The sequence below is a fragment of the Amphibalanus amphitrite genome, unplaced genomic scaffold, assembly GCF_019059575.1.
Source record: "Amphibalanus amphitrite isolate SeventyFive unplaced genomic scaffold, NRLGWU_Aamphi_draft 000200F_arrow, whole genome shotgun sequence".
NCBI classification, from domain to species: domain Eukaryota; kingdom Metazoa; phylum Arthropoda; class Thecostraca; order Balanomorpha; family Balanidae; genus Amphibalanus; species Amphibalanus amphitrite.
In genome coordinates, this window is record NW_024881695.1 from 765956 (window position 1) to 826418 (window position 60463).

At 46.7% G+C, this 60463-nt stretch overlaps 3 protein-coding genes across 7 annotated transcripts in view; 1 reads left to right on the forward strand and 2 right to left on the reverse strand.

The window, feature by feature from the left end:
* LOC122384855 (retinal homeobox protein Rx-A-like) overlaps positions 1-1968 on the reverse strand; it is a 4928-nt gene extending 2960 nt beyond the window's left edge. Inside the window, exons 1-2 of the mRNA XM_043372637.1 lie at positions 1097-1968; positions 1-193 (exon numbers count right to left, since the gene is read on the reverse strand). The exon at positions 1-193 is cut by the window's left edge and continues 66 nt beyond it. Of these exons, the coding sequence (XP_043228572.1) occupies positions 1-193; positions 1097-1240 (337 nt within the window). The 5' untranslated portion in view covers positions 1241-1968. The remainder of the gene's footprint in view (positions 194-1096) is intronic.
* A 15554-nt stretch (positions 1969-17522) lies between these two features.
* On the reverse strand, positions 17523-32793 carry LOC122384839 (enolase-like). Of its 4 annotated transcripts, none has more exons than XM_043372614.1 (10): positions 32594-32793; positions 23566-23657; positions 20825-20983; positions 20449-20564; positions 19980-20134; positions 19664-19829; positions 19187-19383; positions 18541-18826; positions 18131-18268; positions 17523-17910 (listed from the first exon to the last, which is right to left on the reverse strand). In XM_043372614.1, the coding sequence occupies exons 2-10, from the start codon at positions 23579-23581 to the stop codon at positions 17788-17790; spliced, it is 1356 nt and encodes a 451-aa protein (XP_043228549.1). In that variant the 5' UTR covers positions 23582-23657; positions 32594-32793; the 3' UTR covers positions 17523-17787. The 4 variants fall into 4 exon arrangements, with proteins under 4 accessions (XP_043228549.1, XP_043228548.1, XP_043228547.1 ...); XM_043372613.1 differs by lacking the exon at positions 32594-32793 and adding an exon at positions 23800-24046; XM_043372612.1 differs by lacking the exon at positions 23566-23657 and having other exon boundaries at positions 32594-32762.
* A 3962-nt stretch (positions 32794-36755) lies between these two features.
* LOC122384841 (proline-, glutamic acid- and leucine-rich protein 1-like) lies at positions 36756-45614 on the forward strand. Of its 2 annotated transcripts, none has more exons than XM_043372616.1 (6): positions 36756-36829; positions 40732-40948; positions 41742-42682; positions 42991-43237; positions 43492-43902; positions 44241-45614. In XM_043372616.1, exons 2-6 carry the CDS (start codon positions 40739-40741, stop codon positions 45090-45092), a joined length of 2661 nt encoding a protein of 886 aa, XP_043228551.1. In that variant the 5' UTR covers positions 36756-36829; positions 40732-40738; the 3' UTR covers positions 45093-45614. The 2 variants fall into 2 exon arrangements, with proteins under 2 accessions (XP_043228551.1, XP_043228552.1); XM_043372617.1 differs by having other exon boundaries at positions 36817-36946.
* Positions 45615-60463: the final 14849 nt, after the last annotated feature.

Here is a 60463-nt window from a genome sequence, read left to right on the forward strand (position 1 = left end):
GTTGCTGGTGCTGCTGGGGCGCCAGTGGGGGCACCGAGCTCACCGCCGGCGGTGGGGTCAAGGTCACGCTGCCCGGGGGTGTCAGCTCGGACAGAGAGGTCGCCAGCAGGCCGCCGGGGTCACCGCCGACGCCGTACAGCTCCTGACCCAGGCCTAGCATCACCTGGATCGAGTGGAAGTTGCGCGGGTCCGTCTGTGGAGGGAGGGGTGTGCTGGTGAGGGAGAGATCGGGAGTACAAACAATGCAAAGGTGATGACCGACGCTAGCTAAACACTGTCAATTTGTCTTTGTCTTTGTCGCTTGTCAACAGGTATATCGATTTTCAAGAAGCCCATAAAATATGTTGGACCTAAAATGAGAAAATTATTATTACGCTGTAAGCATGCATAGTTACAATTAACACCTTAATTCACTCATTCAGATACTTCGTCCAAACACAATGTAATATGTATTGAAGGGCAAGTGACACGTTTAGGCCCAAGAGCATTCTAAAACAATATTTGCACTCTTTGCTATACTTACTTCATAAAAAAATATTTGCTATAAAGAAAAACCTAAGATCATGTCAGGATCTAAAAATTCAGCTCATTTTTCCTTTTTTGAACGCGTAAAAGAAGCGATTCACGCATAATGCTTGGAACAACAAATGATTGTTGCAGCCAACAGGCGAGCCTATCTGACCGTGAACGGGGAAATAATTTGAAGTTTAAAGCAAAATGATGTGTCACTAACAGATTTTTTGGATACCTAGCACGACTCAGAAATAAGATTTATAAATTTGAAACTTGTTTTTTAACAAAACTTTTAAACTGAGCTATACCTATCTAAAGATAAGATCAGGAAAATGACGATACTTTTTGCGTGCACCTTACAAATGCAACTATGTAGGGCATGTTTTTTTTAATCGAACCGTTTTAAAGCATCTTGAAAGTGTTTTCACAAACTTTTTTTGATTTTTTTTTTCGTCGCCTGCTATCCCATGAACTCTTGTAGATAATATTGATCAAAAAAAATAGCATCACATAAAGACCACGCGGAAAACCGCGACCACAACCAAAGATATTTAAGCATTGGTTAGTCCGAATCGACACTTACCGGAGATTTGGAGGCCTGCGGTGTCGTGTAGAGGTGTTGTTGCTGCTGCTGCTGATACTGAGGAAGCAGACCATGCTGCTGCTGCTGATGTTGGCTCACTGGTGGACCCTCCTGTGCCAGATATTCCTGCTGGTCGCCACTCATGGCACTTCTCTGGGTCGGAAACCCACAGGAGGCGCCGGAAGATGACCGAAAATCAAAGTTCGCAGACGGCAGCAAAAAACAGGAATCGTTCGCGGAAACAGTATCGGACTGATAATGACCAATCGCAACCTAAATTGGAATGAAAGGACAGACCTGACTAAACTAACTCAATAAGCTTCAATGAAGTCAGATGATTTTGCAACAGCTTTACATTGGGTTTATATAGTTCGTTAAGCGCCGCCCCGCCTAGGCACCGAGCGACCAATGAGCGCCCGGCGTGCTGGTGACGTCAGAGCACGTGTCCGCGGTCCGAAGGCACGCGCGGCCCGCAGCGGCGCGTGGTAAAACGCGCCGCCAGCCAGCTTTAACTAGGGGGAAATCATTATCGCTCCCCATCGAGTGTAATCGGCCCGCCCATCTCGGTCCCCACTGGCCGTCAATTATTCTTGTTAATTATTCCAGCATATTGTTAATTGTAACTCGATTCAGAGCACCTCTTCTGCGCACCACGTCTATTCACGAGGAAAACAATAAGCCGAGAAGAGCCCTATTAAAAGGCTAATTCTGCGGGACGGGGGACGGGCTCACTTTTGTTCCCCCAGTGCTATGACACGCGCCGCGCTGGGCGGTGGTGGGGTGCGGGAGTTTCATCCACACTGAGCCAGAGCCGGAGAACCACGACTAAACTCATGGTAACCGCTGATCGCGAATTAAAAGGGATGATGCTGGTAAACCGGCTTAGTATCCGCTCCGCAAAATTCGCGTGAAATCGGCGCACGCGCGCGGCGCAGGTGTGGCGTTCACCGCAGCGGGGCTGCTTCTGCTGCAGGTGTGCAGGGTGGGGTGGTGATAGGTCAGTGTTAAAACCCGGTAGGAGGCCTGCAGGTGCTCGAGGGCCATTCAGAGGTGTGAGTTACTAAAGAGGTAAATGATGCTTTTTGTCCTTTCATTTGTTTGTTATCGATGCCTACTTTTCATCGCGCCCTACTATTCTTGAGTATTGGTCATGACAACACAATGGGCACTATAATATGAAGAATTAGTGTTACGAAAATGTCTCATATCCACGTTCTACACACCTATTGAAGCGATTTATGCAGCACCTTTTCCGTAATTTCTGCTACTTACACTTAAAATTCATTGTAACGTCCAAATGTTTATTAACCACTGTTCAAGCTTATATCTGCCTACAATAAAACAAAAAGCTAATTAATAAAAGCTTAAGATAGAAATGGTAAGATAACATAAAGCCGATTTAAATGAATACTTGAAGAAGTGCATCAACAAAGCAAGTAGAAGCTAGAGTTGTTTGCAAAATAATTACAAATAATAATTTCAAAGCATTTGCCTATAACTAATAAACAAACAAATCCATCATTTTGTTTAATCACCCGAAACACGAACAATAAACAGGCCCATTTTTCATCGGGGTAGGTGTGTGATGGATTAGGGCTGACGAAACATTATTTTTGCTCCACAAAAATCGAGAATACCTGCGTCTTTTCTTCAGTATAGATGTCTGTCAAAGCTGCTGCATACCTACTGAGTGCCCTGTTATGCAAAGCCTGAAAGTTGTATGTGATGCCACGTTCCTTGACCATGATGATTATCAAAACAAATGTTAAAATTCACTTTTTGCTCATAATAGCCGTTCAGGCTATATGGCGGATGCACCTAACTCTCACCGAACCTGCACCTAATCTATTTGATAACAAATATCTTACAAAATGAATCTTTTTCAGTGTTTTAATCGATATGGTAATGTCTGATGATGTGACAAGGCAGGCATATAAGCAATTAGTGCAACCCTAGCTGATAGCTTCTAAGAAATACACTGAGCCTAATTTGACCAAATCCTCACCAAATCTGCACCTAATCTACACCAAATGTGCACCAGAGGGCTGTCGTGAAAACGGCAAATAGATATTTAAAAAATTAATTGTTTTTATTAATTTCTCTAATAACTTTTATGAGCATACAATTATTTTAACGTTTTTATCAAAGCCAGAAAACACAAGTCCAGAAGAAAGGTGCACCATCATTTTGGCACTAATTCTTTACTTGTGTCATTCATTTCATGATCTTTTGGCTGATAAAATTTTTCATTTTCGACATTATTCTCAGATTATGGGTCCAAGTCCAGTGGCGTATACAGGGGGGGGGGCATGGGGGCCATGGCCCCCCCCCTTCCGCCCAGCCGCCCAAATGGCGCCCCAGTTAGCGCCGACTAGGCTGATGCCGTTTTACAGAGAGAACATGAATTAAAAAGTGATGTGCAGGCAGGGATCGAACTCAATATCTCTTTGGGGGTGCCTGGACACCTAAATGTTCTCCAGGGCACCCCCAAATACGACCTGAGCCCCCAAATGTTGAAGGGCGCCAGCAATTCGGATACCAGAATATTCCGAACCCCCGGGGTCGATGGCGCCCCTGAAGAGCCGCTGGCACCCACCTGAACGGAACAGTCGCCCCATTAAAGCTTGATGGCGCCCCTCTAGAGCACCCGGCGCCCCTCTGAAGTTCACAGCTGTCCCAATCGACCCATCCAAGATCGATGGCGCGCCCTGAAACCACTGGCGCCCCTCTAAAGCACCCGCATTCTTCTCAAGATCACAGTCGCCCTATCCGAGATCAATAGCGCCCTCAAGAGCCACTAGCGCCCCACCCCCCTTGAGACTGAAGTCGTCCCGCTTGAGACTTAAGTCGCCCCATTCAAGCCCAATGACGCCCCTCCAGAGCGTCCGGCGCGCTTCTGAAGATCGCGCCCATCTAACCCGCGCCCCGTAGGGCTACCGGCGGACCCTACCACCCGTAGGGGGGGGGGGGCGTTTCGGCCTCCCCCTGAGATCTCGGAAATTTACCGGCCGATTTTCAAAATTCAAACGGCGCTCAATAGCCCAACCGGGGAACTACCTCGTGACCGAATTTCATTGACCTAGGTCAAACCGATGACGTCACAGGTCAGGTCAAAGGTCAGATTTTCACCGTTCACAGGCATTTCAAGAAATGTGTTGTGAAATCGAGTAAATTGGTAAGTTATTGAAAACCATCGATGGTACATTGTTCGTCAAACACATACTTCGCTATCTGAGGTCACTGATACCAGGTCAGGTCACAGAGGTCATGTCACTAGGGGTCACAATATGAAAGTATCGTGTGATACATGTTTTATGGTCCATTTTATATGCCAAATGCGATTATGTGGGACAGACAGGCCTTGGGGTCAGTTGAGGCTATGTTTTGGTGAAGGTTAGGTCAAGGTTAGGTCAAGGTCAGGTCAAATTAGGTCAAATTTCAAAGGTAATATTTTTGCATAAAATGGGTATTCATTCGATGCAGCTCGTCACGGGGAGTCCAATGGTGGTCTTTGTTTTACCCTAGGTGGTCTAGAATTGCCAAAAATTGAGTTTAAAAATTTGACGTCATCATTTTTGAACATTTTTTTCGCTATAACTTGGCCAAAAAAGGAGATATCGATCTGCAATTTGGTATGTAGATAGAAGACGGTAGGTACTATCAAATATATTCCGTTTTTTTCGAAACTCAAAAGACTTTTTGGATTTTTTGGCTAATATATCCAAAAAATTGCATTTTTGATTTTTGGGGGTTAAAACTCAAAAATTTTAAAAATCAGAGATTACAGTTTTGTAGCCCTGTCAATTCTACACCTTTTATGTCCTGATCATTTTTCTGTATCTTCAAAGCTGTAGGCCTGACAGCTCTTCTCGCGAAGGTCTTTTTTTGGGTCGAAAATGGCAGAACATGACGTCATTCTGACGTCATTTGTGGCCAACTTATCATAGCCTCTGGAAAAATTTTTGGTCAACATGTGTAAAATTGATGCCCGGAGGGGTCCTGAAAGTTTGGTGGCGATATCTCCAGCCGTTTAGGAGATATCGACGGAAAAGGACACGGGGGGGGGCCGTTTCGGCCCCCCCCCCTACGGGACGCGGGGTTACAGCTTCCCCATCTTAAGATCGATTGCAACCCTCTGAAACCAATGGCGCCCTTCTAGACTACCCGGCACCCCTCTGAAAATCACATTCGCCCCATCCGAGACAACGCCCCTGGAGACTACAGTCTGCCCACCCAAGCTCAAGCCCCTCCAGGGCCTCCCTCCAGCGCCCTGCTGAAGGCAACAGTGGCCCCATCCATGCCCAATGGCGCTCCTCAACGCCGTTCTAAAGATCACAGTCGCCCCATCAATCCGAGGTCGCTGGCGCCCCTCAAGAGCCACTGGCGCCTATACCTGAACCGGGACTTCAGTCGGCCCATCCTTGATCAATGGCGCCCCTCTGAAACCACTGATGCTCCTCTGAAAATCCCAGTCGGACCATCCGAGATCAATGGCGCCCCTCCAGAGCGTCCGACGCCCTACTGAAGGCAGCAGTGACCCCATCCAAGCATTTCACCCCTCTAGAGCACCCGGTGCCCTTCTGAAGATCACATGCGCCCTCTCCGAGGTAGTTGACGCCCTCCAGTAGTCACTGACGCGAAACTGAATGGAGACTTCGGTCGCCCCGCCCCATTCAAGATTGATAGCTCCCCCCCCCCGAAACCATCCCCATCGCTAGGCAATTATTGGACAATGGGGCTTTCTCACCGACACCAAAGGCCCTTTTCAAGATGCAGCAGCCAGGCGGCCCTACTTAGATCATTTTTAAGGTTAGGTCGAACTGGTCGAAGCCCGAAGGTCAGGTCACCAGCGACAACCGAAAATCAAATTTCGCCGATGTTGACATTTTTCGACAAAGCGGCGCATGTCAGGATTCAGAAAGAGGTTGAGCTACAGCGCCGCAGCAAAGCGCATATTCGATAGCTCTTTTTATGCTCTCTCTTATTGATTATCTCAGATTTGACCTAAGGTAAACGTTTTAGCCTCAAAATATACTTTTCGCGCATGACGTTTATCTGTAATACCTCTTGGCTCAGACCTGCACGAGATTAGTTTATCCAGTATCGTGTTCCATTTTTCGAGACAAACGAGTCAAATGAACTAGAATTTGACATTAAAAGGGCATTTGAGAATTTAACCTAAGGTAAAGGTCATCACCTAACCGGGAAAGGTCATACTGCATATTAGTCGATCCATATTTTCGAGAAGGAAAAGAATTATATAGGGTGTTTCATTGGTCTATCATATCTCTATCAAAAGTTATTGTCCAAAATCTACTGGAGACCTTTCATGACCTGAGATGACCTCAGTAGCATAAAAGTGGTCACATCACGAGTGACATTTACCGATTAACCCTCGCCGGCCAAGGGGGGGGGGGGGTGGGTGCCGCCCCCATAGGTTTTTTTCGCGATAGCTCCGAACACGCTGGCGATACAGAGATGAAACTTGGCATACCTGACCTTTGATCCAAGCCGCATCTTTTGACACCAACCGCATTTTTGGGTCAGGTCAGGTCACTGACCTATGACGTCATAAGTGAACCTCTGCACGGTCTTCAGATGTCGCAACTTCGCAACGCCCTCACTGCCAGAGGAGATGTCACAGGGAAATGAAACTTGCAGGATCTAGTATCCATTATGAGTCTCACAGCTTGTATATCTCGGATTTTTCCTAAAGGTCATATGAGGTCAGGTCATTTTCGTGACCTCACCATTATAAGTCAATGGGGAAAAATGAAAACTGTTATTCTGGCGCCGGGAATGATCTCCAACTATCTCAAGCACACAGAATCGTGATTTGATGCACTCCTTGCAAGGTAAGATGCGTCACTTTTGCAATGTTGACCTTGTGTGACGTCATTTATGACGTCATCAAGGTCATATTAGTTTTTCGTCAATAACTCCTGATCAAATTGAGCTAGCGAGTCGGGGAAGCCACCAATGGACTCAGGAAGACCTGCCGAATCGAATGATATGCGACATAACCTCTTTCGACCAACTTCGTGACCTTGGGGTGCTGACCTGACCTTGACCTGAGGTCAACACCCCAAGTTGACCTGACCCGAACAAAAAGTATATCATTCGACGCGCCTGAGCGAGGCGAACACGATGCTGCCAAAATCGCGGCTCTGCGGCCGTTTTTTGCGAAGTTATTCACCAAAAACTGAACCGTACCTTGGGGCACTTGACCTGACCTCAGAGGTCACCGGTTGACCTAGGACCTTAAAATCGGGTACCAATCTCTGCGTCTCGTAACGGCGCACACGTTCGTTTTTTCCGCGACGCGCTAGCTCCACCAGGGGCGAAACGGCGAGGGGGGGGGGGGTCGTACCCGCCCCCCCCCCCCCTCGGCCGGCGCGTATGTAGAAAACCAATAGGTCCGGCGAGGGTTAAATGTGTCATATTTACCTGAATCCCGATGTTTGAGGTTGTTACATTTCAATTGTCCCCATTAACCCGCGCCCTGCTGGGGGGGAGTGTTTGAACACCCCCCCTTGTGGTTTTTCGCGAATATGTCAAAAACGGCGGCGCGGAGCGCCGCCGTTTTTGGTACACCTTATCATACATCAATTCTACACATGTTGTCAAAATTTCAGACCAAGGTCATTCACGGTCAGGTCACCAGGTCACTTGAAGTGACCTCACCTCATAAAAAGTTTCAATGTCTGTCATAGCTACACCGAGTGACCGATCGCCTTGAAACTTTCAGCGATTGCTAAAAGCAATAGCATGTACAAAATTTATATCTCAAAATTTTGATATCGATGACCTAAGGTCAGGTCAATTTTGCGACCTCCCCATTATAAGTCAATGGGAGAAAATTGAAATGCGCCTCTTTTGAACGAAAGACATTATAAACACTCCCAAACACCGAAATACAAGTGGTTTAGACACACTGAACATGAAAATGGTGTCCGTGACCCTTGTTTATGCCCTGAGGTCATCTTAGGTCACGAATGGTATCTAACAGTTTTTCGCAGATAACTTTTGATAGAGGCATGCTAGAGCGATGAAAACGCCTTATATGTGTTCAGCTCGACGATACGGATCGACTGATATGCAACATGACCCTTTCCGGTCAGGTCATGACCTTGACCTGAGGTCAAATTTTCAAGTTGACCTTTCAAGGTCAAGTTATAGTTAATTCGATGCGTCTTGACGAGAGGAACACGATGCCGGTGAAAGTAAGCTCGTACAAGGCTTGGGTCAAAAGTAATTGCAGAAAAACTGTTTCCGAAAAAATCGGCTATTTTTTGCAGCTTTTACCCCCTGCAGGCAAAACCGTTGACGTTAGGTCAAATCTGAGAGAATTAATCAGAAAGGGCGTTAATAGGGCTATCGAATGCGCTTTTCCGCGGCGCTATAGCTCTATTGGTTCCCGAGTTATTCGTTGGCTTCTTGGAATTTTCGACATTGGACCTGGAAATCGGCGAAATTTTGCCTTCAATGACCTCTGGTGACCTGACCTTTGACCTGACCAAAAAATTGACCGAAGTGATTTCGTCATTATTTTTGACGCTCTTTCGAACGCCGCCTTCCGCGTATCGCTAGGTGGCCCAGGAGCCGAGTTACAAGTTCATTCGACGCGTCTCGACGAGAGGAACACGTTCCGCGGCGCTGTAGCTCTATTGGTTCCCGAGTTAGCCGTTGGCAGTTTCCAAAATTGTTGAAATGGACTAAATTTTACCTTTGATGACCTCTGGTGACCTGACCTTTGACCTGACCTAAAAATTGAAACGAAGTCTTTCCGTCATTATTTTTGACGCTCTTTCGATTTCCCCTTACTGCGTGTCGCTACGTGGCCCAGGAACCGAGTAAGAGGGGGGATTTGAAAACGCCCCCCCCCCAGCACGACACGGAAAGCACAGGCCACCAGCACGGCGCGGGTCAACTAATAGATAATAGAGAGGTCGCAAAATTGACCTGGCCATATCAATGTAGATATTTGGTCTGAGGATTATGCAAGGCGAATGTTCGGTGAGATCAGCAGGTTTCTATGGCGCTTATTAAAGTCGACCATGCACACTCACATAATCAAAAGTCGTCTTCTATACTACGCCGGCCGAAGACATTCTTAACCTTTGTGCCACTATATGGGACAGTCTCACGCCTCACCCATCTGGCACTCATGCAGTCATGAGTGTCTGAGATTCTAAGCACGGCCACCCCGGTCGACCAGAGGCTGCAGTCCACAGGTCCCTTTGGATCAGTGAGTGAACTTGTATGTTTTTTTTTTGCAAAGAATAAAGATTGTGCCTATCGATCAACGTATATTTTACCGTTTCGAATTCGCATGGGTGTGTGCTTTGAGATAGCATGTCCGTAGCCTGAGCTCGTTTCCTATATCGTGCTAAATATGCATAAAGATCAAGGCTTTTGATAAAAAAAACACTGGGCTGCAAATTGCAATAATTGGAATTTATGAAAAATCAGCGAAACCTGGTCCTTATACTCGTATTTTGCAACACCTAGTAAATCATGCATGAATATATGACGTTACATTTTAGACTGACCCCCTGTCACTAGCTCACAATGGCGCCCCTCTCAAGGGAAAAGTCGCCCCCTCGAGCACCATGGCCCCCCTCCCTTTCGCTGATTTCTGGCTACGCCACTGGGTCCAACATTGCTCAATCATGATTTCAGGAAAAGTATGGTGATTTAGCCTTTTTGCTATTGTTCAGAGGAAATATATATTGGCAGGCGTAGAGGTTATCGGCTGTTTTATTGCGGTCTGGAACTCGAGTAGTACTTCTCAGCACTGACTGACCTCGGTCGGTCCTCTCTTGCATTAGAATTAGTAGGGACCCAGGCCAACGCAGCTTTTTTCTATCTGCCCTGCCCTTTGGTCGGGATGAATATGGTCTGACTAGCCGTGGGGAGGGGTTGCAGTTTGACATGATTCCCTAATTCATGCCAATCAGTCTATCTCCGAATAGGTAGGGTAGACCGGGGCAAGTCGCCCCGCCGAGGTAAAACGCCTCACCGATGTTTCTCGGAACTGGCAAGGTTCTGGGGAAACATCCTCTCTTCTATAAAACGTGCACTATATGATCATTATATGAGCAGACTGGAAAGAAATTGTGATTACTCTTTAGGGAGATATAGCCAAAAATTTGTTTTTGGAGTGATTTTTATGTTTTGTAGTCAGATTATGCATCATGGCGTTCTTTTATGGTCCATATCAGGTTAACGATTTTTATGTATTTTGAACAACTAGTGTCTAACGCTTATAATAATGGGTTGGTCTGTTTTAAATTATGTCTTGATGGAGTGCAAGGCGTTGTTCTCTGACCGAACTACGTGATGGGGTAAAACGCCCCAGTAGGTTGCGGGGCAAAAAGCCCCATGGGGCGTTTTACCTCATGTGTTGTTCCGAATACCCACTTCCTAATGTTCGGTAACTGGCGAACTGTAAGTTTCTATGCAATTTTATGCGCTTTTCTCAGCAAATTAATGGCAAGGGAAGTATTTTGGTACTATTTGCATTGCAATAATTTATAATTTGGCCTTATGAGGCAGGTGAAAAACCTGTACATACAATAGTGTCATAGCTGAACACCTGACAGGATGGAAGGTGCTAACTTCAGTGCCGTGCCTCCCAAGGTCTAATGGGCCTCTCATATAAGATTTAGTCAACTAGCATGTTTAATCTTTAATCTAGAGTATGGGGCTTCTTGCCCCAGGCCGTGGGGCGTTTTGCCCTGGGGTTGGGGCAAAATGCCCCATTTGCAGTTGCTTCACAAATCTCTTCCTTGCTGGGAGTTCGATCATAAGTGAATGAATTTGAGGGGTGGAATTTAAAGTAAAATGTCCAAAGAACGCATTGAGCAAAAATTTGGCCTTCCAGGTGATGTGGGACAAAAGTTATGTAGCAAAATAAATTATCTGGGGTGTCTTGCCCCAGGCTACCCTACCCGTTAGTGTTTATCGGCTTTAAACTATTACAACTACTAATGTAGGGTGTTGTTTTGGTGAAGTCCTATGTAGATAAAAAACATGCAAAGGTATTCTGTGATCAACGTAGCCGGTAATCACAGCAGGCAGCTGGGCAGTGAGACATTAGCAACGGTAGTCTTTAAAATGTGATGAACAGCTAAATTGGACGGTTTATGTTTTGCTAAATCACAAAATTCTTTAAAGTTGACATATTCTCAAGTTTTCTACTACAAATGCAATGTTATAAGTCTACAGTTATGATAAGGTACTTAGCTGTTTCCAGGCGTAAATTTATGTCTGGTATTACCATAGGCCTATGATTATTGCGTGCATGACTACATATTTCGAGACGTCAGTTGCGCGTATTGCTTTTCATTAGCTTAGCGGGCGATAACAGTTTTTTTTATAAATAATTTGCAGATATGTGCAGCAATGCGAGAAAACGGATCTGGGATCTAATCCCACGGACCTTGATCTTGGATCCGATTGGATTCTAGATACAGCTCTATCATATATCGCAATATCCATCGGGATCATATATCCAAGCCTATGTTATCTTATGCCTAGATATCCGGTGAGATCACAGATCCTTCCTCGGTTTTGTCAGCATAGAAATAGTAGATAATCAATTGTTACAATTCGCAATGGCTCTGTTTCAGGGATATTATGTAATTACACATAACAATGTATAGTTTTGAGGCACTTATGATATGAAATATCATGGGAACAAGGTTTCACAGATTGCATTTAGTGGAATCCATTTGGATCATAGATCTAAGATCCCAGTTCTTAATTTATCGTCAGCTTCTATGAGAGCATATATCCATGATATACGAGTATTTTTCAAGTTGGATATAGTGAGATCATATATCCTATTTTATCGTTTGCTTTGAGATCCACTGAGATCATATTAGACCCACCGCTCGGAGCCATGTACGTACAGTCTGTCTTAAAAGTACCGCGTAAAGTAACGGTGGATCCATCAAGCCTGACCGAGGAAGGGGCTGCTAAATTTGAGACACAGAAGCAATGGACATCCTCGTCCATTCCCCAGGTCAATTGGTTCGGTGACTTTCAAATTAAAGCAGGGCCTTCCTCGGTCAAGCTGGATGGATCCACCGTCACTTTGCGCGGTACTTTTAAGACAGGCTGTACAGTACATTGCACATGTCTGATAAATTATTGGTGTCGATTGGTCTTAAGAGGAAACTTAAACGTTAACTTGAGGCCATTTATATTCGATTTTTTCGAGTTTTAGGGACGCAGATTCGCAGAGTTATCCCAGCGCAGCATTTGCACTGAAAGACTCCAAGGCAGAAGCTCGACGGAGAGCGGCAGCATAAGCCCGGCACCACTCCAGTCCGTCGGACGGGGACGTTGCGGGTGCAGCCGGCACCGGCAACGAGCTTCAATTGGATAATTGGGGGCACAAGTGAATAATGGTCAGTGACGGTCCTCACCGTGACGTACGGATGGTGCTGGATGCAGCTGAGAGATGACGGAGAGAGACGTGTGACGACAGGGGGAGGGAGCGAGGGAGTGAGAGGAGAGAAGAGGGAGAGAGAAAATAAAACCGGGGAGAACGATACAGCTTTGCTAACTGGCCAATGTAGGGGAGAGCGGGGCCAGTTGAAACACGGGGTCAGATGAAACATGGCTTTATTTTCAACAGTATGCAACATATGGCGTTGCCGACACCACTGCGCATCCGTGCTCGACCACTTCCTTTGTCAACGGCGTTTGGGCGGCAAACGGACGGTAATTTTGATTTGACACTTGTTTTTGTGTTTTTCAGGGGCGTTTGGGAGAAATCGTTTTATGAATATTTTGTGATATCTCATATACCTTTGTTTGCTGAAAGAAGAAATCCTGGCTCCGGAATAACACCTTATTTGGCCCTTCATTCAGCATGATGCCGTCCCTCCAGCTCGTTTGACATGTGCTTTACGGCGCGTGCGAGATGGCGGGAGAGGATGGGGTCAATTGAAACGCTTCTCTGTGGGTCAGTTGAAACAGGGCCACAGGCCGTTTCAATGGACCCCGGTGACCTTTGCAATGGTTATTGTTCAGGGGCTGTAAACATTAAAGGAAATAGTCCACCTTTGAAATGAGCTTTTAAACTGAAATAGTAGTTTAATAGAGCTAAATTTTTGACCCCTTATTCTCCAGCCTTTTGCTTGAAAGCACACTATAGCCTGAGATATTTCTCATTTTCCTCATCCGCCCATTTTGCCATAGTCTATGTACTTTATGTCACCTATTATGAGGAACTTTGCACTTTTAGCCTTCCAACGACCTATTGAATGTAGCATTTGGAAAAGTAAACCGGACAAAATATCTCCTTAAGAAAGTGGCCTTAAAGAGGAAAACATCCCATTGTTAAGGATAGGTGCAATTGACCCCATGGGCTGGTTCAATTGACCCTCGCATCGGGGTCATTTGAAACGGGCGTAGAGCTGTTTTATAAGCATGCGTTTGGCAGCAAAATATGTTTGAAACATAATTTTACATATCTTAAAATAAAGCCAAAAGAGCATATTTTTTCATGGCATTGTGCATTTTTCGATATGACAACTAGATCCTGCTGTGCATGTCAATATATAAAAAGTGGTTCAACTGGCCCCGCTCTCCCCTATTGTTAGAAACATTGCAAGGGAAATTGAAAACACGTAACTGATTTGACATATTTACTGTGTGCATTGGTAGTTTTGTTCGGAAAGATAACCGATTTCGCCGTGGTATTTCATGCATTCCTAGCAGTCACGTGACATTTTAATGACGCCATTTATTGAAAGAGCGAATTAGATGCGTTAACTTTTGGAACACCATTATTACTAGAAGCATTGTTTAACAAATCATTGTTAGACGGTCATCTTTTTTGTAATAATAGTAACGCCTTTAAAACTGACAAACAATTTTCTAGTAGTTATGGGCGTGATGATCAATGTGAAAAGATAAATTTCTCGTAAATGCTTAAAATCAACGGCTAAGAGGATCGAACTTAACATCGTTCTGGCATTACAATTCACAACTCATGAATGAGTCTGAAACCGTCCCTCCCGACAGCAGCAGCGACAGCCGGGAACCACCGGGGGACTCCACGACCGACCAGCCCCGAGGGCGCCGCGCCGGCCGGGTCCGTGAGGGGAGAGCGGGGAGGGGAGAGAGGCGCCGGGGCGCGCGCAGGGGTACCCGCAGCTGCGTCGCAGGCATGCGGCGTCGCCCGTTCTCCGTCAGCCCAACGCTGGCCCCGCAGCCGCTCTCCCCCTACCGGCGGCCGCAACGCCTACGATAGCATCGGATCGGCACGTGGCACGTGTCGCCCGTACCGCGTCGGCGCCGACGCAGCCACCATCGACGCCGACGCAGCCGACGATCGGCAGATAGGACGGGCGTGAGAGGGAGGAAATATTTACGACGGTGGGTGGTAGGCGTGCCTCAATAGACGAACAAGGGAGAGGAGAAAAGAAAAATGTTTGTATGTGTGGATGTGTAAGGGTGTGTGTAACATGGAGAGAGAGAGAGAGAGAGAGAGAGAGAGAGAGAGAGAGAGAGAGAGGGAGGAGAGGGATAGAGATCGAGAATAAGAGAGAAAGAGAGAGAGAGAGAGAGAGAGAGAGAGAGAGAGAGAGAGAGAGAGAGAGAGAGAGAGAGAGAGAGAGAGAGAGAGAGAGAGAGTAATAAAATAAGTAGTATTTATCATTTTTTATCGTTATCATTTATTGCAAATATTTATTACGAAAGCATAATTATTCCTTTCCTATTGACTACAACCGGCATACTTTTTCGCATGACTTTCTGAAACGCAGTCCGAGTTGGAGTGTGCAGAGATCGGATCCATACAATTGACAAGAGACGTTTTGTTAGCAGACAAATATTCGGCTGCAGCTATTCTTAGGCCATGAGCCCACCTCCCACCCCATAATTTCCTCCAAGTCCAACTACCCACGCCAAAATATCAGTTGTGTGAAAATATCAGTTAGGCTGGCTTATATTTTTACATCATTTTTTTTGGCGCCGCTGGCTCTTGCGCCTAAAAGTAAGCGCAGATGGCCATTTTTTGTTGGTAAAACTGGCCTCGATTTCATTGAAACACATTCAAAGCTCGCTAAGATAAGTTCGCTAAGTTCGCTAATCTTGTTACTGAACGCTCAGTTAGTGACCAGAGCCAGTACCAAGAGCATTACCATCCACAGCTTTCTCTGGGATCATTCATTAGCATTCGCCGCTGTAATTAAATAATTGTTTCGGATTACCAGAGCATACACACAGAAAAATATTGACACCGTTAGCGGTGTAATTGCACAGTACATATCTGAGCACTTGAGGAAAGTTAATTTAGTCCCTTCCCCGCTTAAATTACTCGCGCTTCTAAATGAACACCAGGAAGAAGGTAATAGAACACTGTTAGGAGGGTTGGGTGTTTTACTACATGTAGCAAAACACCCAACCCTCCTAACAGTGTTCTATTACCTTCTTTCTGGTGTTCATTTAGAAGCGCGAGTAATTTAAGCGGGGAAGGGACTAAATTAACTTTCCTCAAGTGCTCAAATATGTACTGTGCAATTACACCGCTAACGGTGTCAATATTTTTCTGTGTGTACCGTTTAAACATCATTGTCATGTGGCATCATAGCTGACAGCGGGAACTCAGTTTCCTCCTAGGAAAGACCATTATTTTGAAACGTGTCGAACACCAAAAATGTCGGCAAGAATAGCAATTTTGAAAGTAGGCTACAAACAGTAAACTCAGTAACTACTACCCGTGATATATCGATTTTAAGCATTCGACACATAAAAAGTTTAGGCTGAGCTACACTATGCGTGACCGTCCAGGAAATTACGTGCGTGATCTGCAGATCCGTGATTGCGAGACTCCCTTGATAGCGGTTTCTGCGTTTTCCCAGAATTTCCGTGAATTATTGTATGCTGACGTAATAATATTAACTAATAAATGGTTTCGCAACAAACGCTTTAGTTTGCTATCTTCTATACTATTTAATTAATAATTAGTTTATTTTGTTAATAAAACATCAAAAACGCATAAAAATTAAAGAAACAATTATTAATTACGTCACTTGGATTCATACGGTGCGCCACCAAGTGCGCCAACAACTGTCTCATATCACGCAATCACGCAGATTCTGCAAAAAAGTTCGTAGCTCTGAACTTTATATCGGTACGGAACATCCTGACCGTCCTGACTATCCGGCATTTCCTGTACTGAACGTCCGGTATTTCCTTGTGAATCTGCGTGACCCCAGTGTAGCCGACCCTGTGCATTTCCTATCAGCTGAACTTGACCTGCGTACCGATTTTCTGCAAAACCCGCAAACTCGCAGATCACGGACGTAGGATCCCGCATAGTGTAGCTAGACCTTTACGGTGTGACGTCCGACGGCACAGCATGCTGCAGGCGCCATACATGGCGACATCTATCGAGGAAGGAAGCAACAACTGCGTCTTGCGGTACAGCATGATTCAGGCGCTATTCATGGCGACATCTATTGAGCATAGTTGTAACTTAATGTCATGCGGCGCAGCATGCATCAGGCGCTGTTTTAGCGACATCTAGCGTGTAGGAATGCAACTACTGTGTCATGCGGCACAGCATGATTCAGGCGTCATCCTTAGCGACATCTATTGAGTAGAAAGTCAGTGTCTTGCGGTGCAGCATGCATCAGGCGTTGTACTTTACATTCTATTGAACAACGCTTACTACATAAATGATGACAACTCAAGAAACTTAAGATTACGAAACGATATTTATTTTTAAATTACTTTTAAATGCACATGCAAAAGGCATGCAAAAGTAATCTAACAATAAATATCGTTTCGTAATCTTTAGTTTCTTGAGTTGTTGTTATCCAACTGTCATGGATACTTTACAAGAGTTAAATGAGTTTTTGTGCCCAGCGGCACAGCATCTTTTAGGCCTTATCCAATGCGATATCTATCGGACTGGAACACAAGCAAATGCCACGGCGGACAGCGGAGTCAGGCGCTTATCAAAATTCCAGGCCCTATATAGAACCAAACTCTTCGAGATACGAGGCGTATCTTCAGAAACAGCCCATCGTGAGCTCGCTATATCGTTTTTCATATTTTGCTGCATCTTTATAATCCATAATTACGGCATAAGCCCGCTCACTGGCTATTTTTTCAGGCTTCAGCAACGGCAAATCTGTACGTATTTTCGGTAAAAATAGAACATTTATGGTGCAGGTAAGGATGACGAGGCAGACTCGGAGAACAGAGTCAAAACCATCTTCAACCTTTACTATTTTCACCCAATTAAATCATTAAACGTCACCTTCAAGGCGTGCAAGTTCATCCCTAAACGAATCCTACACAGAACGCCGTTTGTTCAACGTTCCATAGGGCTAAATACCAAGCTGGAGCACCACTTTTTCCGCAACAAATCGGCCACCGCAGCACCAACAGACACCGCTCCAACATAATAATTTATTTGGGTCCGAACTCACAACAGCAAGATTTCATAAATCGGCAGATAACATCCCAGTTCTCCATCATATGTGGGATTTTGCGACTTGACTCTTCTATCACATTCAGCATGTCGGCGACTAGCCTAGCTCATCATTCGCTCGGCAGTGCCATACACAGACACAGAGACAGAGAGAGAGAGAGAGGACAGGAGTAGCGGAGTGTACGGAGGAGAGAGGGATCGGAGGCGGCGGCCGCCGGCGCCAAGCGCCTTACTGCGGGCGGCGGAAGTTCTTGCCAGCGTACTTGGCGTTGGCGCCCAGCTCCTCCTCAATACGGAGGATCTGGTTGTATTTGCAGAGACGCTCGGAGCGGCACGGAGCGCCCGTCTTGATCTGAGAGAAACAAATACAGACGCCGTGAGCAAAACGCTGCGCACCCATTAAGAACAAATCATCGCCAAAACTCGCAGAATTAAAACATGATCGCTTACAAGCACCAATTGAAAAGCGTATACAATACCAAATATACGACACATAAGCACACGTTTAACCGTTCAAGCCCCCGCCGGCTCTGAACCAGTCTTCTCCGTGTCCCCACGCCCCCGTAACTGACCTGTCCGGTGCTGAGTCCAACCACCAGGTCAGCGATGAACGGGTCCTCGGTCTCACCGGACCTGTGCGACACCATGGTGCCCCAGCCGTCCGACTTGGCCAGCTGGTGCGCCGCGATCGACTCCGTCACGCTGCCGATCTGCGGAGGAGGAGTGGATAACGCTCAGACACTGTTGGACACATCTGTAGGAGGGGCAGCGCGGCCGCGACTACGTCGGGTGGCTTTTACTGAGCATCCTATTTCCAATCACCGGAGCTGCGCCACAGAAGCGCTATCTTCTTGAATAAATATGATCTAAGGCCCATCCAAATCAAACAGACCCTAAAGACAAAAAAGTGACGTTAAAAGTTAAAAACAAGTTTCCTTCAATTGTGTGCGAAAACTGAGGCACAATCTCCCGTCGGCCTCACCTGGTTGACTTTGAGCAGGAGGCAGTTGCAGGCCTTCTTGTCGATGCCCATCTGGATGCGCTGCGGGTTGGTGACGGTCAGGTCGTCGCCGACCACCTGGTGCTCCACGCTGGCCGTGTACTTCACCCAGCTGTCCCAGTCGTCCTGGTCGAATGGATCCTCGACGGAGACGATCGGGTAGCGCTTGGCCCAGTCGCGGTACATGTCGGCCAGCGCCTCGCCGCTGATCACCTTGCTGCCGTCGTTGTTCTCAGTCTTGAAGTCGAGGTCGTACTGGCCGTCGGCCCTGAGCGGCGCAGGAGGGTAGTGAGTTAGAAATCGAGGGAAATTACCGTACAGTAATCGATGATCGCATCACTGTATTCGTAACAATTAAACGAACCCAAGTAAATAACTTGAATAAATGATAAAAAAGGAACAGGTACGACCTGAAAGCTGCAATGCCGAATGAGCTGCAATGCGCTAAGCAGCGTTGAAACAGCCACACCAACAATTAAGTGAACATGCATCAAAGGTGCCCCAAATAAAGCCTACATTTCACCCATATCGATCCAACGTTCCGCCAAAGCCCAACTGCTGACCAGTGGTCATAGTCTCCCAGTCATAATCGTCCCCCCCCAGATTTCACCCCGTTGTCGGGACTCACTTGTGGAACTCTGATGCGGCCACGTCCATGCCGATGTCCACCTTGCCCGTGTAGCCGGCCTTCTCGATGGCTTCCATCAGCATGGTGAGCGCCTCCTCGTTGTTCTGGATGTTGGGGGCGAAGCCGCCCTCATCGCCGACGGCAGTGGCGTCCAGGCCGAACTTCTTCTTGATGACGGCCTTCAGGTTGTGGTAGACCTGAACAGGTGGAGGCAGGTTAGGAAATATCATTTTGCATGACACAGATTTAAAAAAAAAAAACGGATAAAGATTGTCGTACAGATTGCATAAACACATATTTTAAGGGATGACTGGTCTCCCGCACCTGTACATTTCTGTTATTCAATGGGCAGACGGCTGCGATCGGCCGAGCGTAACGTGCTAAATCACATCGCATTCATCACTGGCAGACCGTCCACGAGCCTACGCTACCGGCTACACCATCGCCCACTGATTCCCACGCTGCCCACCGCCTCACCTCCGATCCCATACGCATGGCCTCGGTGAAGTTGGCCGCGCCCGTCGGCAGGATCATGAACTCCTGCATGGCCAGCTTGTTGCCGGCGTGCGAGCCGCCGTTGATGACGTTGAAGGCCGGCGTCGGCAGCACGATGTTCTTGTTGCCGGCAAGGTCGGCAATGTGCCTGAGACGGTTGAACGGTGATCATTAATCATGGACAATTAAACAAAGTGAATACTAGTGCTGGCTAGTAAAACACTGAACTAGGTTAGACAATGCGTTCAAGCCAGAACAGTGAGATCCCCTTCCTCCCCCAAGCACTGTTCATACTGACTTGTAGAGAGGAATGCCCTTGGCGGCGGCGCCGGCCTTGCACACAGCCAGCGACACGCCCAGGATGGCGTTGGCTCCCAGCTTGGATTTGTTGGGCGTGCCGTCTAGCTGGATCATGAACTCGTCTATCTCCTTCTGCTGGGTGGGCTCCAGGTTCTGCAGATATCAAACGCAGACCGTTAGCATCACAGCAAGTAAACGTTTGAGGAGTGTTCACGTGAACAGTAGAAAACATGTTTCTCTGGAAGCAGTTTTCTTCATTCGGACTACCTATTCGATTGCAGCCAAATGAAAAAGTTAAAGCGTAATCAATGAAAAAGGTTTATAAGTTTTTGAGTCTAGCCACATTTGATTTTTCCACGGTAATGTCAGCCTCCTATATGTAGATGGCATGAACGCAAATAGAATCCATGGTGCCTATCTAATTTCTGACTTTACCACCAGCCCTTTATTGATTGAAATATTCTAACCTTCTTCAGAAGTTCGGGTACAATGATCTTGTTGATGTTCTCGACCGCCTTGAAGACGCTCTTGCCCATGTACTTTGACTTGTCGCCATCGCGCAGCTCAAGAGCCTCGTGCACGCCTGGAAAATGTTCAAATGTTATAATAACTTATCTAGACTGTCAAGTTTCAAGAACATCGAATGTATTCGAAAAGAAGTGGGGCTTCTTTTATCGTAAAACAATCTTGAACGACCAAGAATATCATGATTACCCGACACAATCACCCAAAAAAATTAGGCATTATTAATCTGACCACTCGTATCACCCGCCTCACATCAACATCACAACTAAAATCCTAAGTTGGTCACCAAACGTGTGAAAATGAAGGATTTTAACGTACCGGTACTGGCGCCAGAGGGTACGGCGGCACGGAAGAGGCCCTTCTCCGTGAACAGGTCGACCTCGACCGTGGGGTTGCCACGGGAGTCGAAGATACTGCGGGCGTGAACCTTCTGGATCGGCATTTTCTTGGAGCTGACGACCGAGGATGAACCTTTACCTGGAACAGGTGAGATTAAGAGGATCAATAATAAGTCTGATAACTATGAATCGCTGCAGAGGCTTCATGCCGTGAATTTCTTGCACATTTCGTTAAGTGATGGCGGTGACTAGCGAGCAGTTTTACGCCGACAAGAAAGATTACTTTTCATTAAATCTCGATAGCAATGAGAATACACAATACTCTGATAAACATCCTGCCAATGGCGGTTAAACTCACAAACACATTCAACAATTCCGCTAATTACCTTCTAAAGATACTTAGAAGAAACGATAGACGATGCAATTAGTTGAATTAAAATAAAGTGTGAAATATTAATTGAACAAACACGATATTTCGCTCATTTCGCTGTACTCGGTGAAGGAGACGGAAAAGGAACAAATGAGCAAATCACAAACAAATGATTTTTTCTCGCGCATTATCTGTGGCGGCTACTTCACAGAAAAGGTTTTATTGAAAGGGGAGAAACAGGAACATAAGAAAATGAACGCAAAATCAAGTTTCGCAAACCGAAACTGGAAACGATGGTGTGAAGAAAAATGCACTTGTTCAAGGTGCCGTAGAAGACATGATACAAAACTACAACATATTTTTGAATTAAATTACTTGACGAAACGAATACGCTGCCTATATCAGCACAACGCACAATACAAGAATTTTGCCAGTTTTGAGAGGTTTCAAAGCAAGACGAGAAAGCACACATCACGTCCTGGCGTCTCAACTTGCCGAATAAGGTGGCAGTGATATCGAAAATTCGTCTAATAATTTGCATTTACTTAAAAATATAGCTTCTCAGGTACTTTACTTGGCATAATCGTGAAAAGCGCATTTCTTCATCAAAATTGACGCAGCAAAAATCACAAACATCGTTTTTAGCCTTCTCCAAATGAACTTTTAAGTGATTAACTTCGATAATAGGCTGCGATCACCACTCCAAGATTTGGCCCGTTCTCAGCCGACCGTTTTTCACCAAAACGGAGCAGCGATCGCTTCAGTCCCCGTGTAGCCCGCAACTGATGATATGCAGATTTGGGAATGCGGATTTGAAAGTGTTTCATTAGGAAATACTTACCAGTATAACGCCTTTTGGGGCGACTAACGGAGCGAGCGAGAGGGTGAGCCTTGCACGTGCGAAATTTCGAGGGGGTACCTCCAGCTGACTTGTGCACGGCACCCTACTAACCGGTCTCTAGCGATGTGCCAAATTTGAGCACAATCGGCCCAGCCGTTCTCGAGATCTGGAAGCGGCACCCTGCACGTGCGCACGTGCAGAATGGGTCCCAACTGACTTGTGCACGGCACCCTACTAACTGGTCCCTAACCGTGTACCAAATTTGAGCGCCATCGGTCCAGCCGTTCTCGAGATCTGGAAACGACCCCTGCACGTGCGCACGTGCAGCAGCACCCCAACTCTGGCACATGGATATGCATTGCCTAGTGGGTGCCTACCTACATGCCAACTTTCAGCGCAATCGGCCAAGTAGTCACCGAAATATTGCAACAATTACAAAACTGACACCTCTTCGTTTTGCACGTGGCACGTGCATAAGGGGTCACCCACATGCATCGGGAATAGTCCAATACTTTGTAGAAGGAATGAAGCTACCCTACAAAAATTACCGCATGTAAATCGGTCAAGTGGTTGCTGAGATATAAGCGTCGCAAAATCGTGACCACGGCCGGCCGGCCGGCCGGCCGCTCATACTCAGAAATTTCCGTTATTCTACGTAAGACTCCGCTCGCTTCGCTCGCTCCGTAAACATGTTCGATGGGGTACACTCGTTACGACAAAAAGTTGCAAGCTGGCGGGACGCCAACGTAATCCACAAATGCCATGTGAAGTCAAAATCTTCCAACCTTGGATGTCGACTATCTAGTGTCTATGTCACGTCAACTGTATTGTGGCACCGCCATATAGTAGGGCTGATGTATGGATGCTATATGGATATATAAATGTTATCTACCCTTTAAGCCTGATTTTCGTAAGTTGTTCAACATCCTGCAATCTGCATACCCAAACTTGGATCAGAAGATCACTGCGCTGATATACGCCCGCAATTTATCATTCTTTAGGGGCACTTCACATTTTCTTTCGCCAGGTCGAATGGACTAAAACTGATTCTATGACAGATAAAATTTAAGTGTTGTGCCCATCGGTTTATCCCTCTGTAACGGCATTCATCGCCTTTGCTAGATAGGATACGGGAAATACAATTTTATCAGGTCAGCGTCATTAGTTAATGGCAGAACTTACGTGCGTCGTCAGCATCTAAGGATAACAGTTATTAGAGCTAAGGTTTTCCTTGCAAAAATCACTCAACAAATTATTGATAACCTCTTTATGTTAAGTGCACACAACAACGTTCTTAAATGTCAATACTCAACAACACACAAATAAAATATTTTGAGCACATAAAATGGTGCGACCAGATCGTAGGCTAGAGGCCGATAAGCGATATTTCAAAAGGTGTGATATTGAACTTCAATATAAGGCCAAGCTATCAGCTGCAAATAGACACAAGCCGCTACTGCGTTGCAAGCCGCTCTCTAATCAGCGCTGCTTTGAATCAGGCAGTACTCACCACAACAAAGGGCCATTTAATCCATCAGATCCCAAGGATGAACCACGGAAGGATGAACAGGAGGATGAAGGAAGTTTGACGGAACAGGAAGTCTGAAACAGGTCACGCGTCGTAATGCCTGTTGTCATTGAGTTGGCGATTGCTGAACTCCAGTCATACACAATGGATGATTGAATTTAATTTAAGACAAATGCTATTTTGCAATTATGAATCAAATAAATGCATCGTTGTTACCTGATGGGTGATGAAAAACACCTGATTCAAGACCTAATACACAACGTGTACTCCCCAGAAAACAAATGAAATTTTGATCGCCCGCCGAAAGTCGCATTTCACGTGACAAAACGTGAAAAACTTAGTAGGCATTTTCCGCCGATGAGAATTATGTCACGTCATCACAAAGAGCGCAGGCATGGCGCAGGTAACTGCCGGTAATATAGCCCAGCACCCCAGCATACAAACAATTTTTTTTCTAGCAAGAAATAAGAAGACGGATACAACATCAAAAACAATGCAGTTTCTTCCAGTTATTAGAAAGTACTTGCTACGGTGAATGCAAAACGAGTATGGTTGGTTACGTGCTTAAACAAAGTAGGAGCGAATATCTTTTCACGATGCCTACTCAACTTTGACATACATGATACGCAATTATCGTTGGTTACCCCGCGCCCCGTTGGGCTCTGCCGAGCAACGCGCCCTGTTGGGGGGGGGGGGCAATTTGCCCCCCCCCCCTAAGATCTCGAGAACCACGCAACCTAGCGACAAGCAGCAAACGGTGTTGGATAGCCCTATCAGGGAACTACCTTGTGACCCAATTTTATTGACCTAGGTCAAACCGATGACGTCACAGGTCTGGTCAAAGGTCAAATTTTCACCGTTTACAGGCATTTCAAGAAATGCGTAATAAAATCGAGTAAAATGCATTTCATTGAAAATCATCGACGGGGAAATGTTCTTCAAACACATATTTTGCTATTTGAGGTCACTGATACCAGGTCAGGTCACAGAGGTCAGGCCACTGGGGGGTCACAATATGAAAGTGTCGTGTAATACATGTTTTATGGTCCATTTTACATGACAAATGCGATTATGTGGGTCAGGCAGCCTTTGGGGCCGGCTTAGGTCACGTTTTGGTCAAGGTCAGGTCAAGGTCAGGTCAAGGTCAGGTCAAATTAGGTCAAATGTCAAAGTTGATATTTTTGCATAAAATGGGTATCGATTCGATGCAGCTCGTCACGAGGAGTTCAATGGTGGTCTTTGTTTTGCCCTACAAGGTCGAGAATCGCTAAAAATTGAGTTAAAAAATTTGACGTCATCATTTTTGCACAGTTTTTTCGCTATAACTTGGCCAAAAAACGAGATATCGATCTGAAATTTGGTATGTATATAGAAGAGCGCAGGGACTATCATATATATTCCGTTTTTTTCATTAGGATTTTTTTGGATTTTTTTTTTTGAGTTTTTCTAAAAAAAATCACTTCTTTGAATTTTTGGGGGTAAAAAAAACAACATTTTGAAAATCCGAGATAGCAGTTTTATAGCGCCGCTTTTTGTCTACTAGACCATATAAAGAACTTTGAAATTGCTTGGTAACTGTAGATTTGGTGAGCGTTTTAAGATTGCATTTTTTTTTTTGCTCATTTTTGCTCGAACATGACCTCAGTTTGACCTCAATAACTCCTGACCTAAGGTGACCTAAGACTTGAAATTTGGTGTGAAGGTGTCAAATTGATGCTCGGGAAGGTACTGAAAATTTGGCGGCGCTGCGCGCCGCCGTTTTCGTGCTATTCAGGAAAAACCACAGGGGGGCCAAATTGCCCCCCCCCCCAACGGGGCGAGGGTTACTTATTTCAGTGTGATGCTAAAAAGGCGAAAGTAACGTCCCATTGTTACAATACAAGTCACGGCAGTGTCTTGTATTGGGTGGGAAGCGACACCCAAATCAAAATAATTTCCCACTCTAACCTCCAATTTTCCGAGCGGAGCGACTTTTCACTCCCTGTTTTACCAATCAGGAGCATCTGCGTGTGCCTTTCACCTCCCTCCATATTGTATTAAATCATCCTATAACGCAGCTCCCGCACCCTCTTATCATTCATAAATAAATTGTATATCCCTGTTTTCAACTCTTTTTAGTGCCTTCCTGACTGGCAATTTTTCACTCTCAGCCCTTTTTGTAGTGACGAATATCACCCTCCGACACCCAAGCCAAAATATAGTTTTAGGACACTGAGTCACGGCCATTGCATAAGCAAAGCAATTAAAATAAGAGTGTTCAAAATCATACTATAAAACTGATAAGCTACCATTAGAAACGTAATATAAAAAATAAATACACTCGTAAGATATTTGCGTATGTCTCAAATATCTACACACAAGTCATCGCACACCGATGAATGGGACGCAGCGCGCCATGAGCGTTGTCACGTGGCCGGGTATTTTTGGAGCTGTCAGACACCGTCCCGCCCTGTGCAGTCACCGCTGCCAATGTGCGCCGGGCCATCCCCGCAGCTGCCGACACCCGAGTACCGTGTAACCCCCTCCGCACGGAGAACAGAGCTCATGCACTGACACGTCCGTACGATGTACGATGCACGATTACGATTTACCAAATTGCAAAAACGATTTAATCCCCCCTAAAAAATGTTCTGGTTATCCCTAAGCCGAGCTCACCATGCCACCGCACAATGGATCAGATGCGGTCGCAAGCGCACCATTTATGATTTCGGTGAATTTCCCAAAGTAACGCAAAATATGATGCTAACGATGAAATTGAAAAAAATGCATATTTCTATAATTACGGAGCGAGCGAAGCGAGCGAAGTCTTTCCTTAGATTTTCCCATACCTGCTACATTGCATGATTAAATCGAGACATCCAGACATTTAAACGGCACGTGCACTGTACCACACTTTTCAAAGTTTAATGCAATGCTTAATATTACAAGCCGTGTGGTTCAAGGGGTGTGGTTAAATATATTCCTACCCGGGGCCGGGATGATTCAATAAATGTCACCGAGGTTTTTTAGCGAAAAATCCGAGGGCCGTTAGGCCCGAGGTGATTTTGCTAAAAAAGCGAGGTGACATTTATTGAATTCCCGACCTTAGGGCTGGAAGGTATTTCCCATACCTGCCAAAAAGCTCACAACTATAATATTATATATATGATATATGATAGTGACGTCAGCAGCCAGTATATATATGATAGTGACGTCAGCAGCCGTGTGGTTCAACGTGTTTAACCACACCCCTTGAACCACACGGCTTGTAATATTAAAGCATTGCATTAAACTTTGAAAAGTGTGGTACAGTGCACGACGCACGTGCCGTTTAAATGCCTGGATGTCTCGATTTAATCATGCAATGTAGCAGGTATGGGAAAACACGTTGAACTAAACGGCTGCTGACGTCACTATCATATAGTTGTGACTGTGAGCTTTTTGGCAGGTATGGGAAACACCTTCCAGCCCAAGGCCGGAAATTCAATAAATGTCACCTCGCTTTTTTTAGCAAAATCACCTCGGGCCTAACGGCTCTCGGAGTTTTCGCTTAAAAACCTCGGTGACATTTATTGAATCATCTCGGCCCCGGGCAGGAATATATTAACCCGCACCGGGCCAGGGGGTGTTTGAACACCCCCTCCCTGCGGTTTTTCGCAGATATCTCAAAAACGTTTGGCACACCTGTTCGTGCATCTTTTCCACACATGTGAAAATTTCAGACCCAGTCACCCAGGTCGCCTTAGGTCAGGTCAACAGGTGAAATGACCTACCAAGGTCACCAAGTGACCTCACCTCAGAAAAAATAAGAATGCTCGTCATAGCTACACCGACTGATCGATTGCCTTGAAACTTTCAGCGATTGATTAAAGCAACATTATCTATAAAATGTATATCTCGGAATTTTGATATCGGTGACCTAAGGTCAGGTCAATTTTGCGGCCTCTCCAGTCTGTCTCCATTATAAGTCAATGGGAGAAAATTGAAAAGCGTCTGTTTTGCACGAACGCTATTCTAGACACTCAAACATCGAGATGTAGGTAAAATTGACACACTGAACCGGAAAATGGCAACTATGACCCCTCGTTATGTCCCCGAGGTCATCTCAGGTCACGAACAGAATCAACGTTTTTCGCTAATAACTTCTGATAGAGGCGTGCTAGAGCGCTGAAAACGCCTTAGATGTGTTCGGCTCGACGTTGGGGATCGGCTGATATGCAACATGACATTTTCCGGTCATGTCATGACCTTGACCTGAGGTCAAATTTTCAAGTTGACCTTTCGAGGTCAAATTATAGTTTATTCGAAGCGTCTCGACGAGAGGAACACGATGCTGGCAAAAGTAATGTCATGGCTCTTTTGAGTCAAAAGTTATTGCCGAAAAAAACGCTTTTCGTAAAAACTGCTATTTTTGGAGTTTTTGCCCTCTGAAGGCTAAACCGTTGACCTGAGGTCAAATCTGAGAACATTACTCAGAAGGGTCTGTAAAAGGGCTAGGTATCGAATGCGCTTTTCCGGCGGCGCTGTAACTCTATCGGTTCCCGAGATAGCCGTCGGCAGTTTCCAAAATGTTGAAATAGTCAACATTTTACCTTTGGTGACCTCTGGTGACCTGGCCTTTGACCTGACCAAAAAAATGACCTAAGTGTTTTCGTCCTTAGTTTAGACGTTCTTTCGATTGCCGCTTACCGCGTGTCGCTACGTGGCCCAGGAGCCGAGTTAGAAGGGGGGGGGGTGTTCAGACCCCCCCCCCCGGCCCGGCGCGGAATCTCGGAGCACCGGCCCGGCCCGGGTTAACGGAAATTTCTGAGCATGAGCGGCCGGCCGGCCGTGCGGACGCTTTTGCGAGGCTTATATCTCAGCAACCACTTGACCGATTTACATGCGGTAATTTTTGTAGGGTAGCTTCATTCCTTCTACCAAGTATTGAAACATTCCCGAAGCGTGTGGGTGACCCCTTATGCACGTGCCACGTGCAAAACGAAGAGGTGTCAGTTTTGTAATAGTTGCAATATCTCGGAAACTACTGGGCCGATTGCGCTGAAAGTTGGCATTTAGGTAGGCACCGTCGCACCCACTAGGCAATGCATATCCATGTGCCAGAGTTGGGGTGCTGCTGCACGTGCGCACGTGCAGGGGTCGATTCCAGATCTCGAGAATGGCTGGACCGATTGCGCTCAAATTTGGTACACGGTTAGGGACCAGTTAGTAGGGTGCCGTGCACAAGTCAGTTGGGACCCATTTTGCACGTGCGCACGTGCAGGGTGCCGCTTCCAGATCTCGAGAACGGCTGGGCCGATTGTGCTCCAATTTGGCACATCACTAAAGACCGGTTATTAGGATGCCGTGCACAAGTCAGTTGGAGGTACCCCCTCGAAATTTCGCACGTGCAAGGCCCACCCTCTCGCTCGCTCCGTTGGTCGCCCCCAAAAGGCGTTATACTGATAGATATAGATTGAGTCAGATATTGAGTAGACTATTTGTCTATACATTACTCAATATTTCTATAATTTGGCAGTCACCCTATCCCTGTGGTATCGTAGGGTAGACCGGGGCAAGTCGCCCCGCCGAGGTAAAACGCCTCACCGATGTTTCTCGGAACTGGCAAGGTTCTGGGGAAACATCCTCTCTTCTATAAAACGTGCACTATATGATCATTATATGAGCAGACTGGAAAGAAATTGTGATTACTCTTTAGGGAGATATAGCCAAAAATTTGTTTTTGGAGTGATTTTTATGTTTTGTAGTCAGATTATGCATCATGGCGTTCTTTTATGGTCCACATCAGGTTAACGACTTTTATGTATTTTGAACAACTAGTGTCTAACGCTTATAATAATGGGTTGGTCTGTTTTTAATTATGTCTTGCTGGAGTGCAAGGCGTTGTTCTCTGACCCAACTACGTGATGGGGTAAAACGTCCCGGTAGGTCGCGGGGCAAAAAGCCCCATGGGGCGTTTTACCTCATGTGTTGTTCCGAATACCCACTTCCTAATGTTCGGTAACTGGCGAACAGTAAGTTTCTATGCAATTTTATGCGCTTTTCTCAGCAAATTAATGGCAAAGGAAGTATTTTGGTACTATTTGCATTGCAATAATTTATTATTTGGCCTTATGAGGCAGGTGAAAAACCTGTACATACAATAGTGTCATAGCTGAACACCTGACAGGATGGAAGGTGCTAACTTCAGTGCCGTGCCTCTCAAGGTCTAATGGGCCTCTCATGTAAGATTTAGTCAACTAGCATGTTTAATCTTTAATCTAGAGTATGGGGCTTCTTGCCCCAGGCCGTGGGGCGTTTTGCCCTGGGGTTGGGGCAAAACGCCCCATTTGCAGTTGCTTCACAAATCACTTCCTTGCTGGGAGTTCGATCATAAGTGAATGAATTTGAGGGGTGGAATTTAAAGTAAAATGTCCAAAGAACGCATTGAGCACAAATTTGGCCTTCCAGGTGATGTGGGACAAAAGTTATGTAGCAAAATAAATTATCTGGGGCGTCTTGCCCCAGGCTACCCTACTTAAACAAGATACTACCGCGAAATGACAGGTTTGGTGAGAATTCAAAGCTTCGGTTACAATAGCGAAAAACGGGTTGGTCGAATATTGCCAATACAGCCAATTTAAGCTTAAAACCAGTAAGACGTCTTTTGGAGCGACAAACGAGCAAGCGAGAGGGTAGCTAAAGCCTTGCACGTGCAGAACTGCGTGAGGGTACTATCAACTGACTGTGCACGGCTGACAGCACCCTACTAATTGATCTCTAGCGGTGTGCCAAAATTGAGCACTATCGGTCCAGCCGTTCTTGAGATCTGGAAGCATCGCCCTGCACGTGCGGACGTGCAAAGTGGGTCCCAACTGACTTTTGCACGGCACCCTACTCGCCGGTCCCTAGTGGCCATGCATCAGGCTTCAGGCCGAGGCCTGAAGCCAGATACATAACCATTTATCCTAAAAATATTTGATTTACTATTGCCTGTAATCCCTCCCAAGGCATTGCCTTCGGCACTGCACTGCTTCGCCACGAGTTGGCCACAGACGAAAAGAGGTACAGTACAGGCGAAGAAATGTTGGACGAAAAATGAAAATATGTAGACAAAAATGCACGGACCAAAAAATGGAAATGAAAAAAATGCACGAATGAAAATATGTACGAACGAGACATTTCTGAAAACTTTTTCAGAAAAGTCGCTATCATTCGTTGACAGATCTGGCACAGCTCGTGAGGCGCTTTACCAAAGAAGAAAATTACTGAATTCTCTTCTATTAATAATCATAAATACAGAACCGAAATTCCAAAATTATTTGTCCATATCTATCACTGTTCCATAAAAATGGTACCCCCCCCCCCCCCACTCAAAACCCCGGTTTCCCACAGTTCCCCTAGTGTGTTGGGTTTTACGAAGATACTACATTTCTGCGTAATGATATTTTGCGACAATCGACATGTTGACAACAGACCGTCGTGCGGCTCCACCGAGACCGTGGTAAGAATACTATGTTAGCTTTTGGTCTCAAAATTATCAATCAGATAACGAAACCACATTATTCTTATTAAACATGAGTTTCTCCATAGAATGAGGTCGATATTATAGGGATTAACTATTTTTGAAGCGGGGACCTCCGTGTCTATGACCGTTCTGTGTGTCCCTGGGATAGAGGGAGGGGGCACTCCTGGTCACCTGATAATGGGTGGCGGCTTTGAAAAAATCACTGTCAGCGGTAGGTTAGGATATAGGTTGGAAGGATGTAGGTTGGTAGGTTTTAGGTGAGTAGAATGGTAGGATGTAGGTTAGTAGGTAAGGTTAGGTCAGGTTAGATTATATTTTTTACTCTAGCTTCATCTTGACATTAACGGTGAGCGGCGCAGTGACGCCAGCTTTACTGTTACTGATACCGAAGTGTCCACAGCCGTGTCCGGACAAAATTTCGTCTGACATTTTTTCGTCGGACGGTTATTCGTCCGCAGATTTTCGTCCGACTTTTTTCGTCTCGCATTTTTTCGTCTGTACATTTTTTCGTCTGTGCATTTTTTCGTCGGTATATTTTTTCGTCTGTACATTTTTTCGTCCGGACATTTTTTCGTTCGTATATTTTTTCGTCTGTACATATTTTCGTCCAGACATTTTTTCGTTCACTAAATTTTACGTCTGTGCACCCAAGAATACTTTCCACTGTTAACTCCAAGGTTGAGTGAAAACATACTACAATGCTATTCAACTGTGAGGCAAGTGACGTCATAATAATACTCGGGGCGAAGCAGTGCAGTGCCGAAGGCAATGCCTTAGGAGAGATTACAGGCAATGGTAAGTCAAATATTTTTAGGTTAAGTGGTTGTGTATCTGGCTTCAGGCCGAAGGCCTGAAGCCTGATGCATAACCACTTAACCTAAAAATATTTGACTTACCATTGCTTGCAATCTATTCATGCAAGAAACCTTTTCCTTATCCCCCGGTAGGCAAACATCAGTAGGTTAGGTTAGGTTAGGTAAGGTTAGGTTAGGTTAGGTTAGGTTTAAATTGTAGACGAAAAAATGTCCGGACGAAAAAATGCACAGACGAAAAAAATATACGAACGAAAAAATGTCCGGACGAAAAAATGTACAGACGAAAAAATGTACCGACGAAAAATTGCACGGACGAAAAAATGTACAGACGAAAAAATGCGAGACGAAAAAAAGTCGGACGAAAATCTGCGGACGAAAAAATGTCCGACGAAAATCTGCTAGACGAAAAAACGTCATGGAATCGTCCACAGCTGTCATTGGAAGACGTAGGTAAAAAAATAACTTTTCATGCAGTATTTTACATGCAATATGGACATGACAAACAACTTGAAATTCCATCCAAAACACTTCAGAGAAAAAGAGGCGGGGCAAACAAAAAAGCCTGCACGGTACACAAGGGGCATTGGGAAATGACCAGCACGACCTTCTTCAAACAACGGCCTCATTAAGGAACTACACTTAAAATGGCCAACAACAGAAGCAAACGTCTCGCACAAAATATTGATATAATCCAGTGCGAAATCCTTACCTGCAAATTTGTGCTGGGAGCGGAAGTGAAAGAGAGGCGGCCGGCACAAAACCAACCACAGCTTCGCGGGCCTTGGTAACAACTGGATTTCCATTACGTCATGGGTGATGATGTCACACCACGGGTGACGTTTCACTGCTGCTGCTGCTGTCCACGGAGGGCAGCGTTTGTGAGTGGAAAACAGTAGCAAAGTTGTAAATGAAGGCAGTATTGGCGCTTATGCTACATATGAAATTTATTACAACATTTTAACCCGGTTTACATAGCATTTTTGACGAGGCTCTAGCTTGTTAATTTGGCGATAATTTCGATGCAGTGGTCTTCAAATATTTAGAGGGGATCATTTTGTAAATTGTTAAGCACCATTGGCATCTTTTGCAACATCACGGACGTAGATATAAGCTTGCAACAAACCCTATGTAAACCGGGTTATTGATATTAGTGAATGTTTATTTTTGTTACTTTTCATAAACCCTCCAGTTTCCAGGGTCTGCATGCAAAAGTTCTGTTATTTTAGAGTCAAACTTTTGTACTAAGGGATTTATTTTGGCAATTTAGTCATGTGTTAGGTTATAAGGCTGCAGAAACTTTTAGTTGAGGTTGGTATCCACTATCCAGTTGCAGCTATAATTGTGTCATATTTTGTATCATTTTCTGAACATGTAAACACCTACCTTACCTTACCTTACCTTACCTTAGTTGGTCATCGGGTTATAAGGCCACTCGGCCTATGGGTCCCGCTCGTATCGAGTGAAAGGCATAATCGGAGAGGCTATGGTCGAATACCTATAACCTATGTGAAACGTACCTATGGCTACCTATATGAATTCAAATATTGTGATTGTAGAAAAGCAGTTACCCTCACATTGCAGCGGGGATTAGAACAATTAACCACACTAGTTATACAAAAAGCCTGTTTGCCATCAATTTTGGGAATTCAAATTGGGTATTGGTAAGGTAGACGTAGCACAAGCTGCCCTATGCACGAGAATGGGTTTTTCTAACCCAACCTTACCTAACCTGACCTACAACCTACAGCCTTAAACCTAAAATTTACAACCTACGACCTAGTCCTACGGTATGGCATATCACGACAGCTTGTGCTACGTCTGCTACCATGACCCAACTTTGTTCCAATTCATACCAACTTGGGATGACAGTCACTGCAGATGTGTGCTGACCATGCAGGTCTTTGTTACAATTGCAATTCTATTGCATTACAGGTTCGGCGTTCTACAGCTGCGACCCGCCATGGCTGGGCCACCGCGGCGGCATCACCTTCAGGGTGTACCTACCCGTGGCCACCCGCCGGTCGGACCCGCCTGCAGTCCGCAGGGAAGCTGCCCTGCGAGCCATTGCAGAGCTCCCGCACCCGGACGTCACTATCTGGTCGGACGGCTCGGCTCGCGGCGGGACGGAACAGGGCGGCGCAGGCGCTGATCCAGTTCCACCACCTCAACAGAGAAGAGACCGTGCGCGCTCCTGCAGGGGCGGTCTGCTCCAGCCTAAGAGCAGAACTGACCGCCATGCGCGAGGCGTTCGCGGCTGTGGCCGGCCTGGAGGACGGGGAGTTGGCATCGATCAAGTCGGTCCGCCTCCTCACCGACTCAAGGTCTGGGCTCCAACTACTCGGCCGCGGCCCAGCTAACCAGACCATGGCCCTGGCCGCCGAGGTCTGGAGGCTGCTGAGCACCCTCGCCGAGAACGGCACCGAGACGGTGCTCCAGTGGGTGCCAGGCCATGCCGGGCTGGACGGCAACGAAACCGCCGACCGCCTGGCTGGCGAGGCCACGGCGGGCGACCAAGACAGCGCACCGATCGACCTGTCGAGTGCGCGGGCCGCCGTCACGCGCCATGTCCGGGAGCTGTCGCGACAGAGGGCAACCGCTGCCCACCCGTACCCGGACCCCACGCCTGGCCACGACTCCCTGGCGCGCTGGGGGTCGGTCACGGTGACGCTGTCCCAGCTGAGGACCGGCACATCACCGCTGACCCGTGACACGCTCCACAAGATTGGCCTGGCAGCCGACGACGAATGCCCCGCGTGCGGGGAGCCCGACAGCGCGGCGCACCTACTGACCGATTGTCCGGCCTATGAGGCGGCCCGCCGCCGCCGCTGGGGTGTCGACCCTCGCCTGGTCGACGTCCTCGGCGGCCCGGCGACGAAGGTCGTCACCTTCATCGAGGATGTTGGGCGGACCGAGCTGCCGCTCGACCCGCCGCCCCCCTGAGCGGGTTGGCGGTGGGATGCAGAAGAAGAAGAAGAAGCAACTGCCAGCGCGCCACGGCGGCGAAGCCGAGTTCCGCCGCTGGACCGCCCGCGCAATGGCCAGCACAGACAAGAGACAACCGAATCACAACACCTACAATTACGTTATTGTTATGGTATTGTTACAATTAACCCTGCTCTTTCGAGCGTGGATGCACGCTGAAATTGTCGCATAATTCCATGCAGCTTCCACCCTTCTGCAATACAAAGCTTGAATACAAAGTAGTCTTGCAATAGGTTTAGAACTTATGTGCAGATTGTCGATGCTGGTTGACTTGATGATTGGAATTGTGTTTATCTGTTTCATCTGTTTTGACTTAAATATATGGCCATGGACTACGGCCTACCTTGGGAAGTGTCTCTGATTTCAACAAAACATTTTTCATCAGGGTACGCTGCAGGGTACATAGAACATACGTAGTGAAAATTTTTAGCATGTATGGGTGTGCATGTGGAGATGTAGACTGCGAATGAGACGGACTACGACGGTTTTTGAACTCAATTAAATCTGATTGACAACATAATGTAGGACTAAAAACTGACTGTCAGAAGAATATTCACAGAATATTCACTTCACCCGGTACAACGAAAAGGGAAAGTCAGGGAACAGAGGCAGGGTACATCTCGAAGATCAAATTGCAGGTGCCGATTGGTTATGGATCATCGCAGCTCAAGGTACTGCCATGTACTGCCTTGTGCTGCTTTATTGTTAACTGAAATTGCTTCCACCTTGTATTGAAAGAAGTCATTATGGAAGATTTTAAAAAGGTTCTTGAAAAGTGTTTAATACTTTGAATTTATATTTCTGCAGAATTATACACCCGTATCATTCTTTACATGTCAATATTTGTATATTATTTAGCATATAAGAAAATAGTGGCCCCAAGTTTCTAGGAAATATCTGATTTTGCTCTCTGGGCCACTGCAGATCCCTAAAAAGTTAGGAGCCGTCTTCATTATTTAATGTATAAAACCAAATAAATTATCACTGCTCAAAATAGGAAGAAATGACAAATGAAAAAAGTTTTCCTACAGCGCTGCAATCCAGATTTTAAGATAGTGATGGGCGCACTAGAAAGCAAGTAAAAGGTATTGTAAAAGTACTCCACAAGGTAAAAGTAAGGAACAAGAATATCCTTATACTGTTTCAGAATTTGGTAACAAACATTTTTTATGTGTTTTAAATACCCGAACGAATCGATTCAAGAATCAGTCTAGATGATATTATATGGTTTTTGTATGGTGTCGGTGGTACTTGAATGACCAAAGTCAGTAGATGTCCATCACCTTTCGATATTTCCGTGGTGCTCGCTCCCATTTCATAGCTGCTCACGGTGTTTTCTGCTGACGTCATATGGTGCTGCTCCACTAGCGCCACCATACGGCGTCAGCTGGCGAATTATCCAGTTAATACCAGAGCCCCAGCTTCGCCGGCTCCACGCAAGGTCGCATTTTGGATAGACTCGCAAGAGACGTTTTGTATGAGAGGGCATTTCAAGGCCAGCAAAAAGCTATTTTAAACTTGAATACATATCAAAAAGAAAAATAGATATTTTCGCTTTTCGGATACGTTTATAATTAGATTTTAATTATTAAGCCAGTTGAACCATTGAATAATTTATCATTTTCATACTAGATTCTGAAATAAATTTGCTTTGTTCCAAAAAAGCTTTATTTTTATATTCAATAAATCTAACAGGCGAAAAAGGTTATTTATTCAAAAGTAAACTGGTCAAAGATGAAAAACACACAAAACTGTAATTTATTTCTTTTAAGCTAGTTGAATTGCTAGTTGAACTGTAGCTTCTAGCAAGTAGACCAAATCTCCATGATAGAGTTGGATTTAGACCTGCCTGGTTTTGGCGCACATGTTACATTTACAATGCTCGATAAATACACGCTGTTGCTGTCGCCGGGAAAAAAGTTGATTGTTGTTATCAAGATTGTTGTGTTAGGTTGCGGGCAAGGTAATTGGTTTTTCCCCTTATCCATTTCATGTCGATCCTCATTCGATGCTGTAAAGATCTGGTAAATAAATAATAAGTCAATTGTCATAAAGAGATCGTAGGTATATTGTTATCCAGGTCAGTCGGGCAAACTGCAGGGAGGTAATCTAAAATAAGATTAATCTAATTTGAGATTATGACGTCACCAAAATGGGCGGAGCGATGACCATATAAGGAGCGATAATCAATATTTAGATTATATTTCCGACATGTCCTCATTCAAACCCCCCATAACCGCGTATTTGGAATTTCCGACCTCGACGAGCGTCTGTGGTAGAAAACCACCACTTTGGTAGGGGAAACTACTGCTGTCTGCTACCGTTTGCACTGCATGTCTCGCTGTAGTTGCGACCGATTGCGACATCTATGCAAGTCAGCAAGGGTACGTACCTTAGCGATATACGTACTTTATAATTTACGTACTTCTTCGATGCGTATTTTCTTCTTTGACGTACTTTTGTCTAGGTATACGTACTTTGTGCTGTACGTACCTACCTCTGCGATACGCCTACTTCTGTCCTTGACGTACTCATGGGCGTAGGAACCTCACGAAAAGTGGGGGGGCCAGCGAAACTTCAATGTCACTTTGTGGGAGCCCCAATACCCCTATGAAGAAATTCTTTGCAGTTTTGTGCTCATCTCACCTTGCTGAATCATTTCCTGCTCTTAGTTTTGTATTTAAATAAAAAATAAAGATTTTACTTTAAAAAATGGCTAAAAAGTGGGGGGGGCCATGGCCCCCCGGCCCCCCCTGTTCCTACGCCTATGGACGTACTTATGCCATACGTACTTTACTCGACGTACTTTTGCGATACGTACTTTTGCCCTTGACGTACTCTTGTCCATACGTATTTTATGCTGTACGCACTTTTACGATATGTGCTTTTGTCCTTGACGTACTTTTGTCCATGCGTACTTAATAATGCACCACGTACTTCTTCGATACGTACTTTTGTCCTTGACGTACTTTTATCCATTCGTGCTTTATAGGTACTGTATGTACTTTTGCCATGCGTACTTTTGTCCTTGAAGTAGTTTTGTCCATGCGTACTTTATATACTGTACGTACATTTGCGATACGTACTTTTGTCCTACCTGCCACTTGCCAGGGGCGTCGCCACAGATTTTCGACAGGGGGGACGGATCGGCCGACTAAAAACCCAAAATTAGGTATCGTTACCGTACTTTTTCACGGGCCGATGCACTATCTGTTCAACGATTCTGAGCTGAATTCCTACGCGGTACGCGTCTGAAGCATAGGCGCGGGAGCCGGGGGGCAGTGGGGGCAGCTTGCCCCCCCCCCCCAACTCTGGGGCCGTGGGGGCGGTGCCCCCACAGCTTTGAGACGGAATACCACACCTTTTTTTGCAAATGTTTTCTTTTTTGTTGAAAAAGCCGAGGGGTGAAAATAATTGTGGCCTAAAACCGGTGAGAAAACTAGATTTGGGGATACCCTAGGTGTGCCCCCCCCCCCCCAGTCGGAAAGTAGTTCCCGCGCCCCTGGTCTGAAGTATTCATTTTTACACTGGTAACCAGAGCCTCCGGTCTTCTATCAGGGTATAATTGTTGACACATGCCGTCAATCTGATAGTTAACTGTTAATGTATACATCATACGTAGTGGTTGCTTTAGGTATTTGTCACAACTCTGAACTCATAATCTCTTTTGGTCTCCAGTATGAATGGGCGGCGCGGGTCGGCGCGAAGCGCCGCGAGATTTTCGTCGGGGTCGGAAATGTATATGCATAGATGTCGCTACAATAGCTTGACATGCAGTGCAAATTGTAGCAGACAGCAGTAGTTTCCCCTACCAAAGTGGTGGTTTTCTACCACAGACGCTCGTCGAGGTCGGAAATTCCAAATACGCCCCATAACCATCGAAGGACTGCTCATAACCACGATATTTTTTTGTTGAGTGACAGACAAAACTTGATCCTACAGATTGCGAACTGGCCAGCACATTTGAGATTGGACTTTGGGAGTTATGACGTGAATAGTCGAGGTCACCGCTGAACGGGCAAATACATTAATCTATTTTTACTCCTTTTTATCATACTCATTAAATGTTAAGAAAGGTTTTTTCGGCAGTTCTGAGATAAGAAATATTCAATTATTCAATCCCACTACGAAAAAATGCGTATAATACAACGCATTTATTTCATTTCGGCTACGGCGATTTATGGCCGCGATCTAGCGCTGTCCGTGGCGTCGTGTATCCTCTCGGTAATAATTTTTTCCCGCCCATATTTTTCGATGGAATGGTGCCAAAGTGGTACCAAAATAATGGTAACATCTTATTTACCCAGCAAAATTGAATTTGGGTGGTAGTAGTGTGGCGTTAATGCGTTATTGGCGTACAAAACCGGTGAGTGTGTTGTTACGAAGGTGGCTCAGCTGCACCCCCAGTCACTTCAACCTAGTTTTTTTTGACAAAATATTGTCAGGCATGGCATGTTTTTGTTAATTTTGACAACTTAGGACATCAATCAACATATCCTGAATCGTTGGTGCCAATTCATTATAAACCTTTGTCTGAGAGAGTAGAAATGAGTTGCTGGGACACTTGTCTGAAAATGTAAACATTGTATTATGGCAGCATATTTCCAGAAATAATTCTGAATTTTGATTTATATTTTTCCTTGAAAGGACAGTCTGTGTGTTTGTGGTTTGGGGTGCAGTTTTGGCTTATATTTTCAATGCTTTTAAATGCTATATGGGTATTTTAACCCAAAACTCAGAAGTATGAATTATTCAAAGTTGCATGCCCCGGAACCCCAGTCAGAGCCCAACAGGGCTGCAATACATGACATCATTGCGGGAAATCAAACAAGCTAGGCATTTTTTATCTTTGTAAAGTGCCGTAGGTCCCAAGGGATACCAAAACTGAGTAACCTCCGTAGTTACGGGAAGTGTTACAGGAAGAGTCGTGGGACGATATCATTGTTAGGCCAGGTCATTGGTATTCCACATTCACATGTCATTATGCATATACCTTGAATAGGCTTTTGAGCTTAAATAAAAACAAATATTGATTGCTTATTTCTGTGTTTTATTTTCTAAAATAGCTTAAATATACTTACAGAAAGCCAGGTAATGTGCTGTATTTTTCTTTTCTACGTTAGACTGGCTCTATTTCCCTGCACAGGACATGACGTTCCAGTGCCTTATACTGTGAGATTATAATGCTAGGGTTTAACATTTATGCCTACCCTCTTGGATGCTAGATATGTAATCTTAATTTAGATTAGGCCAGCTGAATGTAATCTAATTTAAGATTAGTCAGCTGATTGTGTAATCTAAATAAAGATTAGCCAGCTGATGACATAATCTGAATATAGATTATTCGCCCATTGAGGCTGGATTTTTAATCTTAATTTAGATAATGTTCCCCATCATATTTCAGGAACCCCAAATTTTTTCTCAGAGCTGTTTTGGTGCTTCAGAGGCAGTTTGAGATGTTAACTGTGCTTTGTGAAAGAGTGGTGTGATTCTGTCACTCCTTGGCCACTACACAGCTGTTTCTGCAGAGGACTGCACAAATGCCCAAATATGGGCATAGAATAATCTAAATTCTGATTAATCTTTATTTAGATTACCTCCCTGCAGTTTGCCCAACTGAGGTAAGAATTTTCAGCGGTGTTTATTCTGATTCTCTGAAATTGTCTCAGCTCAGTCTCCCACTTCAACTTATGAGAAAGATGATAAATAAGCTGCTGATGTTGTCTTTCAATGGTTGACTTAAGGCAAACATTTTCAGAACAGATAAAAACTGGCCTCTGAAAGAGAAAGGGCTCTGCTCTATGCTTAACTGGTAGGCATGTGTCTATCCAATATATTTTTTATCACCCCTCATCTGCTCCACAGGTCAGCCATGGGCCGAAATGCAGCCTCTCGAGCCCGCAAGAGGCACCAGATGCACATGGAGTCTAAGTCGCTGACTGGTGCAGGTGGTGTGTCGACATTACCTAATGGTCAGACCAGTGCCACCGATTCTGAGGTCATTGTGGAGCCGCAGCCTGAACTGTCCATGGATAAACAAGCTGAACCTCCATTTCATGAACCTCTGCATAACCTGCCAGATGTGAGTGGCTGTTGTTGACCTGTTGTCTATTTACTTTATTTGTTTTGCTCCATGATGTGTCTGGCTTAGAGACATTTGGGATGTTGCTGGTTCCGTTGAAGTTCAGTTGATATTTTTAGCACTTTGCAGTTTGACTTATAGTCATTTTATTTCATAGTTTGACTGCAAAGCATGGCAGCTGAAAAGCAAGTTGCATCAGCTAAGAGTCAAATTCTCCATCAGCCTGTATTTTGACCAGGCTGGAAAACCAGACAAGGCCTAAATAGAAGTTGAACCATGTGTACCATACTTTATGGTTATCTTCTTAATTCAAAGTCTGTTATTTTTCAGAATATGTTAAGCTGTCTCTGTGTTTATCTTCTGTTAGTTTGTTTCTCTGCCTCTCTGTTTGTTTCTCTGCCTCTCTCCCTCCCTCTTCTCTTTTCCTATTACCCCCTCCTCTCTCTTCTTCTCACCCCATCCTCTTTCTTCTTCTCACCCCATCCTCTTTCTTCTTCTCACATCACCCTCTCTCTCTTCTTCTCACCCCATCCTCTCTCTCTTCCACTCCCCCTCTCTTCTCTTTTCCTCTCTCCTCTCTTCTCTCTTCCCTCTTCCCTCTTCCCTCTTCCCTCTCTCTCTCTCTCTCTCTCTTTCTCTCTTTCTCTCTTTCTCTCTTTCTCTCTTTCTCTCTTTCTCTCTCTCTCTCTCTCTCTCTCTCTCTCTCTCTCTCCCTCTCTCTCTCATTCTCATAATATCGATCCATCGGTTTCTCTCTTTAATTAACTGATGCACTGATCCTCCCCTGATACAGGATGCTGACTCACTGGCCATGCTGTTACGTGAGGCCAACGCTGCGGCTTCCACCGGCCCCAGTCGGCTGTCGGACCCGCGCCGCGCTCTGTCGCTGATGCGCCACTGCGCGCCGCGTCTGCCGGCCGCCCAGCTGGCCGATCGGCTGGCCGGCTGGTGCCAGTTCCTCGGGGGCCTGCTGCGCGCGCCGCGCCAGCAGTGGTGCCGGGACGCCGCCTGTCGCACCGCCGCCTGTCTGCTGGCGGAGGAGACCCGGCTGGAAGAAGCGCACCGGCTGCTCGCCGGCGGAGCGCTCGCCCAAATCGTCACTCCGCTGCTGGAATCTCCCGACCAGGCGACACTCGCCTCGCTGCACTGTCTGCGCGTGGTGCTGCTGCACTTTGGGCGCGGCTGCGGCGCGCAGCGCAGCCAGCTCACGCAGTACCTGCTGCAGCTGTTTGATGGCGAGAAACCGGCCGTCGCCTGGGCCGCCTGCCGCTGCGTGGCGCTCCTGCCTCACACGGGCCCGTCTGGTGGCGGCGGCGCGGCCTACGCGGCTGCCTGGGCCGGTCAGATGCGGGGACTGCTGCGGGCGGCACACGCGCACCTGGACCGCCTGCTGGACGGCGTGGTGGAGGTACGCGCCTACGAGGTGCCCGAGTGCGGCGAGCACGAGCTGGAGCTGCCGGCGGTGTCGGCTGATGGCGGCGCGGACCCGATCCGGCTGCGGTACCGGCTGGCGCGCCGGGTGGTCGCCGTCTGCCGCGTGGCGGCGCTGATGCTCTGCTCTGCCAGCAAACAGCCGGTGACGGTGCCGGCCACGGCGCTGCTGGAGCTGGCGCAGCGCTGCGTGTCGGCCGGAGCGGCTCCCGTGTCGGCCGCCATGGAGCTGCAGGCGGCGCGCCGCGCCTTCTGGGACGTCCGAGCCGCTGCACTGAGGATGCTCGAGGCGCTCATTGTCTGGTGAGCATGAGGCAACGGATGGCCAATGATCAGGGTTCGGGGGCTTAGGATGCTGGAATAACATGCGATTTGCTGTTTGAATTTGTATACTTCATGGAAGCACCAGAACAGTTAACCAGTTGTTCACATTCTTAAAGACGTCATCATCAGTTGAAAATTTGCTCATGGTCCTGTACGAAAATGACATTCCTCTGAACCTGCCGACTCTCGCGCTGATTTTCAGTTCACACGCATTTGATTCTTTCTCGCTTGAATCCCTGTCTCATTTGACTGATTGCTCGACCTTCTTCCCTCGTCTGTTCCTGCAGCTGCGGCGTCAGTCTGGTACAGCGGGCCACGGCGCTGAACGGCCTCCTTGTGAGCGCTCTGCAGGCGCCGGCCGCGCCGCGCCCTTCCCCGGCAGCCGAGGCGGCTCACCGGCAGGGCCTGCGCACGGTGCGCGCCTGGCTGACGGCGGCCGGCGCCGGCTGCGGCCTGCAGGACCAGGCGGAGAAGCTGATCACCATGCTGTCTGAGGACGTCCGACCGCCACAGCCGGCCAAAGTAACACTGCAGGTGAGAACGGGACGGGACCGGAAAGGTGGAGGTAGGGGTGGGTGGTGCGGGTTTACTTTGATTTGTTTCGTCTATTTTGAAAAAAAACGATTTCTATGAAGAGCGATGTAGTTATCAAAAAAAAAATCAACAGTGTGAGCCGAATGTTCTCATGCTCTCCTCTCCATCTCTTACAATGAAACAGAAAAAGTGACCCCTGGTTGTCAATTTGCACAGAAGCGTTTTGTTTAGCACTCCCTCCCCCTCTGTCGCAGACCAACCCGGCGGCCACTAACGGCGTCACCACCAACCCATGCAAGAAGAAGCGTCGCGGCGCCGGCGAGTGGCTGGAGGCGGACCTGTCGGCGCGCCAGTCGGCCCCCGTGGCGCGCCGCCCGGGCCGCTGTCTGGCCGCGCTGGAGGTGCTCTGTCAGCTGGTGACGGCTCTGGGCCCGCTGATGACCGTCTCGGCACACCGGGCCGCCCAGCAGCTGTGTGTCGGCCTGCTGCTGGAGGTGCAGCGAGCGACTGGAGCGCCGCCGCAGCCGTACGACCGCCCGGCCTGCCGCGCCGGTCTGTACCGCCTGCTGCGTGCCCTGGTGGCCGACCCGCACCCGGCCTGGCCGGCCCCCGTCCAGTTCGCCGTGGGACTGTTCGCGCACGGAGCCAGAGATGAGGATAGCATGGTTAGTTGGGGCAACGGGACGTGAAATCATCAATGCCGTTTCATGGTAGATAGTAATGAGGTTTTTTTTCGTGAGAGTGCCTATTGTTTTGCTGTAAATAGCCATTGTTTCCTTTTTGCTGATTGCTTTTTGGTAGTGTTTCGTTTACTCTATCGACCTTGGATGCCGTGGGAAAATGTTTCTGCAGGCGCCAGAGTACAGTTCGAGTTTGAGTTGTTTATCAGTAATTGCTACGACGGGAGTGAAGGATCCAGTATAGCAAAAGACTTTGTGGTCAAGCTGCAAATCTGCTGTCTTTCATCCCAGTGGCACTTTCTTACTCTGCCCTCTGTCGCCAGGTGTCGATGCTGTGCCAAGACAGTCAGGCGCTCTGCTCTCGTATCGTCCAGCCCACGCATCCCACACTGTTCTTCCCTGTCGACCTGACCGCCTGGAGCAAGCCTCCCTCATCGACCGACCCAGCGGACGGCGCAGCTGCCCCCGTCACTGATCCAGCGGCCGCGGACGGAGTGACAGCGTTCCCCGCGCCGTCCGGCGGACTGGCGGTCACCACTGACGTCACCAGTGTATCCAATGACGTCAGCGGGGCGTCGGAAGCCGCCAAAGACATCCCCAGCGATGTCAGTGAGTGCGGCTCGAGCGACACTGTCCGCCTGGGCAGCCGACTGGGATCGGTGACAGCAGCAGCGGCGGCGGCGGCGACCCCTGCCGACAGCCGCGCGGGCTCGCCGCCGGGCGCATCGGTGCCCAGCAGTAGTCGGGCCTCCCCGCGACCCGCTGCAAGCACAGCTGGCCTCGGCGGGGGCCGGGCCTCGCCACCCGAGAGGAAGCCGCCGGCGGCCTGGCTAGCGGGCGCCGCGGCGGCTGCGGGGGGTGGTAGGGGCGAGGCGGCGTCCGTCACCACTGTAACAATCGCCTCCAGCGAGAGCTCTGCGTCAGCAGACGGCCGGCGCTCGGTCGAGCTGGCAGAGATGGAGGAGGACCAGAAGTCGATCGTCCTCGGAGGTAGTGAGGACGGGGAGGAGGAGAGCCGACCGACCGCGCGTCGCCCGGCACCCGACGAGAGTGACGAGGTGGAAATACTGGAGACCAAGCGGCCCAGAAGGCAGACCATGAACGATGACGACCTGGCGCCGGATGTGGCCGAAATGCTGAAGGATTTCGTGAACGAGGACCCGGAGGTGGAGTGAGAATAGAGAGCGTGAAGCGGGTCAAGGGAGGGAGGGAGGCGAATGAGCGTCCGATGGGAATATGTGAATTTTGGATGCTTATGTTTGGGCTGTGTTCTTAACAGCAAGGAACTGAAAGCTGTTTTCCTGCCGCTGGGCAGAAGAAAAGGAAGCTACGCTTGAAAGATGCGTTTCCGGAAAATGGACATAATCTTTCTGCGTCAATGTAGACGTGCTACCTTCGGCCAGGCTTCTGGGAGCTCCGGCAGCTGGCGTGTTTTCTCCTCTGGGCAAGTCTCGCTCTTGTCTGAGTTCTCAGTTATCTGTACGCGGTGTCCATTTATCCAACAGTGGATTTCCTGTGCCGATGCGGGAATACCATTCAGGGAGTCTCACCAGGGACCTCTTATGCTTGCCGTATGCGGCGGGTGACCGCTTCCAACAGAGCAGTGCTTGTTGTGTGGCGAATGCTGGGCATGTTGTAAAAAAATATGGTAAATATTTGACCGAGCCGAGAAATACATGGTTTCATGTTAAACAATCTAGATGCGTGTAAGGTAATAACTGGAAACCAAACCCGTGTTTTTAAGCATCAGGCTTAGAACCAGTGTCTATGTTAATGGCGAATGACATAAATTAACGCGCCAAACCCACCAGTATGAGTGTATCTACCTTCTTCGCTTGCTTTCTCACTCGCTTCCTGGTTCGCTGGATAGTTGACGATAGGTATGCAATATGCATACTGTATTCCTAAGTGAAATGGAATGGGCGGACTCTGAATATTACGCGCATCGCTTACGTAATACTTCGAATGTTAGCGATGTGCATAGCTCAGGTAGTGCAGCGTGTTTCCGGTCGAGCTGGAAGACATTTCTTGCATAACAGTTTGAATTCCGACAATTTCTTCTGTTCATGCTGGTAATACCTGTTTATTTTTCATTCCTACGGGGTTCCCGTTGCATTGAAACATCCATTCATCAGAAAGAACAAGATTACAGCACTGTATGTAGGTGCTAACCTGTAAACCAATCGTTGGTGGAAACAGGTCTGATGCGGTTTCCCTTCGTCGCTCTGCAGTTTGCACCAAACCGGACTTCAGATGCGGAGCAAGAAAGTGTGACACTATAAACTGTAGTAGACTCACTTTCGCCCCCCCCCCCCTGCTGGAGGCAGTCCCACCGTCAATGCTAAGGCAGTATAGGTATACCACTAAACTGGATATACTACTCGAGCTGAGGAAGATACAAACTGGATACAATGCGGCCAGCGATTGTGTGTCAATGCCGACCTCGTTTTCAATTAGCAATGTAGATGCTCGCGAATGACCGCAAAAAATTACAAAACATTAAACGGACTTTTTATCGGAAACTAGCGTTCGTGTTGATTTCGAGTTTATGTTGTAATTGGTTGTGTTTACTGTTTCGTGTCGATATTTCAGATGTCAGGAAAGATGAACGTCAAGTAATGGTGACTGGTTGCGCTGAAATTGTTGCTTGGGGTTTGCAATATGACCTTATTAGTTTTGCTTTGGTAAATTCTTCGAATGTTGAAATCGGATTTCTAATCGGAGGACAGATTCTGTTGTGTGTATTCACGTCGCTGTTCACCTGTTCCATACACAGCAGGCTATAGCTGGTACCTATCTGCTTTGAAATGCATCGATCATGCTTTGGGAAAGGGAGTATACCTACACATATTTCGCATTAAAAGTTCTGAAAATGTCCATAAAAAAGGTGCTGAGGTCGAAGGTCTCTTCCCTCACGGTCTCTCATTTGTCACTTATCACTGCCATGGCTGGGGCGATAGAGAATCGGCCAGGCGTGATCCCATCTGTCAATGAAAGCAAGGCCGTCCTTTTCTGGCTGGGCCGAACCTTGTCCTTCACCCAGAGACGAGGAGCGGTCTGTCATGCTTCCTCATAACCGGCCCACGTCTCCCGACTCTGAGGCTGTCGGGGAAGGGGAGGGTGCTCGAGCGTCCTCCTGCGTGACTCTTCAAACGATCGACACTCCTTCCGAGATCTCGAGACATCTACGAGCTTATGTACGCTTGTCCCGACCTCAAACGGATGACAAAGCATCCACAGGCGGACGGGAAGCACTTCTTGACCTATGCGTGATTTTACACATTTCCTTGTTCCGGTGATTTTAGACGGTTCCTTAACCCGTGAGTTGCTGGGGGGGGGGCGTTAAACGCCCCCACTTTTTTCGCCGGGCCATAGCATAAAAACGGCGCGCCTGCGGCGCGCCAAATTTTGGGTACCTGTAGGGAATTGAGTGAAGTTTATTGTGACAAAGTTTTTAAAAAAAATCGGTCGGAAAATTTTTGAGATATCGAGGTTTTAGTGACGCCATGATTTCTGAGTTTTCGACCAAAAACGGCATATGTTCAAAAAATCATATAAAATCACAAAATAGACATACAGACATGCCGTAAACGCCATTACACTGCCAATACCATGGACAATCAAATGGCAATCTTCGATTATTGATTATCGTTCCGCATTTTCCAAAATCTTGAACTGAATCTTGGCAATTTCTCGTGACTACTTCACGACCATGATACATGCATTTCTTAAATTGAACTTTTTAAGCCAAACACGTGCACATATGATAAAATGAATGTCACCATCGTGTTCTACGCCCCAAATTACCCATACAACATGTGTCACAGGCTGCGAATATCAGTTTTGATTTTCGGGGATGTGTGCCTACCCGGCTGACCTGACCTTGACCCTGACCTATGCTTGACTGACCCCTACATGGAGCTGACACTCTTGTAGGCCTTATATGATGGATTGTGCACCGTTTTGACAGAGTTTATGACGAGAGGCGCCCATTGCGAAGTCCTGAAGTCCATGCTACTGAAAGCCCGATTTCAGGTGTTTGACCTGACCTTGACCCGACCTGTGACCTCAAAATTCAACTTTGAAGTACTCATCTGAAGCGTCTCGTCGCGTTCTTTCGTTTGCCGCCTCGTGCGTTTCGCTGCGCCTTTTGGTTCTCGAGTTATCGGCTGGGGGCGTTTAACGCCCCCCCCCCCCCCAGCAAACGGTGGGTGGCGAAATACCCCAGCAACTGCCGGGTTAACTCTCCATCTTGCGATTGTAGTGATCCCTGTATTATCCGTCGTAAGATTCTATATTGCCCCGAGCCATACATAAGCAAAATGTTCCGCGGGATAGCGACTCCAGGGCTCCAGGTCATCCAGTCTGCGTGAATGGAGGACCTTGCTGATCTTGATGGGACTTTTCATGACTGCGTGACTACGTGAATTCGTGACCTGGCCTCCGACGTGACTATGCGTGACATCGTGATACCGCTCGTGACGGCATGCGAGGAAGCGTAACGTGATGTGAGCCGTGAGCGCAGCCTGGTACTAAAGCCGCCTACGAGTGTAGACCCAAGGCCGTATTTGTAGACCTATCGCCTCCGGTAGTTAACCCTCGCACGACCAGTCCATTTCTCATAACACGAACGACCAGGGGGGGTTGTTACGACCCCCCCTGGCGTTTCGAAACGGAAGGTCGTAGAGCTTAGCGGAAAAAACCAACGGATTGCTCTCAACGAGATCTCGCGATTGGTGGTATATTTTTTGGTCCTAGGTCAACATTTGACCTACTTATGACCGGTCAAAGGTCAAATTTTCCGAAAAAAATCAAACTTTTTCAACTTTCCGCGGCGATTGCGGCAAAACGGTGGGAGATATCGACTTGAAACCTTCACTATCGTGTTCCTTGATCAATTCTCTATCGTTTGGTATGTATTTCGTTTCCCTAGCTCTAAAAATGGCGCGTTGGGAGCGCCGGAAGTCGGCAAGGTCACAGTCGGCGGCAGAAATTCGAAAAATCGAAATTTAAATTTTTGAAATCTGATTGTATTTTTGGATTTGGGAGGTCCATTTGCTCCCTATAGAAGCTAATATTGCTGCATATTCCCATTGAGGTGACAAGAATTAGCAAAATAGTGGTTCGGGCGCTTTTCAAAAATAGTACCGGACGCTGTTCCTCTTGTGACGTCATAGCTCCGTGACCTGACCTGACCCGGTCAATTTTCTTGCACCACACGATAGCCAATGCTTGCCCCAACATGCATGGGAAGTTTCATCATGATCCATCAAACAATGTGGGTATCACCGGCAGAAAACCTAGGGATTCGGCGCACACGTTTGGTAACTGTCGGCCGGAGGCTGTACCTCTTATGACGTCATAACTCCGTGACCTGACATGATCCGATCAATTTTTTTTCAGCAAAAGATGCGCAAAGTTTGCCCCAGAGAGTATTGAAAATTTCAGCCCGCTACGACGAGCCGTTTAGCGTGCACTTCGAAAAAACCTCAGGGGGGGTTGATACAACCCCCCCCCCCTCTAGGCGTTCTAGGGTTAAGTCAGCACATCTGGCAGCACACGACGATATGGGACGATCTGGCAGCGTGCGACACGATACGGCGAAGTGAACGGTACATACCAGCTTCGGGTTGGCGATGAACGATCGATCCGGAAAATGACAGTCATTCCAGATGACGGGTACCGTGGACAGTGGACGATGAACGGTGGACAGTCATATCGGTGGGTTGGAGGAGTGTCACCGTTTATAATCAAATTGACGTACTAAGCGGGTTTGCTTCCAAAACCTTTCCAAAGGTACCAACAGGTCAAACAAATTGATCGGCTCACGATAAATACCGTTAAAAATGAATGCACCATGCCAATGTGTGGAGGTGTCTATCAATATCCCGACATTCTCCTCTTTTTAGAAACCGTTTTCAGTGCCTATCATCATTTTATAAGCTTGAACTACCTATAGCTATTCCGATGGATGCATTTTCGTGCATGGGATAGGTATATGTATAGTGCGGATGTTCGATGACCATCCAACCTCAGAAGTCAGAACACTAGTCTTTTTATAAGATTGATTTAACTTTTCAGATGGATGCGTTTTCGTTTACTGAATAATTGATGAATGAACATGTTTTATCTACATAGTACGAATCTCCGATGACCGTCTTATCTCAGAGCTCTAAAGCCTTCGTGCAAAAGTTGTGTTTTGGTCTATAAGCACGACTGCATGAACTCCTATCCCTATCTACCTGTCTGAATCAGAAATGGAAAGTCACTATCAGCGAGTTCATTTTCCATGCTGCGATGACCGTAGGCCGAGTTCGGGCCGCTCTTGGGCGCGGTTCCACAGGGGAGGCACGGCTGGCTGGCTCCTGACGTTTTTACGCTTTCCCGTATTGTGGCGAAACCGGCGGCACCTCGCGGCCGCGCAGGGGCGCAAAATTGACCGCCACGCACACCACGCGCGGTGGCATGTCGTCCTCCTGTTTCATTCCGAGGCCGTGTGCCACCGGCCATGCGGGGCATGTGATGGCCTGAGATTTCGGAGTCGTAAGGGATGTTTAACCTTCCAGGCGGTGGGGGGCGGGCATTTTTTTGCCCCCCCCCCTTTAGTTTTTTCGATATATCTCGAGAACCGCTGCGCCGATTGTCACCAAACTTTCAGTACCCTCCCGGGAGCAGCTAGCGCACATGGTGACCAAAAATGTTTCCAAAGGCTATGATAGGTTGGCCGCTAATGACGTCAGAGTGACGTCATTTTTGCCATTTTCGACCCAAAAAAAGGTTTCGCGGGAAGAGCTGTCAGGCCTACAGCTTTAGAGATACAGAAAAATGTGTCAAACATAAAAGGTGTGAAATTTAAAGGGCTACAAAACTGCTATTCCGGTTTTCCGAATTTTTGGATTTTGACCCCCAAAAATCAAAAAATAGATTTTTTGAATATAATAGCTAAAAAATCCAAAAAGTTTTTTGAATTTCGAAAAAACCGGAATATATGTGATAGCCCCTACCGCCTTCTATCTACATACCAAATTTGAGATCGATACCTCTTTTTTTGGCCAAGTTATAGCGAAAAAACTGTTCAAAATTGATGACGTCAAATTTTCAAACTCAATTTTTAGCAATTCTAGACCTCGTAGCGCAAAACAAAGACTACCATTAGACTCCCCGTGACGAGCTGCATCGAATCGATACCCATTTTATGCAAAAATATCAACTTTGAAATTTGACCTTTTTTGACCTGACCTTGACCTGACCTCCACCAGAAAGTGACCTAAACCGTACCTGATGGTCTTATAACCAACACCATTGAGTTGGAAATGAAAAACTGGCCATAAAACATGCATCGCATAACCTTAGTAAAGTTGGGCTCATGTGGTGACCCTTGGTGACCTTTGGTGACCTGACCTGTGACCTGACCTGGTATGACCAGTGACCTCTAATAGCAACATATGTACTAGACAACTGACGCCTTATCGCTGATTTTCGACAAAATGCGTTTTACTCGGTGTTATAGCGCTTTCCCTAGAAGCCCCGTGAACGGTGAAACATTTTATCTTTGACCTGACCTGTGACGTCATCGGTGACCCCGAGGTCAATGAAATTTGGTTTCCCTCGACAAATTTGACAGGGCTATCGAACGCCGTTTGAATTTTCCGGATCCGTCCAGTAGTTTCGGAGATACGGGGGGGGCAAAAAAGTGCCCCCCCCCCCCCACCGCGCGGAAGGTGGCTGGTAGGCCCACCGCCTGCCGGGTTAATGCCTGCATACTGGTGTGAGTCGTTGAAAAGCTTATGCAGATAAAGCTGTGATAACGAGGAGCACCCGAGGGGTGATGATGCGCTGAGCTGAGGATTACGTTTACGGAGTGTCACAGTGGATCTCTGGCTTATCGACACTTTCGACAATGCCTCCATAGGTTTTGCTCTCCCAGCTTCCTAGAGGTGTGTTCCGGGGTGCTTGTTGCCTGTTTTGCATTCATTATGTCTTGTCATCATGATTCAGCTTCGTCTAATCTTCCGGTCCAACTCAGCCCACACTCCAACGTCGATGCCCTTTTGCCGAGTCGTTTCTGTATTCGCTCTCTTCCGTTTTCCGGGTTACGAGAGTTCGAGGGAGCGGGTTTCCATGACCTTTATGTGTACCTCGGGTTTCTTCGGTTTTTCGCTAATTGCATTTATGACAGACAAACGTTGTTGTGTTGTAACAAGTTGAGTAGAAGCCCTTTCTCATAAGCTTGCTCTGCTGTTCTTAACATTTTTAATTCTCACCGTTGTCTTAAGCCTTATGCCACGGAGAAATCAGAAAAGGAAAGGTACGTGATAAGATTATCTATCGAATGAATTTATGCCTTTGATTTTGCTAGATTTTCTTTGGGAACGGCCACTATTCCTTACCTATGGACAGCATCTCTGCTGTCTTTCCACCCCACTCCATCTGCTCTTGGCCCTCCCTCAGTGTCGGGCCGTCTGCTCTTCCCTAGCGAGCCACCCCATCGCCGAAATTACGTCACTAGCCCCGGGCACCGACCGAGCACCATCCCGCCCAGCACCAGTCACCGCCACCGGAGTGGTGCTGGGTGGGGTGGTGCGCGTCTCTCTCGTCGGTGACGACCCGGGCCGAGCCGACTGGTGGGGTGTTCGTCGGACCGCCGCGGGCGCCGGTTTGAGATCACCTCCCAGTGTCAGGGTCTGCGGTCAAGGTCCTGAGCGGCCACCGCGCCGCCGCCGCCGCCGCCGCCGCTGGCTAGTGGCGCGCGCGGTGGCGGTGAGGGTCGACGTGACACGATGGTGCTCCCGTGTCGGCCGCCGGTCGGCGCCACTCTCTGCGGATTGATCTTACTACAGGTGAGTGACGGTGACGAGACGGCGATCCACGGCGCCAGTGGCGCGGGAACTTCTTCCAGACTGGGGGGGCTGAACCATAATAGAAATCAACCTAGGGTACCCCCAAATCTAGTTTTCTCACCGGTTTTAGGCCACTTATTTTTCAGACCTTGGCCTTTTCAACAACAAAAAAAAAAACGAAAATATTTTCAAAAAGTGAGGCATTCCGTCTCAGCTGAGTGAAGAAACTACCGTTTTGGCAGCCTGGAGTAAAGGTTTTAATCTGCCAAATGAGTTGCCGAGCCAGTGAAATAGGTGGATTTTTCACTTACATGCTTTCTTCCTTTGTGACCCACAACCCCTAATTTGGGGAGGACAAGCTGCCCAACGGTTCCTGGCCTCATGAAACGTTGTGGGGCACCGCCCCCACGGCCGCAGAGTTGTGGGGGCAAGCTTCCCCTACTGCCCCCTTCCGCGGTTCCCACGCCTATGTATGAATCTATGAAATTATGTTGGTAGATTTCCGATTTCGATTCCTCCAGCTGGGGGGCTCAAATACATTACGAGCCCCCCCAGCCGAAAAGCTGGGGGGGCTCAGCCCCCCTAGCCCCCCCCCCCCCCCGGTTCCCGCGCCACTGCACGGCGCTCATGGCTGGGTCGAGGCGCGGCTTCACAGTGGTGTGACGAGCCGGCGATCCCCGGCGCTGGGATGAGTCGGGCTCCACAGTCCACAGTGAAGAAATGACTTACCTGATGGGCGTGTATCCCTCTGTTTCCAGTGGCATTAGTTTAGGTGAGTTTTTTTTTATAAATTTAGCTCGAATGTTTGAATGGACGGATTGACAGAGCCGGAGCCCACGCTAAGCAGAGCTTGTTGCGTAGACCCCGAATCCTACCGTCCGATCGCGCAATTCCGGGTAACGGGAGAATTTAGATGCCAAAGTTTAACGTGCCCTTCAAAGCCGGACACGGCCTGTCCCACTCAACTGACTTCAACTGGCTGCGGATGCTCCCACCAACCGCAGACCATCCCCGTCAGGAGTCTCAAATATCGAGCGCCGGAGCGTCTCGAACCCGGGCTCTCACTACCGGGAGTCCAATGCTCTACCAACTGAGCTACGGGACAGGAGTTTGCGTAACTTAGTAGCGCTGCACTAAATGGACAACGTCAAACGTGCCTACTAATTGGACCGTTTGTTTCTTTCGATTTCTTCTAATGAGCCAACTGGCGGGAGGTTGAGCATCTTGGTGTTTGAAGTATGTTTACACATTCACTTAGTGTACGACACGTGCCATAATGTTCGGCAAACAGGCTCAGATGATGCAGTTACCCGGAGAGGTATCTCACGAAGACACCATCGATTGCTCCGTCATTGGAGCGACCTGTGGGCGTCGACTGGTTGTGTTTTGGCTCAAGGATGACAGGTTCAGTATTACATCCGTCCAACGGGAGTGTCGACATTCAATAATTCCGAAGCTGCCCATCATGGACACAGCAGTCCAGCACATGATTGTAAAACAGCATTGGAATGTTGCGCGATATTGTTGCTGAGCCCCTTGCCGCTTTTTGGTAGGGTTATGCGTATTTGAACAATCACGGTGTGTGGGTCAGACGTTGTTTTGGGTAAAGTTGGGTAAAGAATAGTGACTTTTCTCGATTCAGGCTCTTTCTGCAAAGTTCCGTTTTTGTTTCTAAGCAGCATTACAGCAAAGAAGGTATCACGACAGCCTCCTACACATATCCATGCGCTCTGGCCTAAAGTTCCCTCTTGCAAAACGCTTCCCCAGCCGAATCACGACGGCGACAAAACATTTACCAAACTATTTCTCCTGATGTCTGTTTTGTGTCGTTATATTTTCTGAATAGCCCAAAGGCAGCTGTCGTGAGTCCGTGACCTCATGTCACTTCTCCGCACTGCCGCACATAACGCCGAGGGTCGAATTCGAATCTGACCTATGTATGTTACCCAATGGCGTCCACAGGGTCAATAGAGCATACGCGCCACTGCACTAGCGGGTTAGGCAACGCCCATGGATCGGTCGGTTCTGGGCGGTCAGATTGGGGTGTGTGGTTTGTTATTAGGTGGCATCGAACGTCATTCAAGGTCACTTGTTTATTGTGTTGTGGTCTAAAATCAAACTTTAGAATTTGCGTGAGGGTTTCATATTTTCTCAGCTACCTTGCACATCCTTGATACAATTTATTTATGCCCCGAATGGCTCGAAAATGGATTCAGGTTGAAACCGAGACTACCTATATGAATGCTCATTGTTAACCCGCGCCCTGACGGGGGGCCATTTTGCCCCCCCCTGTGGTTTTTCTTAAATAGCGAGAGAACGGCGGCGCGCAGCGCCGCCAAATTTTGGGTTCCTTACCGGGCATCAATTTGACACCTTCACACAAAATTTCAAGTCACAGGTCACCTCAGGTCAGGAGTTATTGAGGTCAAACTGCGGTCATGTTCGGGTAAAAATGAGCAAAAAACATGACATCTTGAAACGCTCACCAATTCTACAGTTAACAAGCAATTTTAAAGTTCTTTATGTGGTTGTGTAGAGAAAAAAACGGCACTACAAAACTGCTATCTCGGATTTTCGAAATTTTGGGATTTTGACCCCCAAAAATCAAAAAAATTGATTTTTTTTAGAAAAACTCAAAAAAAATTCCAAGAAATTTTTGAATTTTGAAAAACCCGGAATATATATGATAGTCCCTGCGCTCATAGATATACATACCAAATTTTAGATCGATACCTCTTTTTTTGGCCAAGTTATAGCGAAAAAACTGTTAACCCGCGCCCCACTGTGGGGGGCTATTTATAGCCCCCCCTCCCGTTTTTCTGCAATAACTTCCAAACCGCTTGACGTATCAACGCCAAACTTTCAGTACCTTCGGCTGCATCAATTTGACACCTTGTGTCAAAATTTGAACTTCGTACCTACCATAGGTCGGCCGGAAATGACGTCAGAGTGACGTCATGTTCGGCCGATTTCGACGCAAAACATTGAACCATGGCAATCGCTCCCAAGAGCTCAGTTTTTAAGCTAGATCCAATTTCTTTGCATGAGAGGACTCAGAATAGACTGCGCTATCAAACTGCCATCTCGGATTTTCGAAATTTTGAAAATTTCGAAAATTTTATATAATAAAATTCAAAATTTATATTTTTACATTTTTTTCAAAAAATATTTGACTTTTCGAAAAAAACCGGAATATATGTGATAGAACGCATTATAATGACTAACTCTAGCAAGTTTTAGCAAAATATCTTCAAAAATGGCCAAGTTATACGCATTATTGCAAAAAATTAACAATTATTAATTTTTCAAATCAGCTTTTCAGCACGAATTTGACATGGTACGCCAATATAGATAGCACCATCGTGTTCCTGAGCTCAAACTGCATCCAATAGACACCTTTTTTGTTGAATAATTTTAACTTCAAAATTTGACCTTTTTTGACCTGAAAGTGACCTGACCTAAGCTAAATTTGACTCAAAATGACCTCTAATGACACAGACGACATCAAATTCGAAATGTTTGGCCTAAATGGACCATAAAACATGTGTCACGTGACCGACGGATGATATAATATTTTCGTGACCTGTGATGACCTGACCTTGACCTGAAAATCAAAGTACAACTTTGGTACCCTCAGAGTATCTAGAGCATCTGTTCACGAGTGTGTGTACCAAAAATGAGCCTGATCTGACTTGTAAGACGGCGGCCAGAGCCCAAAACGTGAAGAAGCCAAAATGCTAATAATTTTTACTTTGACCTGACCTGTGACGTCATCGGTGACCTCGAGGTCAATGAAATTAGGTTTCGCTCGACAGTTTTTCCGGGGCTATCAGACGCCGTTTGAATTTTGACGATCGGCCCAGTAGTTTCGGAGTTAGGAGGGGGGGCTATGAATAGCCCCCCCCCCCCCCAGTAGGGCGTGTTATACGCAGACCCCAGTGGGGCGCGGGTTAAAAATTGATGACGTCAAATTTTTGAACTCAATTTTTAGCAATTCTAGACCTTGTAGCGCAAAACGGAGACCACCATTGAACTCCCCGTGACGAGCTGCATCGAATCGATACCCATTTTATGCAAAAATATCACCTTTGAAATTTGACCTAATTTGACCTGACCTTGACCTGACCTTGACCTGACCTTGACCTGACCTTGACCAAAACGTGACCTAAGCTGGCCCAAAAGTCTGCCTGACCCACATAATCGCATTTGTCATGTAAAATGGACCATAAAACATGTATCACACGACACTTTAATATTGTGACCCCCCAGTGACCTGACCTCTGTGACCTGACCTGGTATCAGTGACCTCAAATAGCAAAATATGTGTTTGAAGAACATTTCTCCATCGATGATTTTCAATAAAATGCATTTTACTCGATTTTACAACGCATTTCTTGAAATGCCTTTAAACGGTGAAAATTCGACCTTTGACCTGACCTGTGACGTCATCGGTTTAACCGAGGTCAATGAAATTGGGTCACAAGGTAGTTCCCCATTGGGGCTATCCAACGCCGTTTACCGCTTGTCGCTATGTTGCGTGGTTCTCGAGATCTTAGGGGGGGGGCCAAAATGCCCCCCCCCCCCATCAGACCGAGTTGCTCGGTAGACTCCATCAGGGCGCGGGTTAGTTTACGAATCGTACTTACATATTTAACTGGGTGGCGTGTTTACCAGTGGGTGAATTAACCACTGTAAGATTCACCGGAAATATTGCTCTTCCAATGCATTCCAACGCCTTTTAGTAGTTGGATGGCCCGACCACAAAATATTATCAGTCCAATATCAATATATCGAGCCACAATAACAGTTTAAACAAATGCCCAAAATGAAGCATTACGATCGCCACAGGTAAGTATGTACACAATACACATGATCGCGCATTTTGCGCCTGAAAGTGTAAGCTAATAACACAACAATAGGTATGTACATATATAACTACATCGAGCTCACTGCGAACATGCATTTTTAAGATCACGGTGACCTCGGCAACGATCAAGTTTTGGTCACTTCATGTAATTAGTGCAGAGCAAATCTGTCAAGTCATCCCTTTATGCCATGGGCGAAGGAGCATGTCGCCCTCGACCTTCAAACTTCGCCTGTGACGTTAATTTACTTCCAATTCAAGCTGGCGTGAGAACTAGGTGACGACGGAACAGACCAAAACGTTTATAGGGAGAGGCATCGATTCTACCGTGATCAACGTGTTTTTTTCGCTTTCATATTTTGTATTTTGAAAGAATGTAACTATTTAACGTTTGCTATATCATCGAAACATCCTGGCATATGTGAACTGAAATCTACCAATTGTCAGCTTAAAATGAAATGTGTCTCTTCGGCCGCTTCTTTATATGAAGTTTATCGGCTGCTCTTTAGCTTGGTGAGAAAAGAGCTATCTCAGTCGGATTCCCTCAGTTTATAAAGCGTTTTTGCCTCACGAACATGAAGAACGACCACCGGCCTCGTGGTTCGCACTCCGCAGCCTCTCGTCCAGATTGTGACCTTAAGGCACTGAGGGCTGATCAAAATCAAACAAGTGCGTTTTTTTTTGTCATCACATAGTCTGTGTTACAAAAGAAACAAACATGAATGCTTCAAAAACGCGGATAGCCTAAGGTCCTGATAAAAGTGACAAGAAGTAAAGAGATTCAACCAGAAGGTGCGATTGCTCTTCGGGCGTGTTTCGTTTTGACACCTTTCAGTTTCCAGTACACGATAGAGCCACCGAATAGTTTAAATCGGCGCCGCCGTTAGACAGGTATTGGGCGGTCACTTTCAACGGTGACAGTGTTTCCGTGATCTATTTATTCTGATTGCCGTTATCTCGGCTGTTCGTGTAATATTATGATGAGCTGTAAAAACAGGCGTTGCTTATTGCATTGCCGTATCAGTTCAGTTTATGAGAAACCGATATTCTGTTTAAAAGAAGCTTATTCCGAATGTGCATCCTCATACTGAATAAAGGAATGTGTGAACGCATACAGCCATGTAGGTAATTGAGTAATTGTATTATATAATTATATTATATAGAATTGCTTAATATGAAACTAGCTATTAAGTTATAAACGATAAAGTCCTGTGTCAATCAGCTCTCTGAACGTATTTTGGACGCCCGGTCGGTTTCGATTACAATATACTCGTGACTATTATTTCGAAAATGAGGTTAAATGCTTCAGTGAAATTGATTCGTATGTTAAGCATAAGTGGTACCAATTGAAAATGTTTACAATTCCAATGACAAACCACGGCGGCATGACGCTTCGGCCTTCGTTCTCACGTCCTATTCGAAGGAACAAACTCGCAAATATGCGTAGTGCATGTATTGAAAAGAAAAGCAAAAACACAACGTGAAAATAAATAATGCCGCAAAACAAAACTCCAAAGCTCTAGGACAACTGCCTGACAGCCAAAAAGGCAGGACACCCACAGTTTTCCTTGATGTTTGATCGGACCTAACCCAACAGCAATAGTGCATCATCATCATATCCAGGCTTTGATGCAAAACCACCCAATTAACGCTTGTCCGGTGTCCAGTCCTTGTTCAATGTCCAGTTGTTCAGTCCCTGTCCGCCGGCCGCGGAGAGAGAAGCTCCTCAGGCGGTCAGCCTGCAGTTTTGGGTAGCCTCGGCCAGCCCTTTAGGCGCTTAGCTTGCACAGCTCTGGGTGTGCTGCTGCGATCTTGTTCGCCTCCTTATAGACACAGTTGAGGACGCCGGCCTCCGCCCAGCACTTGACAAAGTCCTCCGTCTTCGGGTTGCTCTCGCACTTCGTCACCACCTCGTCCAGCAGAGCTTTTGGTTCCTGGGCATTTGTATCCGTAAATGCACTGTTCAGGGCACTCTTCAGTGCGTCGTAGTCCATATTAACACCGTTCTCGAAGTTGTGCAGCAGGCACCGCATATTCTCAATGGTCGCAGTATACCCCGCTGGGCTGTCCAGTCCGCAGTTCAAGAAAGTGCGGCCGGTGATGGCCTCCAGGAGTTCCTGCAGAGTCCGCGCGCTGAGAGGACAGTCGCTGTAGAAGAAGTCGGCTCGTCTCTTCTGTCCCTCTGCGTCCAGTTCGCCGTCCTCCGCCTGCTGACTGTCACAGTCGGCAAACAGCGACCACTTGAGGCAGGTGTAGGCGTAGACGGCCGTCTGACGCAGGGTCAGACCCTGCTGCACGCTCGACTGACAGTCGTCTATCATTTTCTCGTTGTCCGCCACCCACGTTGGCTCAGTGCTGAACGTTAGATGGTGGTTCTTTATCGTTTGGAAGAGACCCGGACCGTCGTCTTGTGCATTGGGACCATTCACAGCGGTCTCAGAGTCGAACCAGCCCATGCTGTGGAACGAGACGTTTATTAAATGTTGCTTATGTAAACCTGCTGAAGCTATGAGTTAATGGCTGATGTGCATAATATATATATATATATATTAATATATATATATTATATATATATATATATATATTATATATATAATATTAATATATATATATATATATTAATATATATATATATTATATATAATTTATATATTTATTTATTTATTATTTATAAAAGCAATGCATTTGACAAAGAAAATGTTTTATGACATACTTTGTTGTCGATGATTTTGCGCTTTATATAAAAATAAAAACATAATAAATATATATAAATTATATATATATATATATATATATATATAATATATATATATATTATATATAATATATATTATATATATAT

What these genes read in the sequence shown, in the direction of transcription:
- LOC122384839 (XM_043372612.1), bottom strand. Translation starts at nt 32,687, where the DNA reads ATGGAAATCCAGTTGTTACCAAGGCCCGCGAAGCTGTGGTTGGTTTTG. An exon ending in CCATGCGTATGGGATCGGAG is followed by an intron (nt 19,384 to 19,663) that starts GTGAGGCGGTGG and finishes CCACCTGTTCAG; the next exon opens with GTCTACCACAACCTGAAGGC. An exon ending in GCCGCATCAGAGTTCCACAA is followed by an intron (nt 18,827 to 19,186) that starts GTGAGTCCCGAC and finishes TGCGCCGCTCAG; the next exon opens with GGCCGACGGCCAGTACGACC.
- LOC122384841 (XM_043372616.1), top strand. Translation starts at nt 40,739, where the DNA reads ATGGGCCGAAATGCAGCCTCTCGAGCCCGCAAGAGGCACCAGATGCAC. An exon ending in CTCGAGGCGCTCATTGTCTG is followed by an intron (nt 42,683 to 42,990) that starts GTGAGCATGAGG and finishes CTGTTCCTGCAG; the next exon opens with CTGCGGCGTCAGTCTGGTAC. An exon ending in CGGCCAAAGTAACACTGCAG is followed by an intron (nt 43,238 to 43,491) that starts GTGAGAACGGGA and finishes CCTCTGTCGCAG; the next exon opens with ACCAACCCGGCGGCCACTAA.